This window comes from Equus przewalskii, chromosome 17 (genome assembly GCF_037783145.1).
Source record: "Equus przewalskii isolate Varuska chromosome 17, EquPr2, whole genome shotgun sequence".
Taxonomy (NCBI): domain Eukaryota; kingdom Metazoa; phylum Chordata; class Mammalia; order Perissodactyla; family Equidae; genus Equus; species Equus przewalskii.
The window spans coordinates 66057435-66118465 of NC_091847.1; the positions used below are offsets into that span (position 1 = coordinate 66057435).

The window sequence follows — 61031 nt, forward strand, 5'->3', positions numbered from 1 at the left end:
TTATGAGACTAACATAGAATTGCTTGCTGTTATTTTGCAAAGCAAAGTATTAAAGCAATAATAAAAACCACTATTTTACTTAAAATCTCAGAGATCTCTTAAGATAGATTTTATTTTTCATTTGACAATGGTGACAAAATAAATCCTAGAGTCAACATAGAAATTATTATAACTATCCTGGGACTTTATTTCTTAACTAATGAACAATTGCTGGAAATGAATAAACACTAAACTTCTATTTGAAAAGAGGAACTCAGAAGCTGGTTGCTTAACTTCAACACCTTAGAAAAACAGCCACAAATCACCAGTCAAGTGGAGAGCTTGAGCAATGAAGAATAGTAGTAACAGCATTGCTGAGCCTTACCATATGATAACATGCTTAAAAGGGCTTGGCAAATGACTGGACTTCCACCGTCCTAGAGGGAAAAAATGATTTATGCTTAGTAAACAGGACAAATGCTGGATCTGCTTTTTTTTTTTTTATTTTCTGAAAATGTGCTAGGAAGGGACGGAATTCGTATGGTACTTTTAGAATTACAAAATTTAGAATTTTTAATGTCCATTTCAAATGACTGATCTTCCATGTGTATCATTGTTCAGAATTTTTTAAATATGTTATTTACACACATTTTAAAATATCCATCACTCCTACCCTCATAGGCAGTTATATATAAGGTTGAATATAATGGTCTAAATTATCCAAATATTCTCTTCCTCCTTTGCAGCATTAACTGCTGTTTTTCCTTTGTGTTCCATTGTTTATAGTTTTCTGTTAAGGAGATTTTGGAAACTGAAAACTAGATATTTTCTCACATTTCAGGAATAGTACTAGAATTGACATGACTCTAAATTACATTATAAAGTAAGCTAAAGAACCTATAAATCATGCCAAAAATACTTAGGATTGGGAGGACTGGATGCCTCAGGGAATTGGTAATTTGATCCAAAGCCTGTCACCTGTTAAAATTTATCCTGGGTCAGTAGTGACTGAAAATCATCACGACCTGACAGGTGTTCAGGATCGTGTGTAAAATGAAGTGGCAGACTCAGTATAGTTCCTATTTGACACGTGTATGCATTACTGAAACCACTGCAACATTAATTGATAACTATGCTGACAATCTTGATTGAGGTGCCAAGAACTAACTGGCCTGAACTCTCTTCACCCCTACTAATGTGCCTTTTTAAATAGGCTCAAGTGTGCTTGTGGAGAAGAAAAGTGTGTTTGGGTCTGCACTTTGGCTATATTACTTTACTCCTGAAATTGACCACCTATGTTTTTTTCACAGATGATTCCTTTATTAGAACATCTGAGTTTGGTTCTTTTGTTCTCGTGAAATGTTTTGTCTATCTTTTGAATCATCAAATAACATAAAGCATTAAATTGCTGCTACTTATCACCCACAGGGATAGGTAGACCCATTTCTTCAATTTATTCTCTCCTTGGACTTTAATTTAGAAGTATCAATATGCTCTTAAATGTATAAGAATTTACATCACTCATAATTAAATATTACTTAATTGTATTTCAGGGCTGGCGGGTGGTGCAGCGGTTAAGTTCACACGTTCCCCTTCGGCTGCCCAGGGTTTGCCGGTTCGAATCCTGGGTGCAGACATAGCGCCGCTTGGCATGCCATGCTGGGGTAGGCGTCCCGCCTATAAAGCAGAGGAAGATGGGCACAGACTTCTTCAGCAAAAAGAGGAAGATTGGCAGCAGATGTTAGCTCAGGGCTAATCTTCCTCAAAAAAAAAAAGGAATTGTATTTCAATGTAGTTAATATTTGTCATTCCAAAACTGTTGCTTTATATACTAGAGTCAGAAACAAAAGAAGCCCATTCAACCCTCCCCTAGTTGGTTGTGGGTGGAGGAGAAGAGAAAGAAAAGTGTTGGTCCTCACTGGCATCATATCGTGAGGAGAACAACTTCTTTTTCCTCACTAAAGGATTACAATGGTATGCATGTCTATATACATGATTTTTAGCTTCAACCATGCCAGCAACAAGAATTTAGCCAGGTAGAACAAATGAAGCTGCCACTGAAGAAATGAGCCTTATAAGTAGAGTGAAAATAGGTTTTTGTAAATTAAGAGAGTACCATTGCCATTAAGTACTTTGGAAAGAAAGTGTAAACACTGGCGTCATAGTACATTATCCTGTGACCTGGTGAAATAATTTAAGTCAAGAGTTCCAGATTCTTGACAGCATTTTTTCATTTTAGTCATCAGAGTTTTGAAAAGTCCTGGATGTAAGATTATGACATATTTTCAATTTTGTTAGAAAATTGAAGATGCTTTATTTAGTTCTTGCTTCGGTACGGTATAGAATAGATTCAGATATTATTATTATCAACATTTTGTTTTCAACCAGCATCAGTTGAGTGCCACAGATAATGAGGCCTTATACTAGATCTCTATTTAATGCACTCGGTAAGCATAGCAGATTGAATTTAAACTGCTGGAACATCTTCCTAGAAGACCAGGTACATAGACTGCTTTAGCAAGGTGCAAGCATTATCTAATCTGTGATGTAAATACACAGGAATTTCTCTATGCTATTAAAAAAATTTTGGCAATTTATAAAAGAAAAAATTTATACATTATAACTTATCTTTGAAGTTTATAGCACAACACAACAGATAAAACTGTCAACCAAAGAAGGTATGATTTTCCATTTTATTTTCAGAGAAGGCCAAATAGCTGCTTGATAATGATGTTGGTAATTCCTTGAACTGGGAGAAGGTTCCAGTGAGACCTGAAGTGACTCAACCCTCAGGGATTAAACATCCGTGAAGTCTACCCACAGAGTAATCAGATTTGATTTCTTTTGGCTTTCTAAGACTTGATCTGGTTCTTTGCCGTAGCTGCCCAGACTGGAAGATGGACACAGTCCCACAGTAATATTTATTTGCACCAAATGCTATAGTCATTCAGAACCTGTCTGGGATACCCAAGATTTTAGATACAGCCTATATCCGCATCATAGAGTGGTTATAAATCTTAGATTAGAGCTCCAAGTCAGCCCGAGGTCAGGGCCAGAAACTTGTGAAAGAAATGCTGTACAGAGCTTTGAAAGGGGTTGTCCTTTTGCTTGGACTCTGAATTTTCAAAGTATTGACTTTTCAGAGGAGGAAGGCAGAGGCAACTCAGATCCTAAATACAGTGGTTTGGTACATATTTAGAGAATGGACTCTAAAGCCAGGGTAGAAGGAGTACCTGCAGCTAGTAATATGGGAGTTAGGACAGTTTAAAAGGACTGAGAAAACCATAGTGGAGCTGTGTTGGCTTTGCAAGAGACAAGGCTCAGCTGATGTCCATGTTGCTCTTGAGCCTAAGAGTCAAGCTCTAGAGACTGATGATTCTTTCTTCTTCAGGATCCGTGGTGTGATCCCACATCTAATGGGACTGAGTTGTAATGGTCACAAACGGGTTGGAGAGGTGTAACTTTCTTTATTGACGATAATCATTTTTTCTACTGTTTAAGTCACGTATGGGTTTCTGTTATTTATAGCTGAAAGGATTCTAAATAAACAAAGAAATGTGTATGGCATGTGTTTACTTATACATCTCATGTATACATCTGTACACATATATCTTTAAATTTGAATACGCTGTTACTAAAGCTATCATAATCAATGTAACCATTGCCTATTGTTAGAATACATGTTATTTCTCATTTTTAAAAATAATATATAATGTTGTGATTTTACATAAAAGTTTGCATCTTTGTTTTCTTTGGATAAAATTTTAAAAGTGAAAATCAGTGTATAGAACCTTTAAGGATCTTGTTAAATATTGGAAGGCAATTGGTCAGGGACCTTTCTACAGGCAATGTATAGAATGGTCATTTCTGATCATCCTTACTAATAACACCAGGTAATAACATAAAAATTTAGTGCATTTGTAGGTGAAAGGATAATATGTAATTTTCATTTACATTTTTATTATTGGTGAGAATTAACATTGTGATTATTAAAAGGTTACGTTTTTCCAGGGGGTACTTCACAAATCAGAATCAGAAAAAAAGATAGCAAGTATTTAGCTTTTAAGTTCAAGAGTCTAGAGTTCAGGTATGAAACAGTTACTAAATAGATTCAGTCAGCCAGAACCTGTTCCTGTATCTTCTCACATAAAGATCTCATGACCTCATGATGATGGGAGTGAATTTTATGGGAAGAGAGAAGCTTCAGACATTGGTCTTTTTTGGTGCTCTGTCTCATAATCTAAGCTTGACATAGGAGGAGAGACACATTACAGTCCTCCTTTAAGTTTGGAGATTTGAGAGTGGGGAGATATTGCACATGATTTTCTGGGTGAGGTCCAGGGAGATGATAAGCATCATTAGAGCACTTCCCAATGACATCATGTTGCATTTAGAAATGATGATATAGCCAGTGGGGCTGGGGAGGGCCTTAAGTAAAAGCTGATGTCAATTTTACAACAATTAAGAAGTTATAGTTTTTCGCCTTTAAGCTGATGACTAAAAGATTGTACCACTGCAGTTGTATTTATATTTTTCCCATCATGTATGCACCTGTCCTAGTCACTTATTAGTCATGAGTGTCTCTGGACCTCAATTTCCTCATTTGAAAAATGGAGATAATAATATCTATATAATGTGCTTTTCTCTTGTGAGTAAATGCTCATGCTTCTTGTCCAAGTTCCTTTGGGTGGTTTCCTTGGTTAATCCTATGGTTATTCTTTGTTAAACTGATCAGGATATATGAGGGCCAAGTACACTAACCAGGTATTACACCTGGTCAATAAATATATTGTGTCAACACAATATATGTTGTGTCAACAGATATAGAGCCAAATTCCAGCTTCTAGCACAAATTCTTCCCTGAAATGACACTGCTCTCTTTGGCCAGTACCAGGAATCATTAGTCAAACATCTGGTCGAGCAACTTGGGGCTCACTAGTCATAGTCTGCCTACCTCTGTCAGCAAAGGAGAGAGCTCTGCTGGCACTTCAGTTGCAGAGCTATTTCTCCCAGGAGAGTTCCACTTGGTGCAGTTTGTTTCAGTCATAGGGATGCATCCTGGCCTATGAGTAGATGGGAACCTAGGTAGGTTTCTATGAGTCCTATGCAGCTTCCTTGGAATTCTGTCTGACTCTAGAACTGTAATGAAATTAAGTTCACTAGAAGACACAGGTCCTGGTAGATTCTAGACTTAGGGACAATTTTACTGTCTGCCAAGGTATATCTACAAGTGGGAAGGATTATCCTCCTCTGCTCTTTTTCACTATAATTTCTAACCCATAGCACCTGGCCTGGTTCAGAGTCCAAGATGACCTGAGGTTCCTCAGTAGAATCCTTTACTTAGGGTGCAGGCCCCCACATAACTCACACCATTACTTGAGTTGTTGAGAAGTATGCAGCTTTTCAGGAAGATATTCTTGGAGCTGAAGGAAAGCAGTTGCCTCAATGACTGCCTGATTGTTTCCATTTAACACTTTGGATTTTCTCCCACAGTCACTTCCGTGTGCTCAGTAAATTGTGTTTTATGCTTGATTTTCAGTTTCAGAATTCTATCTCAGCATTATGAGGATCTGATGTCATGATGTAGGCAAACGTTCTTATACTGACATGTTTTGTTTTTGGCTAGTGGAGAGGTAATGCCAAAATTGTGAGTTCCGTGGGAAAAGAGCCAAGAGACGTTTGGCTTCTTAGTCAGAATTAGTGTCCATGGGAGCGGATCTGGGAAAGTCTTGTGGAGGATCCATGGCCAAAACCGCGTAATCAAATTTTGTTCTGAATAGGATCCTTCATAAGGCATTGGGAAAAAATAAAAGAACATAACACTTACAGGAAGAAAGTTTTCTTAATAGAATAATCTTGAATGGTTAGGAAAAAAATTAAAGATGTGAATTAGTGGGTTAATCTTTTTATATTTTTGGCTTTAAAGTTACCTTTATGATTACTTGAATCAAATTTATCTATTGGCCCCTCTCAGGAGAACTTTCCAACTTTCCTTAAGATCAGGATCTGGGAATATGTTTTAGATCTGTATAAGTTAGTTCCAGTGACTAGTGTTTTGCCTATTGTGCATTTGTAGGACTAATAAAAGAAAATTTTATTAAAATCAATTTTTTAAGAAAGTAAATATGTGTGTTTAATAAAAAAAAATCACCTTTATTATGGAGCAGAAATAATAGCATTATACTGTTAAAAACTTCTCTCTCTTACAGTAATCCAAAACTGGAACCAATGAAAACTAAGCATGTATGTCTTTACTTCATTGCCAGGCTGTGTATTTCTGTATCAGGAATATTTAGTGTAATGTTAAACCACAGCTGAAGTGAACTATTCAACTCTTATAACAGATTATTAGAGACTTGACTGTCATCATTACAGAGACAGTCTATACCTGCTGGTTAAAATGGGCAGCTTCATATGTAAAATCTCACATTCGAGAACATCGTGGGGGCCGCCCGGTGGTGCAGTCGTTAAGTGCGCACCTTCTGCTTCGGTGGCCGGGGGTTCACCAGTTCGGATCCCTGGTGTGGACATTGCGCTGCGTGGCAAGCCATTATGTGGTAGGCATCCCACATATAAAGGAGAGGAAGATGGGCACAGATGTTAGCTCAGAAAAAAGAGGAGGATTGGCAGTTGTTAGCTCAGGGCTAATCTTCCTCAAAAAAAAAAAAAAGAACATCCTGTGTTTTTGATAGGATGTGATATTCCTTGAAGCATTTTGATATGTAATCTAGTAAAATATATATAAATATTCCATCTATCTAGTGTTTTAAATGTCATCAAAGATAATCTTGCTATAAATCATGCATGCTGTCTAATGAAAATGTATTCATTTTCCAAGGACTTCCTCTGCAAAATTCCATCTAGACATGAATGAACTAAATTTAGTACCATTTTGCACTGCTTGGTATCTTACTCAAGGATGACCAAAATGAGTAGTTTACTTTGATATGTTTTGCAGTGTGTAAACTGGAACCGAATGACCATGCAAATGAAATTTCAACACTGTACGTCACATGCCAGGCAAGTCATGACTTGCATATCACATTTTAGCCTGTGGTTTAATTTCTTAGTTACATTATAGGATAGTATTCACGTGTTTTATTTTTAAAAGTAATCATTTGATATTTTAAATGGATTTTTTTATCATGCTACCTTTTTAATAAGTACTATTGGCATGCATGATCAAAAAAGTGTAACTTATTTGATTTAGATTTCTATTTCTTATCTAATTGATATGCAAATATGAATGCTATGTTCCCTTGGGCAATTTGATTAATTTCTTTTAGCCTCAGCTCCTTCTTTGAAATGGGCATAGTAGTAATACTTAACTTTCAGCATTATGAAGATAAAAGTTACTTCATTAAGGTGAAAACACTTTGAAAACTATTAATTATTTATTATTATTTTAATTTTTATTATTATACACAATAAAGTAGTGGTTTTAGTCACACACTACCATAGATTTCCCATTACAGTCTATTTGTCCAAAAAAATTTCCAGGTTGACAAAAGATTTGTTTGAATAGGTGTAAATTGGTATAATCCTGTGGACACTTCTTTAGTGTCCAGCATTGACTATTCCCAGCGAACAAACCATGGCTCACAGCTTTTGTTGTTTTTAGCTCTCCTGCATTTTGTCTTTTGGAATCATTCACTGTGACCCACCATCAATTCTACTCTAGCATTTCAGAGCTCCTGTTTCGGTTCTTGAACCAATTCACTATATAACTTTGGGCAACCCTCTCTTTAGGCATCAATTCTGTCATATGTAAATTGAACAATTTCTAAGGTCTTTTCTAGCTCTCATATTCTATGACACTGACCTATTTCAATCTCTGCATGTACATCTTTGCTAATCACCTGCTCTTCATTCACCTTCTCATTCACACCAATTGTACCCTCCCTCACTAAAATACAGCCAGACAACCTTTTGCAAAAACCAATGCTGAATCCAGATAAGGATGTATTAAAAAATATAAATATTAAAACACATTCCACTCTTCCATTAGGGCTTGGTGAAGAATTGTTGTAACCAGAGTGGTGAATTCCTTGTGTCAAACTGCTCTTAGTTTCAATCCAAGCTTGGCCACTGAGATACCTCTGTTGTCTCATTTCCTCAGAGTTCTCTTCTGTAAATTGGGCACAATAATGTCTCTCATACTGACCATGTCAGAATAGTGCCTGGCACAAATCTGGTGCTCAGTAAATACTATCATCTCATATCCTCCTCATTCTGACACCCAGACATCAAAAGCTCTGATAATTTCTTATTTTGGATTTTGACACATAAAAAGAACCTAAGTTTGTAACTTGAGGTCCTTTTTATTCACTTGTCTAGTTTAATCTCTCACAGAGTTGACAGGTGGTGATTGGATGATCTTTAAGAAACATAGAATGTTTGCGTAAATAGTAAGGATTTTAGCCACATTAAGACATCCAGGCTGATTTGATATTTATTTTCCTTTTTGAATACTCAAATTGTTTAATGACTAAAATAGATTACTTGGAAAGCAGGCCTTTATAAATATATTTTTTTACTTCATAAATAATAGTTTTTATCTTAAGAAAGAAAATGCAGTATCCCTCCCAAGGGTTTGTAAACTAGGGTCTATGAATGAGCTCCAGGGAGGCCCTAAATTCCCTGAAATTATATGCAAAATTGTAAGTATTGATTTTTTTCTAGTGAGAGTATCTCTAGTTTTCAACAGATTTCAAAAAGGTCATTGACTTCCTAACAATTATGTATCATGGTTTAAAGTGAAACAATTTTTTTTGTTTTGGGGATAGACTGAGTTCTAATTTAGTTGCTATCAATGTGAAATTATTACCTTATTTTAAGAAAGTAAAGTTCTATACAGAAGTGCAGCAATCAACTTGAATACAAAAAGAACTGTAGAGTTTGGAAAGGTTTTTTTATTGATTTTTTTTTTCGACTAACATAGATTTGTGGGAAGTATGAGAAGTATTACAAAATATTAAGAATATTAAAACTGATACACTGCAATTAAATGATATTTTTTGAAAATCTCAGGGATTAGTGTTATGTATTACAAGTGAATATTCTTGGGGTACTGAAAATGAAAATGATGTACCCATAGACAGACTGGCAGAGTACCTTTGCCATTTCCAAGGACCTAAGCAAAACAGAACAAAAACTGCCTAGGTCCCATCAAAAAGAGATTGGTCCTGATGCTTTCTTTCGTGGTCATATGAGTTTCAAGAGAGGGCTATCACAGGATGAGGTTGGTGAAGTGATCCTGGGGCTCCATGGTAAGGGTGAGTATAAAGATTAGGGAGTCCTGTGACTGGGTCCTTAGAAACTGAGGATGTTCCTTTCTCATAGTCCCCACAGGACCTATAGAGGTCAAGGTCCCAGTTATTTGTACTCTAGAGCCTAAGGTACGTTAATGGGCTGCTGACCACTTTTGGTATAGGTATATTCATGGCCCTGGAAGAAGTAGGTTCCACTGTGTACAACTGTAAGTGTATCACCATAGTTGGCTTCTTCCCCCACAGGGGCCACCCCTTATAGCTCCAGCATTGTGAATGTTAAATATGTCAGTATTAAAATTAGAAAAAGTACTGCACTTTGTTTGTATGAGTGGAAATTGCTGTAATTTCATTGATCGTCAAAAATTACACTCATATTTACTATATATTATTTATTTAGGAACCATGACACTAGATAGAATTTGAATCACCTCCTGCATTAGACTTAGTCACTGCTTTATAGCTAACTTACTAAACTGATAAGCAGTAGAGAAGAGAGTTCACTTCAAAAACATTAATGTACAGTGTTGCACTTAAGAATTTCTAGGCACTTTATGATTATTTTTCAATTCAATTTGAAAATTGGTACCCCCAAAGCTCAGATAAATGTGCTGGTATCATTAAGTGCTAGAAAAAAAGATGCAGCTTCCCTGTGTTCCTGTGGCTTCAGTAGAACTTGTAACTCTAGGACCATATACCCTTGCCAACTGCAATGCATTTGGAAATTGATGCTATGAAAACATATAAATAGTTTTCAGGTCAAGATAAAGAGAAATGAAACAGGTGTAACTAGTCGTTGCTTTTGTATGCTTAAAGCAACTTGACCAGAACCAATTTAACAGGAATTTCACTCGTGAGAACTAGAGTAGCAGATCTAAAATTCCTAAACCAAACTTTTGTGCTAAACCATTAGACTTTCATAATAAAGTGAAAATCAGAAATCCACAATTAGTCATTATAATATAAAACTGTTGTATCTTTCAAAAAAGGTGAAAACACTTTAATATAATTTATATTGTTTCTACACATTAGATGTAAGAAATAATTTCACTTAGTCATAAGTACAATGAATTTGATTAAGAAAATGGTAATTTACAAAATAGAAGTAAATATATGCAGACATATAATCATTATCAAATTATAAAATAAAATTAACAATTCTTGTTAAGATATCAGTTTGTTATTCTGCATTTCAGATAATAGAGTTAAATCATTTTGGTATGCTTAATAATATTTATAAGTATTAAAACAATGGAACGTTGAGATTTGAATACAATGACAGTAAACCATTGAAATTTCACATTCACATTATACAGTCATCATGAATCTATAAGTGAATGTTAATAATGTAAAAAAATATAAAATGATTGTAATATAACCATCTAACCATTAGCATATGGAGTTTTAAGACCACTATTTAATCTGCTAATTTGCCCCGAAATATAAGCAGTTGCTTTTCTGTCATACATGACATGTCTTTGTGCCTTAATACTTAATTTGAAATGTTCTGACTGTAAAAATATACCAAAGTAAATAAAAAAGGAGACGCTTATTTACAAAAACAATATTGTATACATATTATATAAATGCAATTGTCTCAAAGTCTTTTTATACAATATTGATAGAATCAGTCATTTCCATTATTTTATCATAAAAACTGCAATGTTGCAAAAGCAGGCTGCAATTTTGAAATTTTGATAAAAATGAATACTTTTTGGCTGCCTTTTAAGGTAATGCAGTTTCTCCAAGTATGCTACAGAATTAAATCCTGACCTCTAGAAAAATGATTCTTCTTTCATTAAAGAAAATCCATTCCCCATTTGGAAAATGCACCTGAAGAAAGGAGAAACATTATTTTATTGGATGTTTTTATTTGATAAACCTGATGACATCAGCCATTCAGCCTATTTGTATTAGCACCATTGGTGTGGATTGTTAATGTACTGTATCAATCACAATAGGAATGGAAACTTGCATATGGTGTACCATTCCTATTTTTGTGGAATTTCATCTTACCAAGTATGCTATTATACAATATAAATTCAAGTGTATAAGGATAATCAAAATGATGGTATATAACAATCCTGCATTTTACCAATACTATATATAGATTTCTGTAAATATTAAATGAGACTATAGACTTTAAAGCATACTCCTTTAATTCACCAGAATACAAGGAGACTTGCTTTCATTTACCTGCATATGTTGTAATATATATGAACATAAATGTAATTTGATCTCCTAGTTCAAAAACTCTGGAAATCATAAACCTTTTTATTGTATGATTTATTTTGATGGTTAAATGCCAACCGTTGCATATATTCTCTCTTTTAGTTCATATACTGTAGCTTGTGCTTAAGTGACTGTAGCATACTCTAGGCTTATAGCCTGTGGTACATAATTTCACAGTTTCAAAATTGTGAGGGGAAGGCCTTCCATGTTTTAGGAAGTTATGAACCAAATGTAAATCTCATGAGCACCCACAGCGATCTACTACCATGGCTGGAATTTTCCCATATATTATTTGTTCTTTGCCATTAAAATATAGCATATTAATTGGAGACATCTTTGTGGGAGTACAGCAGGGGCCTGCTGAACCTCTGGGGTTTGCTTGGTGTACAAGATGAGTGTGAGGATATTTTTGTAAAAATACAAATTCACACTCTCCAGAGCAGTAATTGGCCTTATATCTTTTGGGTGCAATAATCCAATCCCATCCAAAAGCTTCAAAATCCACAGTTAGAGGGTAACGACAGCATCGAGATTCTGTGGAGTGCTCATCACAGTCAAGTCCAAAATCTCTTCTGGATCGTTTTGGTGTGTCTGTTACCTTAACTTCTAAAAATGGATTCTGTATGAAAAGGAAAGAACAATGAGTAATATTAATACATCCCGAAACACTTTCCTACCTCAAGATGTCATTGTTGAAGAAAGAAACTAATCATTTTGCTTATACTACATTTATTTTTAAATTTTAGAGCATTAAGGAGTTTTAATTTACAGTAGGCTTGACTTTTCCCTATGGCTCAAAAGAATATAGCAGCAATACAAATTCTCCTGTGGTCAGATCTATGTCTTTCTAATTTTTGTTTCCCCCACTTTGAGTATCTAAATGCCTGGCACATAGTAGATGCTTTGAAAATCTTTATGGGAAGAAAGGAAAAGAGGGAGAAGAGGAGGGAGGGAAGAGGTTATCTCCCTCTCTTCACGCTTGTTAATTAAATGTATTGGCTAAATATGTCTGATGACTTCTAGAAAGATAGGTATACTCATCCATCCTCCATTCCCTAGGTCTTTACTTGGGGAAACTTGGATATTAAAGCCAAAGCAAAATAGTTGCCTTCCAGCACTATATGGATTGTAACAGGAAAAAGGAAGGTAGGGTGATGAAGGTGTTGGTCTGTATAATGGGTTGGAAAGAAAAACTCTAAGAGAGGGAGGGATAGATTCAGAAGAAGATAACTAATATTTCCTTTATCCTTTCACTGAAAAGTGTTTCCATTCAGATATTTAAAAAATGATTTGCTAGTCCTTCCCCTGCCGCAATCTTTTAATGCATTAAGACTTTGCTTCTTTTATATGGAAAAATTGGAAGAATATGCCATGTTAACCATCTGTTTAGTAATTAAAACCTCTGTTACGTTACTAAGTTTACGTTAAAATGCTACCTATAAAAAAGAATACTTTCTTAAATGATTAATAGTAGTTCTTATCCTATATCAAAATCAAAATAGACCTGGTACTTGTTGTTATTTAAGATTGTATAAAAGAATAACATCATTTTGGGAGACAATAACATTTTATGTTGCATATTTAAAGAAAAATAGATCATTTGTAAAATTGCATAATATTAAAAGATTCTATTTTCATTTAAAGTAGATCTGATTTACTAATTGTATATTCTTTTTAACCAAGACCGCATGAAGACTGAAAAGATATATTTATTGTTTGCAAGTATAATCTTTTGTTGTAAATTATGTCAATAGGTGGAAATAAAAAATATGATCACATTAAATAAGTTTTTGAAAACAAAAGTATAGGTAAGTTGGAAGAGTAACTCAATTTATAGTAAGTTTTAAAATATCTTTTAGTAATTTTTATAATATATAAGGTATTGTCATCTGCTTGGCCTGATATTAAATTAGTTGGCATTACCTAAGTAAACTCTTGCACAAGAATGGTAAGGCAGCTCAGAAATAAAGCTAGGTGGCAAAGGTTAACTAGCCTGGAAGTTTAAGTTTTATTAGGTGTAATTCACGAAGTAATCTACAGAAACATCAATGCATCAACAGCCTGCAAAATAATGAACATAATGAACATATTTATCATGAGGGACCTTGAATATGGTATATTTAATAAAATATAAGCCTAAACATTTTGTACTTAATTGCTATAAATAAAAGCATTGTATTTTAATTATAATTTTTAAAGTTTTACTCTGCTTTATTAAGCAGAAAACTTTCAACACATTTGACACTCTTCTGGGGGGAAGAAAAGGTTTAATTTGTTGGGTATGTACAAGAATCCATTGTGAAGATTTTGTGTTTTTATTCATATAATTATGTGGCATATCAATGAAAAGCACTTTATATTTCATTCCCAATTCCAAAGAACTCCCTGAGGAGTTAAGGACTATGGTATAACGTTTTTTTAATCCTCATGCAAAGTTGACATATCAAGAGGGTGTTTTATTGGATATGAAATTGGACACCTACTTTTATTGGGTACAGGGCTGCCATTGGGGTAAGATGCCTTTGTCTAGCTTGTTAGCATAGGAAACTGGTAGTGATTTTCCACTATTATTCATTCACATGATGAATAAAAACATAACAAGGTTGTTAGAATATTATTTTCATTTATCACTTACCAGCCCATCTTCTCCTGGTCTTGGGAAGGTTACAGCAAGATCATGACCATTCTCATCTAAAGCTTTGATTTCAATGCCTAAGTTGGATTCAGGCTGTTTGAGCCAATTTTGCAACACTGTCTTCACATCAATGCTCTGCCAAATACCAGCGCCTGGGTTCATGTCAAGTTTCAGAGATCGGATTCCAGTATACCTTGTACCGTCTTTCATGGGTTTGATGAGTCTCAGGATTTGCACAAACACTGTTGTAGGAGTCTTGACGGGTCTCAGATATATCCACAGTTGGGCCTTTACTACTTTATTGTATTGTATTTTAGAGCTAAATTTAAAGAAGCAACATTTGGGTTTTCCTTCCACTTGCATTAGAAGATCAGCTATAAATGAATAAGAAAAGAAAAAGAGTTATTGAAATTATTTATCATAAAAAATTAGTAAACCCTTCCATATTAGTTGGTGAACATTTTTTTTCCATTGGAATACTGAATATATATTTAGTCTTTTAAAGTGAAAAACTATGTAGAATTTCATTCATAACTCAGAAAAATATCAAAGAATATAATTACTCTAGCCTTTCAGAATTTTTGATATATGTTTTTTCAGCTGTTTATGAGGAATCTACTTCTTTTCCAGAAAACTGTGAACTAAGGAAAATTCTATGAAGGAATGAACTGTGGATGAAATTTTAAAATGATGATGATTAGAGAGAACAAGAGACACCGTGGAGGAACATCCACTTAGAATTCTTTGGGAATCTGAGTAGTTACACTTACTGAGCAGCTGTACCAATCAGTCTGGAAGAAGGAACCCTTCCCCCAGGCCTGAATTACCTGGGGACAAGACACACTGAGGAACTAACTGAGCCTCGGGAATTAAGAGAAAATATAGTACATCTGTTATGTTTTGGCTTTGGAATAGCCTTTTAAAGGAACAAAGCTAAGCAAGTAATTAGCACAAAAATTTGAATGTTATATTCAGGCTATCTCAAAAGTTAGAAAATACTGTCTTTAGAGCCAGGCTGTCATTGTGAGCAAAATCACTAGCAATTTCTTTTATTTTGGTTCCCCAAGATTGTTTATAAATAAGGTAAATCTACTCCAGGACTATTTGATAGCAGAGTCATAAAGGAAAATTATTTGGTGCATTATAACCTGATTACTTAATAAGGAGAACAATATTTTGAAACTGTTGTGTCCTGTTTAAAGTAGATAAAGCACTGGGTAAAGCAGGATCGCAGACACATGGCACAGAATCTTCCGTGTCATGCCTTCTCTGTGAAGGTGTCTGTCTCCCTTTCCTTGAGTGTAGTTATGAACTGACTGCAAAAAGAATATATGAAATATATTATCTTTCAGAAGCAATATAGATACTACAGGTAGTAGTCCTCCCTCCCAAGAAGAATAAAATTGTATTTTAGGAGATTATTAAGCAATGTGCCTGCCTGGAAATGTGCACCCCGGGTGCTCTCAACAATAGTACTATGGTCAAGGTGTAAGCAGGACTCTGAGCTATAACCTCTTTGATTAAAATGTTTATTTATTAGGCATTTTATGATAATTAGCTCATGATTATCATTATGCTATGTTTACTTCATCATTTTTCTTACTAATACATTAAATTTTAAAAAATATTTTTCCTAATCTCCAGGGGAATAACTTTCAAAATCTAATATGTTAATTTGTGAAGAACATAAAAACACTATGAGAAATAGTTTTGAGTAACAGAAGTCATTTTGGTGTTCAGCAAATGCTCAAATGACCTAAACGTCTACAAATTTCTTCCTTCTCTATTATTAGTGAAAAAAACTTGTTATTATAAATGCTTATTTTAGGCAACCAAACGCAATTATGAAATCTCATGTAAGTTTTTAACATTGCTTGTACTATCTCCCAATTTTTGCCTTGGTGGTATTAAGCTGTGAAAGCATAAGCATGTTATATTTGTCATATTAAACTAAATAATATTAATGCTGTGCAAGAATTTTATTTTGTTTAGCTTTTTAGCTCTCTAAGAAAACAAATAATGCAGCAGATTTCAGTCTCATTAGTAAATTTCTCATGAAATCTTGAAAAAAAGAAACTCTTTTCCTTCCTGCTTACATACAAGCCAACAGCTTGTTAAAAGAGCCTGAAAATAGATCTGTTTCTCATAAACACTAGAACAACAGTCAGCAGAATTGTTGATATACACTAACAGGACTACTTACACTCTGTAGGCATGGTAATGATTGTTTCCGTCGTCGCGTGGTAATCATCATCTTCCAAAGAGCCATCACTGCTGTCATCTCTCTGGACATCGTACTGATCAATCAGTTCCCGGAGTGGAGGAGCTTTGGGCAAAAGTTGTCTAATAGCATCTTTGCTGATGTTAGGAGCTGTTTCCAGGCGCAGTTTACTGAGGATTTGAATTTTTATGGCTTCTATTCTTGAAGATTTAGTGTTTTGTCTCCAAGTACATGCATTGCACAGCCCCTCTTTTTCCACATTTTCTTTTTGCTCGCTGTTCTCATTTAGATCCACTGGACCAGCAAGAATCAGCACAAACAGGTAAATATAAACATAGATTTGCAGTTTTTGCATGATTTTAAAATCAGTTCAATCTTTTTCCTTGCTCTTATTTCTTCCTTTTACTTTTCTTTTGCTTTTGAGCAATGCCAAGCAAAATTTTAATGCCTGTACAGTCTGAGAGACAACTTGCCACACCAGTGAATCTTTTATACTGTATTCCAAGTGGCTTTTTATATTCCAACTTTGATGAGACAAGTGTCGTCAGGATCTATGATTGGCTCCTGCTCCACAATGAATCTCGCTGTCAGAGGTTAAAACCCTGTCTGTCACAAGTCACCAAACAGTATTTTGTTACAGTCAAGGGTGAGCTGATTCATTTGACTACTTCATAAAAGAAATAAATCTATAAATAAGAAAGATAATGTGATATTTGAAAAATTAAAGTCTGTGTTAACAATAAAATAAACTACACTTAAATCTTATCTTTATATGTGAAACTCAAGTTATAATTTAAATAAGTAAATCTTAATTTACACTTCATACTTAAAAAAGTTGAAATGTTACTTCCTCAGAAATTAAGATTTTATATTATTTAGGCAAACATTTGAAATAGAAAGAATTGTATTTGTTGTATTAAATTATTTTTAGTGCTGTATAATTAGGGAAATATAAATTTAAATTAGGAAGACCTGTATTAAAAGAGAAGTTAAGATTGTGATACTAGTAAAAGGTTTTCAACTATAATTTGAGAAACTTGTTTTCCTGACTAAATTCTTAACACATGTTGAAAATTATACTTATTATAATGTTATATTGCATGTGGAACTATTTTTAAATAATTTGATGTCTTTTATTAATATGAAAATTGTGCTCAATTTTTGACTGATTACTATTATTTCCTCTTCTAAAGTTGCAGATTAATATCACTCAGAAGATGTGTTTCTTCATTGTTATTACCAGGGCATAATGTCAGCTAGTAGAAAAAATCTCTGAACTTAGAAGATAATGGATTTGTGAGTGACAAAGCAGGACTTATCACAGTTTGCCTCCGATTTCCAGCAGTTGAAGTAACAAGTGTACTGTCTCTTCTCCATAACTTATATCAGAATATCGTGAACACATAAAAGGGAAAGAGCACCGTAATAAAGGGGTGCCTGTTTGTTTTGTTTCTCAATACTGTGATGTTTGCACCCCTTTGCCAGTTTTTCCTTTTGACCAGAGGGCAGACACCTGGCAGGGATTTGGGGTGGGGTCTGGGAGCAGAGAATAGAGCTTTTTGTTCTCTAAATTTAAGTGGCCTCTGTAGGGATCAAACTCTCAACCTTCACTTTGGGAGCCACAAGATCTAATCAAATGAACTATTAAAGAGCTAAGCAAACATAGCCAGCAAGAAACAGAAGCTGTTTCCAGGCCACAGGAGATTTCTTATTCCTACTGCTTTTTGGGAAGCTAAGGACTCCTAAGAGAGTTAATCCATTACTTTTTTTTCCCCAGGAGAATGCAGTGGCTCATATCAAATATTTATTTTTTAGGTCACTACCACTTTTGCACATTGTACACTAATTTACTGCCTCAGTGCACTAAAATGCAACTCAGTAGCCTGAAAAGTTAATGCATTTTCATCAAATTCTTAAGAGGTATCTACATCTCTTGAGAAAAAATGGCCTTACATAATGCATTAGATTTGCCCATCATTAAAGATTAAGGAAAACCAGACACAAACCAGATGCCCTGAAAGATTTCAGATACTCTTTGTTGTGGAACAATATTGGATCAGGCTTATAAAGTTTTATATGTTTAGTAAATTTGTTTTTCAATGTATAAATCTTTGTCATGTTATAATAATTGTAACGTGTTCCTATACACTTCTTAGTAAGTCACATCTTTTTTTTTTTAACTTGATTAGAATTGCATAACACTTCAGAACTCAGATCCTGGAGTCAGATAGACCTGAGTTCAAAACTCAACCTTGCCACTTCTAACTAGGTAATAATAGATGAAGTACTTCACTTCTCTAACCTTCAGTTTCCTCATAGAGTTTTAGGGATGTGTAATTTAATAATGCATGTAAATTGCTGAATATAGTGCTTGTCATATAGTACGTGATTGATAACTGGTACTTGAGTGTGTTTCATGCAGAGGGATTTGAGATTATGCTTAAATTTATCCTCCACATGAACTAGAACTGCCTTAGGTAGCTGCCAATTATCAACTCACATAGACTACCTCTCTAGGCCTCTGAGGCAAGTAAAATTTTCTAAGGCAGTCCTATTACAAGGCATGTTTCAGCTCTTTATTCTTACTATCTGGAATAAAGCAAACAAAGGTTATCATTTCCACATGTAGTTGATGCTCATTATTCATGGATTCCATATTTGCAAATTCGCCCACTTGCTAAAATTTATTTTTTAACCCCAAAATCAATACTTCTGGGACTTTTGTGGTCATTCACGCACATGCACAAAATGGCGAAAATTTTGAATCTTCCAACACACGTTCCCAGCTTAGGTCAAACGAGACAGTGCTCTGCTTTCTTTCAGCTCTGATTTTGTAAACAAGTGCCCTTTTTGCAATCTAGTTAGTACCATGTTTTTCACATTTTTTTGGAGTGCTTTTTCTGGGTGATTCTGCTGTTTAAAATGCCCCCCAAGCATAGTGCTGAAGTACTGTGCTCCTAAGCACAAGAAGGCTGTGATTAAAAGTACAATAGTGGTTGCCAGGGGCTGGGAGGAGGGGTAGGGGGTGGGGAAAGCTGCTATTTAATAGATATAGAGTTTCAGTTTGGGAAGATCAAACTGTTCTGGAGGTGGATGTTGATGATGGGTGCACAAAATGTAAATGTACTTAATGCCACTGAACTGTAACACTTAAAAGTGGTTAAATGGTCAATTTTATGTTATGCATATTTTACCACAGTTTTTTTAAAAAGAAGGTTGTGATGTGCCTTAGGAAAAAAAATTTCTTATGGAAAAAACATGTATTAGATAAGCTCTGTTCAGGCTTGAGTTATAGTGCTGTTGGCCAAGAGATCAATATTAATGAATCCACAATATGTATTAAATAAGATCTCTTTAAACAGAAACACACATAAAACAAGATTATCTATTGATTGATGAACATGTTGTGACCAGAGGCTCAAAGGAACATAACCTTGTGTTTCCCCTAGGAGCAGCAGTTCAGGAACCACTCATTCAGTGTTGGCAGTGACTTTATAGAACATAACCACTGTGAATAATGAGAATCAACTGTATCTAATCAACTTCTCTAGACGTCACTATTAAATAAGAAGTGCTCAAGAAATTTCAAGAACATACATTCCTTCTCTAGTGAAGTGATTGCAACCGGTGAAGGACCCAGAGCAGGAAGGTTCACCCTCTTTTTAACACCTTTGCTGCGGTCTGACTGCTGAGGGCCTAGCTTTGGCTGCTTTCATGAAGGAGGCAGGACAGACAGTGTGTCAAGACGAGTGAGTAAAGAAGAATTCCTTCTAGTTGACTGGAGAGCTTGACTGGCCAGCTTGTTGGCTTTGTTGTAGGTTGGCCATCTTTAAAAGCAGTTCTCAGAGGAGTCAGATTTAGGTGGCCAATGCATCACCTCACAATATGTGTTTTCTTTCCCCTGTTCTCCTTTGTACTAGCTAGGCTTTACATTTCGGTAACCGTTAAGTAAGGCGACAACAAATTTCTCTTATCTCTACTACAAATACCAGGGGGTGTTTCAAAACAACTTTGAGAGTATAGAGCATATTTTCCAAAAAATGTTTATGGTTTCACTCTTTGCAGTCTGGGAAATCCTGAGTGCACTAACATAAAGGCTTGCCGGAAGTTTAATGATGTGGCCAAAGGAAGGAGGAGGAGACTAGGAATTACAAGAAGAATGGATCATGAAAAATTCAACTCTGTCGTGGGAAAAACCCAGAGAGTGATATTTTATCTTATCACTCTTGCCATTTCCTTGTAATGACAGTCCTTTGGTATCACTCTATTTTGATTATGCTTAAAGCCAGAAAAAAAACCGTATAATGCTCAACTCACTTAACAGCATGAGAAGCTAGTCTTCCCACATTGATGATATCTGATTATCCATGCTTTCAGCAGATTATAGAACAAAAATTAACAAAAGCAGAAGTTTTCTTGAGCTAGAGAGCAAAAGTAGGAATAGAAGACAGGAGACCTGGAATATACTTCTGGTTTTGCCCCTGACGTTTTATGCGACCTTGAATAAGTTATTTAGCGAGGCCTTCATTTACGAAGGTGTATGTATATATGTATTAATTCATTTAATGAATATTTTATGAAATATTCTAATGCCTATTATGTGCCTGGTGCTGTGCTACATTCTGAGGAGAAAACAATGAACCAGACAGAAGTCATCACTGTCTTCAAGAAACCTACAGTCTAGTTTCTTAATGTAAAATCTGAGGAAATTTAATTAAGTTTGCCCTTTCAGTTGAAGTTTATCCCCTAAAGCAGCAATTCTCAAATTTTTTGGTCTCAGGATTCCTTTATACTCTTAAAAATTATTTAGGATCCTCAAAAGCTTTTGTTTGAGTCATATCTATCAATATTTAACGTGTTACAAGTTAAAAATGAGAAATGTTAGAATATTGGCATACATAAGCATATAGTCTATTTGCTGACACAGTGATGATGTCACCTATCATGGAGTCTCTGGAAAACTCCACTGTACACCTAAGAAAGAATGGGAGTAGCAAAAAACAGCCTTGTTATGAAAATAGTGTTTACTTCATAGACTCTCTGAAAAGGTCTTCACTCCAGGGATCCCCAGACAACACTTTGAGAACCAGACCTCAAATAATAATTTCTACACTACTTGGATTGAGTATTTTTTTGCTCTGACTTGAAGTCCCCTCCTCCTAATACCTACAGCTTTGGCTTTTAATGAGAAATCAAATATGGTAATTTTTAAACATTGTATGTTTATTTACTGACACATAATTATTCCCAAGAGCAGAAATATAGATATTATTGTATTATAATCACCAACTACCAAATTGTAGGTTATCTAGAGGACATTTGCACAACATTTGTGAGTTCTAGGGTATAGACTGAAATCTATAGTCTTGAGGGGTTTCTTGTAGATGGTCTTCAGGTCAGTCTTGAGATGATAACATTCATATTACGGCAATGCCTCGTAATATAATGTCCCAGTTAATAAAATTTCTGCATTCTACTGTCCTTTAGAGGTAGCATTAGCTCAGGAATACTTCAAAATGCAATTTCTCTGCTCCTTCCTTTCCAAACTGGGAACTCTAGTTTATTTATTATAAATTTGAAATACAGAGTATAAAAATAAAGTTATAATTTGGCTTCCTCATTTTTCTGCTGAAAAAAGAGACTAGACTCAAAGATCTAGTGTTCGAACTGTATAGATTGTGCTGTCCTCTATTATCATAATTCTCAAATGTTTGCTTTTGTTTCCTTACTTATCCTCCCATTTCTACCCCTCCATCCCCTAAATAGACTATGAGCTCTTTAAAAGGAGGAAATTATTTTGTTCATTTTTGTCCCTTCAGCTCTTGGTCCAATACCTGATACATAATTAGGTTGGTAAAAGAGTGTTTACTGTATAATTGAATCAATAAATGAATGAATGTCTCTTTAAATACAAGAAACTTCAACTTTCTAATTTTTCAGTAGGTATAATTAGTATATTTATAGACTTTCTAAGTGACTATGGTTGTGTTTTTAGTTTGTTCTGACTAGGGGTCTAGCATTTCTGTTGGATCCTCTCTTACTCAGACTGGTAGGGGAGACTGGTGTTACAGGTCCCTATGTCTTTGCTGCCTCTAGTAGTTCTCTGGTAGAGTGCTCAGCACTTGGAACATTCCAGTGGAGCTTTTGCATTTAATGATCTATGACTACCCAGAGACACTGTGTGGCTCTTAACAGGGACCTTGCTAGGAAGTGGCCTTGCTGGCTGTGACACCGCTGTTTAAGACCACCAGAGCCCTTACCCAGCCCAGGTCATACTTAAGTCAAACTGAGTATAACAAGCATCAAAGTTAGCCCAAGAGGAGAAAAGAAATCTCAAAAGAGCAGTGTGTGTGTGTGTGAGTGTGTGTGTGTCAGTGTGTGTTTAAACAAGGCAAAGGCAGAACAATCTTCTTTGCCTTGACCAGGTGGGAAGAACAGTGAACTGATTATATGTGTTACAGTCTTCTTTTCCTTCTTTCTCGGAAAGAACTAAGTTTCTCTGTGATCCTTCCCTCCCTGCTGTCTCCTTATCCAGCAGAAAGGAGCTTTCTCTCGAAACTGGGATGGAGTTTATCACCTCAGTTTAACCCAAGAAGGCATAGCTCTTTGAGTAGCCAACCAAGGTGGGCCAGAAGTCAACATGTTTCCTAGAATGCGCTCTCAAACTGAGTTCCTTAGCTCCCCAGAAGGGTCTGTGAGTTCCATAAGTCATTTCATAAAACTTAGTTCTTTATGTATATTCTGTTTCATCCATATACCCGCCTTACATCTGAGTACTAACTACTTCAATGTCCTCATTTTCTACAGTGTCTACAAATACAGTGTTTACAGTTGAGTTTTTTTACTGTAATCACGTTGGCTTCAAGTGCCCCAAAAGTGATAGGGGTTGACTTTTATTCATGGATTCTCAAAAAACTTGTTTTTCCTTTTAAAGGAATCTTTACATTAGTCAAGCCTGAGAATCTGGCTCAAATAATTTCCTCATTCTATCAATAGCAAATAAGCATAGCTACTTAAGTCTTTTTCCCCAAAGGCAATGGCTGGTGTTTGGAAAAAGTCTGTGATTCAATAAGTGAACCCTTTTTACTGGACTCAAATTTACCTTTTGTTTATGTTGAGTGTACATGCAGTGAGATAGCATATAGGAATGTTTCAGATTGCCTGATATCAGTTATACCGCTCTTTAGCTGGGCTCTCACATTTTCTACAGCCACACCCCTGCTTTTGGTCTAAACTTCCACACCATTGCCTACCTCCTTGGATTAAGAAGGCACAAACTTCTGCCTGCAGCTATACATTTTCTTTCCCAAATTTAATGAAGTCAAATTTTAAAAATTTATAAATGAGAAACTGAGTATAATAATAAGGTCATTTTCTTTATTTTTGATAACTGATTTCCTTCATGATGTTTTGGTTTACTTTAGAACAAGCACGTGGTTTCCAAGAGCAGATGACAATATAGATTGATTTGGAAAAACATATCTTTAGTTTCAAAATCTTTAACCTTCTTGTTAAGAGTTAAACTTTCCAGTAAACAACCGCTCACCAAGAGAAAATCTTGCCATTTTCAGGGTTTTGTTTTTGGAGGCCTTTGGAAACCGTAGACTCAATACAGAGTATGTTTCTTCAAATCAAAAAAATTTTTTCTAATTTTTTAGATTCAGATTTTTAAAATTTAGAGTCTTAAAATTCTTTTTAAAAAATTTAACTCTCTCTTTACTCAGTAGCTTGGAAGTAGTGAGAACCTTAAAAGAATTCAGTTCCTTGCAAAAGTATTCAGAAAATATTTTCTTATTTCCTTGGAATTGCCTAAAGCATTGTTTTTCATGATTCACAGAGGATTGGCTTTCAGAGGCATTCTGCTTCCAAATTCTTTTGTAAATTCCTAGAAAGGACCCTTTACAATGGATTCATTGGTTCATTTATTAGTTCATTAAACACTTACTGAGCAACTGGTTTATGATAGGTACTATGCCAGGAATTGGAGACAGGAAAAAAATGATGCTTTTTGCCTAAGGGGAAAAATTTGAATTATAGGAACATGAGAATTTTAAGATTGTTCTATCTAATCTGCTCAGGAACCGATGGGGAAACTGAGGCCCAGAGAGAAGTTACATGACTTAAATTAGAAAAACAGTTTATTTGATTTACAAAGGTGATTTGCATTGAAATACTTTTGAAGCACCAAGTACTTCTTTTATATTGAGTTAAGAATTTTTTTTAATGTTCTAAATTTAACAAATAAGGCCAGTGCTCAATTTCCTGGGTCAGTGCCACGGTGGTGCCCTTTGTTCTTGGATCCAATCCATGGTCTGGCTTGGCAACTGAAAGACCTAGTGACCTGCATTTGGCAATTAGTATAGGAGTTTTAGTGTCTGCTAACTAAACATGCTTTGGATGCCTGTTTGCTCAGATATTGGGTGTAAGCCTTTGTTGTAGAACATCACTATTTCTGTTAAACTCATATTTTTATATTTGGAGTCATACATTTACATTCTTGAAACTTAAAATTAATGTCAGGAGTTTCTAGTTATTTTAACCATAAAGAGTTTTATCTGACTTTTAGTTTAAAATTGATTCAACCTTGAATTATAATAAAAACATTTTCATTTAATTAGATTTAACATGAACATTCTGGCCCCTGCTGGGGACTCTAAGAACTACATCACTTGTACTATCAATTTTTCTAAGGTCATAAGGACTTCAGTTTAAACCTTGAATTCAGTTTTATATATCTTCTTTTTTGTAACATACAGAAGTTTATTGAATAAAATATATAAGCAAGGCATTACTATTATTAAGACTCAAAACCTGTGTTAAATATTGGACGTTTTTGTATGACACAATGAATTTAAATCCACTCCACTGTAATATAATCAAATTATCTACCTTAAATCTAAATATAAAGAAATCCAATATTTTTCATCTCCACTCAAATTCAGAGGAGAAATCTGATGGGAGATCAGATGGAATTTAAATACTTGAGAAAATGTGGTAAAGAATCTACTTAGAATTTCATTTCATCAAATATTTATTTAACACCCACTGTTTGGTTGTGGGTAGGCATTGGGTATATGCCTAAAACATTGCCCTACTCCTCTGGTGCTGTTTTATAACTATTAAACAGCACTTCAGCAAGTGCAAAATTGTGGAATGGAGTATGGACTGCAGGACAAACCAACAGTTTCTTGGGTGTAGCTGGAATGATTTCTATACATGGGAGACTGAGGGGTGGGGAGTGGAGGACCAATGGGAGACTGGAAACAACATTATAAAACCTTCCCTCTCCAAAACCCATGAATAAATATATGCTTGTGCCCCGGCAGTCTCTACGAGCTCTCTGACTTTGGGCAAATCAGGTAATCTTCATTTGCTCACCTACAGAAGGAAACATTAGTCAAGTTGTGAGGACTAAATGAGGTAATAATATAAAGTACCAAGAGCAGTGCCTGGTGCCTCATAAGTGCTTAATAAACATTAAATATTAAAACCATTGTCGACATCTACCTAATAATATTTATATCAATGATATGAATTCATATTAGAAATATTTGCAAAATTGAAAATGTATAAATTGAACTTTTGCAAAGTGAAGGATGGGTATATATAATATATATACACAAGAGGAAGATCTAAAGCAAAATGACTACAAAACTAAAAGGAAAAATGGGGGAAAAATATGCCAGGCAAATGCTAACAAAATGAAAGCTGTAGTCATGATACTAGTTGCAGACAGGATTGAATTTAAGGCAGAAAGGGTAAAACAAGACAAAGAGGGAAATTTTATGATGGTAAAGGATCTACAGAAAGGATATACCTTTCATAAAACTTAAAGCACTGAATAATACAGTAATAAAAATACATTAAGAAAAACTGCAGAACTACAAGGAACAGTGATCAGAAACAAAGCAGCAGCAGCCTACTTTAATGCACTTCATGGACCAGGCAGTCCACAGTTAGCAAGGCTGTATTTGAACAACAAAGTCATTGAGGTTGATGAAACAGATTTGGTTGGTGGACTAGATAGAATAGTTGAGATAGATATTTTGTTAACTGAAAATCAATCTTATTTTTAAAAGCCCATGGAACATTTACCAAATCGACTGTATATTGGCCCACACACAAAAAAGTCCTTCAATAAATTCCAAAAATTAGAAATAATCCAGACCACATTCTCTGATAACAGTGTAATTAAACAGAAATGAACAACGAAAATAAAATCAACATCTCCACTACTTGGAAATATAATACAATATACAATATAGTATACAATACAATATATTTTAATATACAATACAATACAATATAAAACAACCTTTGGTACAAATTGAAAATAAAAATCATATTGCAGAATATGAGCGAAATAATAATTAAAACATTATGCACAAAATAATAATCCACTACTTGGAAATATAGAAATTATTTAAAACAACCTATGGTACAAATTGGAAGTAAAAAATGATGTTTCAGAATATGTAGGATACAACGACCTCTGTGTTCAGCAGATATCCATAGCTTCAAACATGTATTACTAAATAAGAAAGAATGAAAATTGCATTCTATTTAACTCCAAAAATTAGAAAATGAAATACAAAATAGACTACAAATTAAACATTAAAAAGCAGAAGAAAAATAAAAAGATAAAATCGGAAATTGAGTCAGAAACAGGAAAGCAGTAGAATTGATAATATAAATCTATGTATGACCTGTTTCCTTAAGGAAAAAAAACATAATATGCTAGCTAAGCTAATCAATATAAAGAAGGCACAAATATTCTAAATTAGAAAGAGAGGTGATTTACAGACACTGTGAGAGAATTAAAGAATTAAAAGAGCATGCTGCAAAAGTATTATGAAAATAAGTTTGAAGACCTGTGTGAAATTAAGATGATATAGATTTTCTAGAAAAAAATAACCAAGGAAGAAAATGAAATAATTACCAGAGAACTAATCTCTGAAAAGTGCCAGTTTATAGACGATTCTTCCAAATCTTTAAAGGACAGATAGTGTTTTTCAAAATAGTGTTTTTTACTGAAATAGAATGGAGTGCATACTCATAGTAAAAGACAAATATTATTATGTGAAACTTTTGTTTCAATGTGTATATTTATGCTAGGTCTCCTTTTAAAGCTGCATTTTTTACTGTGGGTCACAATCTAAATACCCTGAAAACCAGTTATAGAATTTTAATAAATTAAAGAATAAATGAATACAGAAAGCTTACAAGAATTTTTAAGCTACTGTAATACTGAGGCTAACACGTGGCGATGAAAGAAAGAAAAGAATATTGATCCAAAATTTTAGATTAAATATTAGCAAGTAGAATTCTGCAATACATTGAAAGAACAATATACTGTAACCAAGTCCAGTCATTCCAGCAATGCAAATATGGTTCAGTATCTGAAATCTGTTCACATCTTTTAACATATTAATAGTTAAAAGGAGCAGGAACATCATCATCATCTTAAGAGATTCTTGTAAAGCACTTGAGAAGAATTTAAGTAGAAGTCTTTTAGTTAGTGCCATTCTTTATTTAAAAACTTTCAGTAAAATATGAGTAGATGGGTATTTTCTTTAAGTGATAAACCATCATATGTTTAATGATGAAACACTATACATGTTCTCATTAAAACCATAAATATGTTAAGGATACACTCAATCTAAACTATTACTTGTTATTTTTATGGAATTATTAGCCAACGCAAGTAGACAAGATAGTGGAATGAGAGGCATAAATTTAGGACAAGAAAAGGCAAAATTGTCAATATTTTTGCAGGTGATATAATTTAACGCCTGTAAAAATCTAAAGAATCAACTGAAAAAAATATATGAAATAAATATGGTAAGGTGGTGTGTTACAAAATTAATACACTCTGAAATCCTAGATTTTCTTGATGCAAAAAGTCATCAATTAGAAAATATAATGGACAAAATGATGCCATTCAAAATAACAGCCAAAACTAGACCAAACCAAATAAAAACACCCTAAGGGAAGTGAGCTAGAAGTATGCAGGCTGTGCGTTATTAGTTCTTTACCCTGACTGGGGTTAAGCTCTTGATAAATATTCAATGCCTATGCTCCACACCAAACCAATTAGGCCTTTGGTGATGAGACCTAGACATCTGTATTTTTTGAAACCATCCAAGTGATTGTAATGTACAATCAGGGTGAAGAACCACTTGTTCCATATGAAGAAAATATCAAAACTCATAATAAATGGAAAGATACATCCTATTCCTGAAGAGGAAGACTCAATGTTGTATAAATGTCATTCTCTTTAGTCTATAAATGCAATGTAATTTCCAATTAAAATAGCAATCGATTTTTAAACATAACATTTCAGAATAGCTAGGTAAATTTTGATAAGGAAGAGAAGTGACAGAGGGCTAGCATTGATGGATATGAAAACATTTTAAAAACTGGTAATTTAAAAAAGCATGGTATTGACAGAAAATAGAAAGATAGAGAAGTGAAACAGAAAAAAGAAGTGAAAAATAGACCCATACATGTAAGAAAACTTCATAAGAGATAAAAGTGTCATTTTAAGTAGGCCATTGAATAGATGGATTATGTATTGGTACTGGGACAGAGAAAGCCACATGGACTGCTGGCCACTAAGCTCTTTGAGGGTGGGTACAATTCCTTATTCATCAAAACTTTAAATCTCAAAAATGCAACCAGAAAAGTATGAGAAGAAAGTGTAACTAGTTTCTATATACCATGATGTAAATTTTGGAGAGGACATCATAAATTCTAAGCATTATATGTGGATGACTTTGTTTGAGGTTTTCTTTGCCACGTTGAAATTTAAAATTAACTAGGCGTCTTTATCAATCTTTTCTACTGTAGCTTGATAAATGTGCCTGGACAGAAATTTAGATTTCAGCATGGCAAAGAAAACTTCAAACAAAAGTCATGCACAATACAAAATATTTTCTAATTTTTCTTGTGATTATTTCTTTGACCTATTGGTTATTTACAAATATATTGTTTATTTACCAAATATTTGGAGATTTTCTAGATACATTTTTGATACTGATTTCTAGTTTAATTCTTTTCTAATCAGAGAACATACTCTGTATGATTTCAATCCTTTTGCATTAATCAAAGCTGGTTTTATGGCCCAGCAGATGGTCTGTCTTGGTGAATACTTCATGAGAACTTGAAAAGAATGTGTATCCCGTTTTTGTTGTGTGTGTGAGTCGATAAAAGTCAATTAGGTCAGATAGGGTTAAGTTTAAATATCCTAACTTATTTCTATCTACTTGTTCTATTAGTCACTAAGAGAGAAGTGTTGAGGCCTCCAGCTATAATGATGGTTTTGACTATTTCTCTCTTCAGTTCTGTCAGTTTTTACTTCATGTATTTTGAAGCTCTGTAATTGGATGCATACATCTCTACAATTGTTACGTTTTCGTGATGAATTAAAGTGACTCTTTTATCATTATGAAATGTCCCTCTTTACCTCTGGTAATATTCCCTGTCCTGAAATCTGCTTTATCTGATATTAATATAGCCACCCCAGCTTTCTTAGGATTAGTGTTTGCTTGGTGTATCTCTTTCTATCCATTTAACTTTCAACCTGTCTGTTTTTATTTTTAAAGTGGTTTCTTGTAGACCACATATAATTGAGTATTGCTTTTTTTATCCAGCCTTGCAATTTCTGCCATCTAATTGGAATGTTTAGACTATTTACATTTAATGCAGTTATCAATATGACTTGGTATAAGTCTAGTATGTTGCTATTTGTTTTCTATTTGTCCCACTTGTTCTTTGTTCCATTTTTCTTCTTTTTCTAACTTCTTTCAGATTGAGTATTTTTTGATATTTCATTTCATCTCCACTATTGACTTATTCACTATACCTGACTGTTTTATTTATGCAGTGGTTGCTCTGGAGTTTATAATATGCATCTTTAACTTGTCACAGTCTACCTTCAAATAATATTTTACTGTTTCATGTATTATATAAGAACCTCATAACAATATACTTCCATCTCTCCTCTCCCATCCTTTGTGTGGTTGCTGTCATACATGTTACCTCTACTTATGTTATAAATTCCCTAATACATTGTTATTATTTTTGCCTTAAACAGTCAAATTTCTATAAAAAGTCTTTATATCTATGCATGTATTTTTCCTTTCCAGTGCTCTTCATTGCCTTGTGTAAAGCAGGATTTTTCAATCTCAGCACTATTGCCACTTTGGGCTGGATAATTGTTTGCTGTGGGGGGCTGTCCTATGCACTGTAGGATGTTTAGCCGCGTCCCTACCTCTGCTTATTAGATGCCAGTAACAACTCTCCCCCAAGGTGTGCCAACCAAAGATGTCTCCAGACATTGTCGAATGTTCCCTGAAGGACAAAACTGTCACTAGTTGAGAACCACTGGGGTAGATTTGGGTTTCTGTATGAAATCATTTTCCTTCAGCCTAAAAAAAATTCTTGAACGTTTGTTTTACTTCAGCACTGTTGGTGACAAGTTCTCACAGCTTTTGTTTGTCTGAAAAAGGCATTATTTTACTTTTATTTTTGAGGGATATTTTCACTGGCTGCAGAATTTTCTATTACCAATATTTTCCTTTTACTGTTTTAAAGATGTTATTTTGTGTCCTCTAGATTGCATTGTTTCCGACAAGAAATCAATGGTAATTTTTATCATTGGTCTTGTATGTAGTATGTCTTTTTCTTTGACTACTTTTAGGATTTTCTCTTTATCATTGGTTCTCAGCAATTTTATTATGATGTGCCGTGATCTGGGTTTTTTGTGTGTTATCCCTGCGTGGTATTCATTGCCTTTTCTGGATTTTGGGGTTTATAGATTTCATCAAATTTGGAGGGAAAAAATAGCTATTATTTATTCAAGTATTTTTTCTTCCTCATCTTTTTCTGGGACTGTAATTGCACATATGTTAATTAGACAACTTGATGTTGTCCCATAGGTCACAGAGGCTCTGTTCATATTATTTTCCCTCTCTTTTTCTCTCTGTGCTTCAGTTTTCATAGCTTCTGTGGTTATTTCTTCTGAGTCATTAATTTTTTTTCTGTACTCTCTGATCTATTAATCTCATCAAGTGAAATTTTCATTTCAGATATTGTATTTCATCCCTAGAAAATTTATTTGGTTCTTTTTTCTATGTTCCCTCTCTTTCCTTATTATCTTCATGTTTTCCTTTAAAACTTTGAGTGTATTTTAATGACTGTTTTAAAATCCTTGTCTGAAAATTCCATCACTATATCTATTTTTTCTTTTTTCTTTTGGTCTATTTCTATTGATTGTTCTTTTCTCCTGGTTATGAGTCACATTTTCTTGCTCATTTATATGCCTGGTAATTTTTTATTGGGTGAAGGGAATTGTAAATGTTATGTTCTGGAGTGTCTGAATTTCATTGCCTTCCTTTAAAAGTGTTAAACTTGGTTTAGACAAGCAGTGAAGTTACTTGTAGATCAACTTGATGTTTTGAGGCTGACTTTCAAGCTTTGCTAGGATGGATCTACAGTAGCCTTTACTCCAGGCCTAGTTTACTTCAATTACTAATATGTGACCTTTCTAAGGTCTTTTAATGCCCTGGATACTCAACAAGTCTTTCTACTCTGGCTGGTCAGAACTTGGAGCCCTTTGTGACCTTGAAGAAGTGTTCAACTTACAGTTCCCCAGCTGTTCTTTGCCTAGCCTTGCAGTTTCACTCTATTCCTCTGCAGCCTATTTCAGATTCAAGGAGACTGCAGACTTATGGAGTCTTTCTTTGCATAGCTTCCTCCTCTCTGGCACTCTGCCCCACAATATCCAGGGTCCTGAGCTTCCCCAACTTCTGATCTCTGTTTCCTCAACTTAGCGAGATTATTGTACTCTACTTGGCTTTCCTTTCTCTGCACTGTGATCCAAAATGTGCCTCCAGGGCAATTCTATGGATCACATCATCTGTTTCCCTTCTTTTAGGGATCCCAGTCTTATTCTGCCTGTGTCCAATTTCCGAAGCAGTTGCTTTGTATATTTTATCCTGTTTTCTAATTGTTTATAGCAGGGAGGCAAGTACAGTACCAGATAATCAAATGTGGCCTGAGGTAGAAGTCCCCTTAGAAGACAACGGAACAAGGAGGGGAAAATGAAACACTTATGGCAGGAAAAAGGCTAAATTTCTTCCTACCTTCAATCCAGAACCCCAAAGGAGAAAAAAAGTTAATAACTCAGTAGAAAAATGGCAAAAAGAAAAATTTCCAATAAACATATGAAAAGATGTTCAACCTCATAGATAAGTAACAATAAAATGAAAATATCAGTGAAATACCATTTCTCATTCAAGTGTTAGGGTTAGCACAGGAAAATAGTCCCCTCCTTCCCTCTTGGTGGGAGTGTAAATTTTCATTTTTATCCACTTTGTAGGGCAATTTCTCACTCTCTTTCAAAATTTTAAACATGCCATGCCCTTTGATCCAGCAATTCTATTTTCTAAGATTTTACCCTCAGATCAACTTGCACAAACTCTCAAAAATATTTGTAGAATTTATAATGTTGAAAAGTTGGAAGTAATCTACATGTCCAACAATTAGAAATAAATTAAATAAATTACAGTATCTTTAGACAAATCTGTATGTGTGTACTGACATAGAAAGATAAATATAGTAAGTGGAGAAAGCAAATTTTAGAACAGAAAAGATTTTATAACTATGAAAAACGGAAAAGTTACATTCATTATATTTATACTTTCCCCATAGATAGTTCATCTAATCCCATGACCTTTAATATTAAATATTTGCTGATATTTGCTCCAGACTCATACTCAACAGTCTGCTTTACATTCCTTTTGGATTGTTAATAGGAATTTCCAATTTAACATAACTGAACTCTTGATTTGCTAGTCCTCTCCTCCCCGCCTACTCTTCTCCATTTAAGTAAATGACACTATCATTCAACCACTTTCTCATGTCAAACACCTGGGAGTCAAGGAACTTTTCCTGCTAAGCTCTCCACACTGTTCATTGGGAATAAAGGAGTCAGAAAGCTGGAAGGTTCATAGAATATTGCCTGGTTGGGGGATAGTAAAATAGCTACCACCTTTTTAGGTAGCAATAAATTGGTCACTGTATCAGGCACTTCATAAACATTATCTCACTTAATCCTCACAAAACTATAAGGCAAGTGTTGTTTCACCATTTGGTGATCGTTTAAGATTTCAGGTGATAATGCTTTACTGAAAAATGAGCTCCGTGTGTGTGTGTGTTCATGCATAAATTCTCTCATGCTTCTTTTCTGTATTGCAGCCCATAGGTCCTGCTAGAAGATGGTTACCAGGGAATATAGATATCCTGAGAACACCAGTGTAGTCCCAGTGTGGGTGCTAGTGGAAACATGTTAGGCACTTCCTGTGAGGTGTTGATTCTCACAGCTGGTGTGTGTTGGTAAGCCCTTATATCCCACTTCTTCACTGTTCAAATTCTGTGATGTAGAATTGATTCTTCCTCAGTTATGTAAAAATTGTCCTTCTTCCTCGGTTATATAAAAATATTAGCTGGCTTTATGTGTAGAAGGGTGTAGTTTTTTGAATAAATGTATTCAATTTGGCTTATTATTTAGTCAGCAGAATTGCAGGAGTGTTTTGAAAATTAGTTTCATCAGATGCTGGGCTAAGTACCAGTAACAAAAATATTAATAAAGACATGATGCCCCTGGTGACCTCACATTCCAGTGGGGGAGACAGACTTGTAAACAGATATGTTAAAGTAGAAGGTGGTAAGTGCTCTTCTGAAGATTGAGCAAAGAGCTGTCAGTGCAGAAACACAGGACTCTGCCTGAGGGAGTCAAGAAGGTTTAACAGAATAGGTGACATTTGAGCTAGATCTTGAAGGATGGGCAAGAGTTTGCCAGGTGAATGAGAAGATCTCTATATAAAGTGCCTGATACAGGGCTTGGTAAGACCCAATAAATGTTAACCTCTAGTCCCAGTTGGGGAATTGTTCCAGGCAGAGGACACAGGCCAATTCAATTCAAGGAACACTTATTGAGTACCTTCTGTATGCCAGGCACTGTTCCAGGTTCTTTAGTCCTGTGTGCCAGGCACATCCTCTGAAGACAGATAATTACACAAGGGTCTGGTGTGAGCCATGACCAGATCTGCTATTTATAGATTTTGCTCTCAAGATGGAACAGAGATGTTTGTTTTAACACTGCTGACACATTCCATCTTGATTGCAACCCCCTACTACAAGAGCATTGACCACACTGAAATGTAAGCAGTTAATGACTGTTCCAGACTCAATTTCGTGAAAGCAGTGTTGACAGTCTAGCCTGGCTTCCGTCTGTGTTCTGGGCCACTTTGGTCTGCATTTGGATCAGGTCCAGGAAACAGCTCTTCCTCATAGTGTGGATGGAAGAATCCAGGTGCCTGAATTTCTGTTCCAGCTCACTGACTCAGTAGGTTCCACTTGCCCTCTTTTCAATAAGCCCCTTTAGCAAACCCGAACACCAATCTTGACGCTTTATTTTATAGTAGAGTAGGAAATAGTGTAGAATAAATAGAATCTATAGTGTTATCTGAACTTATTGTACAACACAGAACCTATACATTTCCACATCTAAAATACAACATTTCTAAATGTAAGGAACATTCTAAGACTGTTTTCAATGGCAGTTTTACTAGCATAGCTAGGTTACAGATAATAGAAGGAATGTACCAAGTGTTTCACAAACATTTAATTCCCACAGCAATTCTGTAAGATCGGAATTATTATAACTATTATACAAATTAAGAGAATAGCACAAGACATTTAATTTACCTAAGACTAAAAATGTTGGTGCTGGGATTTGAAAGCAGGTCTATACAATTGGACTCCAAGCCCACTTCCTTACCACTACTATAGCAGTGTCCAATTTTAATGCCACCATTTATTGTGTATCTACCGTATGCCAGACACAATGTGAGAAGCTCACATGCATTCTCTCCAATCCTCATGAATTTTCTTTAATACAACATTTAAAGCAATTAAGTAGCTTCCTGAAAGTCATAGCCAGCAAATTATAGATCTTAATTTCGAGCCTAGGTCTGAGACTCGGGAGCCTGCTTTCTTTCTGTTATACAGCACCAGTGGTTCTCGACCCTGGGCATACACTGGAAGCAAACAGGGGACTTAAAAAAAAAGCTCTGCCCCTAGAGAGTCTGATTTAATTGGTCTGGACAAGAGCCAAGGTGATTTAAAGCTTCCGGGTGATTTTAACGTGCTCCCTGGTTTGAGACCACAGCTCTCAAAAGTTAAAGTGAATAGGAAGCTTGAAATAAGGCTCGATTTCCTTTGTCATGATATACTGGTGGAAAATGCCACTTGTAGACTATTTTTAAAGTGATCGTACTGTCCTAGAAAGTACTGAAGAATGTAGAGGAGGGAACATGGGCTTTGGAGTAGGATAGACCTAACTCTGAACCTTAGCTTTGACACTTTCTTGCTGAGTGGCCTTCAGCAAGTTACTTAGCATTCCGTAAAATATTGATTGTGAAAGAACTAAAAGGTGTCCTTGAAAAGAAGATTCTATCTTGGAACAAATGGAGTGAATGCTGCCTCTGGTGGCATCCTACTGGGGATCAGGGTACACCCAACGTGTTGAAAGGCCCTGGGAAAACTCTGGCTTCCCTCATCAACCGGACTGTAAAGACCATTAGCTGCCAAAAATTCCCCAAACCGCCACGGTCCCTTCTCATTACAGCTACTCAGGGCTGATTTTCCTTTATTGCGAGACCACATGGCATGACTGGGAGGTGACCAGGAGAGGAGGATACCTTTTAGCCTGGGTGCCAGAGTGGGATATGTATACTCAGGTGAAAGGAAAGGGGAAGGATGTTTTTAATGTCTTATATTAGACTTGAAAGGCATTTTAAAATAGAAACAATATCTGGATGATAATTAGTTTTCTATGTTATTTAATTAAAACCTACTCATAATCTTGCCAGAAATGTGCTATATTTATATACACATAGGACTGTATTTCAGGAATCTTTTGGGTTCAATAGGCTTTGAGGAATTAGTGTGGAAGTGTAACCTATGTTTATAACATTGTTTCTATGAGAAATATGGGGTCACTATTTGGGACTCCAAGAAATATCTTCTTTCCTCTCTAACTCAGCTTTGCTACTATAGTACCCACTGGCCATCTGGTAAAGAGGGAATGAGGCAGCTCAGAGAATGCTATCTGCTCTCTGGAATTTAGCAGAACTCCTTTAGCTACTAATTATAGGATCACAACATTCTTGAAGTCAAGACCGTTTCTTGCCTTCATTTGTGTCCCTCTTCCTCCCAAGCAACCTATCTTACACTATGAGCATATAGTGGGCATTAACATACACATAGATTAGATTTGAAATCAGTAATGACCTCACTGTCAATGGAAAATAGGACACTGGGAGTCCATACCATGCAGTGACAAAACGTTCCTCAGATGTTCACTTGCTGTTTCCTGGAATCAGACGCCTTTCAATGCCAAGACTTTAGAAGACTGGCGCTTAGAGTAAGTAGCTGTAAAATATCACGGTGAAAATTATGAATATAAGGGCTGTGGGGATGGTTCTGATTGCTCTGGAAAGCTTGCAGAAATGACAAACTCAAGGATTTACATTTTTAATTCAAGGCACTGTCAGAGAATGAGTTTCTAAAAAATGTCTTATTTCTTGTACCAGTGGGGCTGGGGTACCCAAAAGACAAACCTAAGTTTGATTGTGCCAGTTTATGCATTATAATGCAGACTTTCTAGGCATCACTCAGAAGTGTGGGATCCTGAGGATGGGAATACTTGGGTAGGCTCTAAGGAATCCGGCTACCTTGAGTGCCCAAATCCCACTGAGTCTTGGATGTCAGTAGAAGCAATCCTTCCTCCTCTGTCTGATAATCTTAGTCTCCCTTTGCCTGATAACCTGTTATAATGTTACCTGAGGTAGTTGATTTGTCGGAGGATGATGAATCTCCTCAAGATCAATCCCCAGTATTTCTCGCTGCTTACAGACCCAGGCCTATTCCATAATTAGATTCAAATCCTGGAAAACCTCAGGGAGGAATGGGAAAAGAGAAAATGGGAAAATATGTATAATGATTACAGTCCTCATTTCTCTACACTTTATGGTCTGTAGTTGGTATTTGCAACTCCTTTCTTCCACTACCTTTCCCCTATTCCCTTTGTCAGCTAACTTTATCTAATTGTGCTTATTTATCAGTCATGATGACCTAAGCTTTCATTCCTGAAAGATCTGAACCATTAGTGGTTCTTGCTTTGCTTGGGTTCTTCCAATCTTCCAATAGCTTTTACCATGGACGTAGGAGTACTAAGAGTTGCCCTGAGAGTCCCTGGACTTCCAGACGTAGTTCCCCCTCCCTTTGCTGTGTAGTATCAACACTTTTTCTAGTTTGTAATCAGGACCAAGTGCCCCAGCCAATACAGTAATCCCCTTTTCTGCTTGTTGGTTCAGTGGCATGAACAACCCAAAGTGGCTGATGTGGCAGTCTGGGATTCCATTCAGTGGAATGCTTCTGTTGTTTCCAAGAGGAAACTAAGAGCACAATATTGTGAGGATGGAAACAAAACCTGTGTGAGTAGGTTGTTAGGAATTATAGTGAAGGATCCACCACTACTTCTACATTTTGGTTCTCACATCTAAGTATTCTTGCTATGGAAGACATAGCATTATATATCGGTCGCTGGCTCAGACAATATAGAATAACTTGTGCGACAGCTCTCCAGTCCAATAATTGGCAACATAAGTGAGTTGTCACTAGGTCATTCCACATTTTATCAAGGCAGCTTCTTCCTATGGACATGAAACTATTTCTTCAACTCTAATTCTTTAAGTGGAATTCCTTATTCAAAAGCAATATTTTATGGGGTTTCAAGAGAGTGAACAAGGCCGTACCTAAGTCCATAGATAGTGGTGCTAGCAGAAATATTATAGGCAAAGAAGACAAATTCATATCCAGGTTAAGTATCTTTTCCTCCATGATGACAGTGGTACAGTGTAATCTCTCTACCATCAGGTGGCTGGCAGATTTTGGGATTGGTGCCATTTTAGGAGCTCAGTGTCGTTCTCTGATGTTGGTGAGATAGGCACTCATCAGTGGCAGTAGCAAGATTAGCCTTGTGGAAAGAAGCATATGTTCTTAAGCCCACACTGTTGCCAGGACCATTATGTTCGTGAGCACCAGGATGGCTGGGGAAGACAGCTAACTGACATCCACAGGATTGGTCATATTGTTTACTTGATTATTGAGAATCTCTTCTTCAGTGGATGCCTTGTAGTAAGCATTTGCATGGGATACAAATATCCTCACTCTGCCCACTCTGAGAGGTTCGTTTAACTCTTCCTTAGACCTCCTTTTAACCAATCTGTTAATCCTGTTTATTCAAGCCCTTGACTCCTTGACCAAATAGCCACTTGCCCATGAATCAATGTAGATCTCTACTTCTATCTATCTCTGCCCTGCAAAGTGGACAGTCAGGTTTTAATCCATGCGTCATGAAGTGTTCCACCCTGAGGTCTTTCCACCTTCCTCAGGGGCAGCCTCAGAGTGGGCTCTGCAGTGTCCCCACTGGTCATGAAGCCAATTAACCTCTATAATCCTTCTAGTCTGAATGGGACAAACTTCTATCTTATTCTCTTTACTTAAAGTGCTCCTCTTCCTTCCTTCTCCAGGGCTCCTAACATAATCTTTTGTATAAGAAGTAAGAAGAATTTTTTTTAACCTCAGACAGCTTAAGGTTTCCACATGCAAAAAGTTCCAGAAGCAAAAAAACAGAAAATAACCTGGGTACCTGCTTGAATAGTTGAAGAGAGAAAAAATTGCAAAGAAAGTAGTAAAAATAATATCTCAAAAACTATCCTGTGCATAATTTTTTATATTTTTCATACCTCCTTCAAAAACTTTATCTTATTTGATCCTCACTGAAAGTCTGTGAAGTAAATATAGCCTATATTATTATAACCATTTGAAAGATGACAGAACTGAAATGTGGAAGAAGTAAAGTGGCTTTTCCAAAGCTTCCATAACTAGCTAAGGATGTAAGCAGGGACCAGGATTTTGCCTTCTAGTACAGTAACAGGAGAACAAATGCACAAACCCCATGGTCATGATATGTCTTGGGAACTCTGACTTATGGAGTGAAGAAAGAGGGATGTTGACTGAGGGAAGAAAGATGAAGAAGCAAAGGGCATTCAGGAATGGGTGACTCTAGTGTGCTGAGTAGAGGGTAAGAACCAGAGTCAGACTTTCCAGAAAATCCCAATATAAGAGCCATTGTGATTCTGTTATTTCCTTTTTCTTAGTACATTATCAAGAGTTTTTTAGAGGTGAAGAATGGGAAAGCACATAAAAAGCATATTGAAGCCCAAAAAAATATTTCAGAAAGATCAAAATAGCAGAGATGGGGAACACGGGTAACCTGGTGAAGGACAGGGCAACTTAGCATTCCAAATGGAAGTTTGAGTCTGATATGAAGTTGTGTAAGCTCATAAAGGCCAAAGGGGAAAGAAAAAAGTGTCATATTAGTATCAATTAGAAAGTCCTTTTCTCAGCAAAACTGAGTCCTAGTTAACCAAATCCAGTGAATAGTTTATTTTTAAATTAGTGTAAGTTCCTGAGGTTTTGCTCGGCCTCCTCATTTTGTTTGTTATAGAAACTTTTATTTGTTATGACAGGAAACTGCCTGTATAAACAGGCCCAAGAACTGGGCAGATGTCTTTATTTCCTGGTAATTCCAGTTCTGTGACCTAAAGCAAGTCATTTAACCTCTCCAAGGCAAAGGCCTGTTTCATCAATTATGAATTAAAGAGATAATGCTAAATGTTCTCTGAGCCTTCTTCCAACTTTCAAATGCAATTATTCTATGAAAATTGTTTGTATGCTTGCACAAGCCCTGATTTAGGTTCTTGAGTTAAAAAAATAGATAACCTCCAGTAGGGGTCACTATAGTTACATCAAGCCCTCAATCTGAGTCTAGTGTAGTTGACTGTGCACATCACATCCACTCTTTGTCTTGACTTTTCTCTTTGAGACTATATAGACCCTCTCAATGCCCAGATGACATCTGAACTGATCTTCAGATGTACTCAGAAAACTTGTTGCAAATGTTTTCTTGTCTTCTGTTTCTTTCTTTCTTTTTAAAGGTTGGCACCTGAGCTAACTGTTGCCAATCATTTTTTTCCCCTCTGCTTTTTCTCCCCCAATCCCCCCAGTACATAGTTTGTATATTTTTAGTTGTGGGTTCTCCTAGTTGTTGCACCTCAGTGTGGCCTGATGAGTGGTGCCATGTCTGCGCCCAGGATCTGAACCGGTGAAACCCTGGGCCCCTGAAGGCGGAGCGTGTGAACTTAACCACTTGGCCACAAGGCCGGCCCCTACTTTTTCTTCATTTTTTAACTTATTTTTCCTGTCATTGGCGATCATTTACCTCCATTAACTCTGGAGTCCTTCAGGAGAATTTATGTTACTTAAGAAGCTATATTAGATTTTTCACCTCTGAGAATTGTAATAAATATAAAATAGTGTATATTTCTTTTAAATATATGAAGTTGTATTTAAACAAAACACAAAAAATTCAATCCTATCCTGAGGATTTTTTGTTTTGCTTTTTTTGTCTATGAACACCTAAAAAATATTAAGCTCCTTTAGAACCCATCTGTCCCTGAAAATTCTGGAATTCTATTAATTGCTTATACTCCCCCATAGTTATTTTGTTATGTACATAAAACCATAGAAGAAGTAGTTCATATATCCAAGAGTAGGGTAAGGATTTCAAAGACAGTTCTAATTTCAAATATACTGTCCGTTGTCAAATTATAGCATATACTTTTGCTCTGAAAACATAGACTGTACACATAACGTGGGGAGCTGAGGATCACAGTGTCTATGAGGCTGAAAGGTAGGCATCCAGAAAGTCAGTGTTACTCCCAGAAAGTCATAAAACCCCCCAGAGAGTCCTAAGTTTTAGGATCAAGTCCTTAGTCTTAAATCCTAAATCTTAGGGCTCTTTAGAACTATGATTCAATTTAGGACTACTACAAAGGGGTTCAGTCTGCCCTAAAGCCTCTCCTTAAATTCCATATGCTTATACAAACCCCGACAATGGGCTCATTTTGCCAAGAACCCAAGAAAGTGAACTTCTTATACCATGAAGAGCAGTGGCTCTGGGCCTTTGGCCTGTTGGGCATTGCACCCCTGTCATAACACTGCTTAGCCCGAAGTAGTTCATAACAGGTGTATGGTCGGCACGTTTAATCTCATTCTCCCTTTTTCTTCTCTATTCACACCTGCCTGCCCCTCTGAGAGAGATTGATATTGCCCCTTTTAATGGCAGCACTAGCTGCTGTTTCCATTTCCAATAGTATTATTTTAAAGTCCTAGTCTAGGCAGATAATTGAGTTTCTTTCCAACTGTCAGTAAGTGAGGAAAGCCTTCCATAGTCTCTTTCCACCAGGGAATGAATCAGGGATGACCTGGTGGCAAATATAGCTGAAGAGATGGCATGTGACTTCGGAGACAAGGTCATGAAAGGCATTACAACTCCCACCTTGGTCTCTTGGATTGCTCTTTGTGGGGCGATCCAGCGGCCATGCCTCAAGCAGTGCTGTGGAGAGGAACTGAGGCCTCCTGACAATAGCCAGCACTGACTTGCCAGCCACATTAGTGAGCCACCTTGGAAGCAGAGTCTTCCCAAGTGTATTGAGTCCTCCTTTCCAGGCTTCTGCAGAGCAGCCTTCTTTTCCCTGTTTGTATACAGCCTCAGACAACCACCTTAGTTCTGACCTTACATAAGCACACTTATTCACCTGCCACAGCTAACTGATCCCCTAGCTCTTGGGATGAGTTCCAGCCTGGGTCACGTATGTGCCTCTTGTCCAGTCATCTGTGGCCGTAGTTGGAGGTATGTAGTATAGACAAGGCTGTGACACAAAGGTAGAAGGCAGTTCCCAGGGAAAGGTATATGAGCTGAACAGGTCCTGCAAATGGTTTCTACCAGTGTCCCATCCTGCTTCTCTAGCACTAGTACTTCTCTTAGCATAGTACTTAGCACACTATCATCTAATTGCCTGCTTATTTTTGTGTGTCCACTCTCTTCTGTAGGCTCCTCAATGGCAGGAATTCTGGCCTACTATAGATGTATCCCCAGCATCCAGTTCCTGGCACAGTACCTGGCACATACTAGGGAGTAAAAAAAATGTGTAATAAATGAATAGTCTTGTTTTGACAGTATATACTTTATGAAAAGACCTTGTTATTTTTACTGTACAGTTGCTACCACATTAACAGAAGAACCATCCACACAATTTGAGAACTGAATTGTTTTTTTCTTTTTTGGTGAGGAAGATTGGCCCCAAGCTAAAATCTGTTGTCAATCTTCCTATTTTTGCTTGAGGAAGATTGCCACTGAGCTAACATCTTACCAGTCCTCCTCTATTTTATGTAGGATGCTGCCACAGCGTGGTCTGACCAGCAGTGCTCGGTCCATGCCTGGGATCCAAACCTGTGAATCCCAGGCCTCCGAAGTGGAGCACATAACTTAACCACTACCCCACTGGGCCGACCCCAATATAAAATAAGAATTTGAATCATTTTTCCAACTTATCCTTCAGAAAGATGTATTGACTTAGATGTCTAGCAAGAGTATTCAAAAATGCCTATTTCCCCCAAATCCTTGCCAACCCAGATTAATAGCCTTTTAAGAAATCATAGTCTGTCTGATCTGTAAAAATGTTCTCTCCTTGTTCTGGGGATAGTTTTGTACCCGATCAGAGGAGAGAACTGCCTATTACAAGCAGAGTTACATTGTCTAATTCTAACTTTTGTGAAGAGAATTTCACTTATATTGGGCTTATGCTACAAGCAGAATAAATGGAAAGTCCTAGAAATGCTCTGTTTTCAGTTTTTCACTTTTTGGACTATAATAATGTCTCTGTTCATAAAGATGATGCTCTTCTGGACCGTGCCTCTACAGAAATTTCAAACCACAGGTAGAAAGTATACAGATAGTACAGATAATACATATGAGGGCAATAGATGAATGTTTACAGTAAAAAGAATCATTAAACACTAAACTACAATGATAAAACGTAGCAAGAATCAGAAAATAAATATTCTTGGATGCATTATAGCATAAGTAGGGAAAAACAGAGTTTTGTTTAAGATTATGGAAGTAAAGATTTGTACTTTGGCCCCAGAATTTTTTAAACTGTTGCCTGTAATAAGATAATGTTTTGTTCTCCTGTTTTCCTTTTTTCATCCATAATTTCACTTCGTATTGGGGGCATTTTTATTTATGTGATTTCTTCGTTTTCATTCAGTCTTTTGGAGATAAGTTTCCTGTACTTTCAAGGTCAAATTTGGCCCTGTGTGTAATTGTTAAAATGTTGTTAATAGATTCCAAACACAGCTGTCAATGTATTTTCACTTTGGGAATTCTCCAGCTTGGTAGCCTGACCGTGGGAACCTGCAGAGGAAGGTGGGAAAACCCTTGGAGGCAGTCAGAGAGGTAAGCAATCTCCTCCCCCACTCATCTCCAACTTGGGCCGGGAAGGAAGGGCCTGCCCCCTTTTTGTCCTCTGCTGTCTTTGTGACTAAGCGCTTGGTGCAGCTGCTGAAGCAGTAGCCTCTAATTAAGGACTAGGGCCTTGCTTTCTCTAAGGCCCAATGCTCCTGTCAAGAGCTTCCGTCTTCCCCCAGCCATGAAGAGGGTGAACTCCTACATTGCTTTTCGTTTGACCTCCAACTCTGTAGAAAAAGATTTGGTGAGTGTGGATCTTGTGACTATAAAATGAGATGAGTGGGGTTAAGCAATTGGAAAGCATATATGCATCTGTAGGGATTTTCCAGGACATCGTTTGCAGAGATATATTTTTAAAGGTATTAACAAAGGGGATACATGTGCTGTTTGAAGAGTATAATAATAACAGGTAGCATTCCCCTAGTGCCTTTTTATGTGCCAGAAGTTTTACGTATTATTTTTAATCTTTCCCACAATCCTATGGGGCGGGTACTGTTATTGCAATTTTGTAGAGAAGACTTCTGAAAAGTTAAATCAATGGCTCAGAGTCACAGAGCTATGGAATGCCAGAACCATGATTTAAATCAAGGCCTGTCTAACTCTCCAATCCCCGACTCTTTCCATGCAACCTAAGTTTTGTTTAAGAGGGGTTCAGGGAGTGGAGCTCTAAGTTTGCAAGTGTTTGTTCCTATGTTTATGGCTATATGTGTATATTGCTTCACTTTTTATTTTGAACCATGTTTTCCAGCAATCAAAGGATTGATTACAGGATGTTTTCTTGCCAGCAAAGTCTACTGAGCTGAATCACAAACATTGCCTTGCCTTCTGTCACTATTCATAATTTATTCATGGATCAATGATTCCTTATTAGCATTATATCCGAGTTATGTATTTTGAATGGTCCTTTCAAGGCTTTTGGGAAGATGTTAAAGGAGAGGTAGGGAGAGATATTTTGTAGATGGTTTTAAGTAGGAAATAAATGATTACTTACTGTATCTGAATCTGAGTCATTCAGATTCTGCTGGTCCAAGAAAAATAGTATTCAAAGAAAGTGAGGGATAAGTTAAAAGAGTAAATGACCAGGATAATAATCCATGAGAGACACTAAATATAATTCCTGCAAATCACAGAAATTGAAAAGAATTTTTGGTGATATCAGAAACAAATATGATAAAAACTCAAAATTTCAAAGGAACAGGATAAATATACATATATACATTTTCTTATATCGTATCATATCATATCATATTCAAAGGTGTTTATTACAGGGATTTGACCTTACGTAATTGGGGGAGCTGGTTAAGCAGTCTCTGTAAGGCTATTGTCTTCACATCTGATACTGGAGCTTGATGTCTACAAGACAGACAGTTGGAAAGGAGAGATGGATGTAATGTGGGACAGAGCAAGAACTAGCTAGAACCCACAGCTTGAGATGGAGCCCACGGGATGTACTGAAAGCATCAGTTTTGCTGCCTCTCCCCTGGGTGGTGTGGGTGGCCTGCAGAAGCCGGGTCTTACTTGATGGAGCTAAACACCGACACCTGGCTCAGGAGTCAGACAAGCCGAAGGAGGATCTAGGCCAAGGTGAAGGCGTTTTCTCACACCAATAGGGAGAGTCAGTAGATAAGTGACAAAGTGGTTGAGCTACAAAATGGCTGCTGCTTCCCTTCTGCCCTCCACATATCCCATAGGAATCTCTCTTGTGGTCCATCTTAACATACAGGAAAGGAGAACCCAAGAAATTTAGTTTCAGGCTAGCCAGGTTGACACATTACAAAGTTACTACACTAAACAAAAACAATATTATGGGTATAGCACTGGAAAAAAGAGGTCCAAGTACTATTACCAAAATATAATGAACTCTTCATGAGACTAATTAAGCAGCCTTCTGACTAACAGCACACAGCCTCTCTCCTTAGGGGTCTTGCTTTCTCTCTCTGCGCTTTTACCAGGTGAAAAGCACAGATCACATAACTCCATGTCAGGGAGTTTGCTGTCTGCCTGGATGTTGGCCCAGAGAGCAGAGTACTGGGCCTTTTCCTCTGCCGTTAATTAATATCCATGTTGTCATTGCTTCTGCTCTGATATTGCTTACCCATTCTTCTTCACAGATAATTCCCTTCTCAAATTTCCAATTCTCAAAACTTTTCCTTTGGCTTTTATAAGTTTTCTATTGCTCCTGTAACATATTATCACAAATATAGTGGCTTAAAGCAACAAAAATTTGTCATAGAGTTCTAGAGTTCACAAGTCTGAAATGGATCTCACTGGGCTAAAATCAGGGTGTTGATAGGGCCATGCTCCCTCTGAAACCTCTAGGGGAGAATGTGTTTCTTTGCCTCTTCGAGCTTCTAAATATGGCCCACGTTTCTTGATTCATGACCCCCTCCCATCTTCAAAGCCAGCAGGGACCAGTCAAGTCCTTTCATGTTGCATACATCTGACACTGACATTTCTTGCCTCCCTCCTCCACATTCAAAGACCCTTGTAATTACATTAAAATTTCATTATTTTAAGGCCCGCTGATTAGTAACCTTAACTCCATCTGCAGTCTCATTTCCCCCTTGCCTTGTAACCTAACACATTCACAGGTTCCAGGGGTTAAGAATTGAGCATCTTTGTTCTGTCTACCACATCCTTCCATTCTTTTCACGGCCTAGGCTATTTGTAGGCTAGAAGTTTGGAGTAGTGTTTCAGACCCTGAGGCAATGAACACAAACTAGGTATTCATAGGGGCAAACACAAAATAGGAAAATGAACTATCAGGAAAAATATCAATTACTGTTCAGAAATAATTTCCCACCACCCAAACAACGTTCTCTGTTTATGAGGACCAACTGTATGGCCATTCTTATCTCCCTACAAGACATTATTGGGCAATAGTCCTGGTCCCCATGGGGTCTAGTAGAGTGGCTGGATTCCTTTTGCCTAAGTGATAGATTTCTTTATTGTTCCCAAAGGCATTTTCCTGGGCACTTGATTTTCTACCCAGGACAAAATCCTGCTCTTCTTTAAGACTCACCATCTAGCACTCTTCCTTCTCATTGCTCTTATCTACCAACTTGCAGCTGCCCTCCCCCTTCACTGAAGGCTAAGCACCGCATTCAGTTTTCCTTTCTACCACACCCCTGGCAGTCATCAACAATGACATTCCGCAATCACTTTATTTTTAATTGTCTCCTCCTTCATCCATCTCGGCTGCGTGGAGAGGCACTTATTGCTCACTGAATATCCATGTGCTCTTTCGAATTTCCTAGCCCCTTTGCAAATAGATGGGGCCATATGACTACTTCTGGACAGAGGATTATGAGCTGAAGTGACATGTTTTGCTTCCAGACCAAAGCATTTAAGAACTCAGTGTGGTCTTCTCATCCCTTACCATTGAGACATGGTAGCTATGTGTTGAAATGGCAACATTTCAAAAAAAACCCAGCTTGAATGATAAATAAAACTTAGTTTTGTTTGAGATTTTTATCTGAAGTTGGAGTCAATCTTTTAATGAAAAATAACTTATACTATCCTGACTAACGCAGCTTCCATTCCCAGAGTCAGACTCTGGAACTCCTCATTGGAAAGTGTTCCGCCTTTGAAGCCGCTTATACAGGCTTCACATTCTTGGTTCATATAGACCCTGATCATTTCACATTCTTGGTTCATATAGACCCTGATCATTTCACATTCTTGGTTCATATAGACCCTGATCATTTCACATTCTTGGTTCATATAGACCCTGATCATTTCACATTCTTGGTTCATATAGACCCTGATCATTTTGGTTTGTTCACTTGGATCTATCACTACTTCACTTGTAACTTTCAGTCCATTGGCCATGTGTCTTAGTCTGTTTGGTCTGCTATAACAAAATATCATGGACTGGGCAGCTTAGAAACAATAAAAATTTGTGTCTTATAGTTCTGGAGGCTAGAAATCTGAGATCAGGGTGCCAGCATAGTTGGGTAAGAGCCCTCTTCTGGGCTCATAGCTGGCACCTTCTCTCTGTGTCCTCACATGGCAATAGGGGCTAGGAATCTCTCTGATGCCTCTTTTATAAGGTCATCAGTTCCCCTCATGAGGATTCCACTTTCCACTTAAGCACCTCCTAAAGGCCCTACCTCCTAATACTATCATCTTCAGGAGTTAGGATTTCAACGTATGAATTTGGGGGCAGGATGCAAACGCTCAGACTATCGCGCCATTCTACTATCTTCCTCTCATCATCTCCTTCCTGTATTTAGTTTCCTCCTTTAATCAGTCTATATTCCATAATCCATCATTTTAGCCACTTTCTTATTAATGTTCCAACTTACCTTGTCTCATTGTCCTTTTGTAGCACCTGTCTATCAAAGCCCCAAGCCTGACAAAGCCCAAGCTGGATGAATCCAGCTACTCACCTTCTCTGGGTTTGTACCCAGGCCAAAGGACACTAGTGAGAAAAATCATATGAACTAGCAGATTTCTGAGCTGTTAACATTGCCTGGAAAGCTCGTTTTGTCTTTATAGTCAGTTCAATCTTAAACGCTCCATCTCCTCAAGTCTCTGTCCTTCTACCTACCCTATTACATGGAGCACCTGAGCTCAGCTTCTGCTTTACAGAGAAAATAACACACTGTCAGAGAAGAATGACCACAACCTTTCAAAAATCAACTTTAAAAACCTGTCTACATCTGTACCCATCCTGTCTTCCTTCCCTCTTGTTACAATGTTGTCCGCTGTCAAAGGCCAATCCTTCTCCCTCTGCCCATAATCCCCATTCTCTTTCAACTTTTCAGGAACTTCTTGTTAGCCATTGTCCTTCCTCTCTATAATAACTTCAGTCTTTCTCTTCGGTGTCCTTCCCGTCAGCAAATAAATATTCTCAGTCCGTCCCTGCGTAGGGGGAAAAAGGCCATCCTTGATACAACTCTTCCTCCAGCTGTTCTTTTTTTCTCTCCTCTTCCCTTCTACCCAACCTTTAGGTGATGGTATCCCTGAAGGTGGATCACAGACTCTCTTCTTTTTCCTCTCTACCCTCTCTCGTTAGAAAATCTCATTCCAAATAATTCAGTATTCTTTTTCTTTCCAGCTCAGACTTAGGCTCTGAGCCCACAACCCAGACAGCTGCTGCTTACTGGATAAGTCCTCTGGGCTGACTGGTGCCTTAAACTTAACATCCCCAAAACTGAACTTGAGATATTTCCAATTAAATTTGCTCCTTCGCCTTGTGCTCTCTATCTCGTTAAATGCTGTTAACAACCACCCAGATGTGCAAGCCAAGCACCTAAGACGAATCTTTGACTCATTCCTATCCCTTCCCCAATTAAGTTCATAAGCAAAGATTACAAAATTTATTACCTGAATATCTCTTAAGTCCATTTGCTTTTATCTATCCTCACTGTCTGGATCAAGACACCATCATCACCCACTGGAATACTGCACACTTCCCCCCACATCTACTCTTTTTTGGGCTCCAATCCATTCTCCACTCTGCGTTTTTAAGATGAAAACTTAGGGGCCATCCCGGTGGCGCAGCGGTTAAGTGGGCATGTTCTGCTTCGGTGGCCCTGGGTTCGCCAGTTCAGATCCGGGGTGCAGACATGGTACCGCTTGGCAGGCCATGCTGTGGTAGGCGTCCCACATATAAAGTAGAGGAAGATGGGCCAGGTGTTAGCTCAGGGCCAGTCTTCCTCAGCAAAAAGAGGAGGATTGGCAGTGGATGTCAGCTCAGGGCTAATCTTCCTACAAAAAAATTAAAAAGATGGAAACTTATCTTTCAATAGCTGCAATTTGCTCTGAAGAAAAATCCAGATTCTTAACCCAATTTGCACGACTCTGTCTCACTCTTCAGTGTTGTCTCATGCCCCTCTGTCCTCACCTTCCACCTTTCAGTTCTGTAATACTTAGAACATCATAGGTGCTCCATAAATATTTTTGGATGAATGAATACTTTTTTAAAACAGCTTCCAGAATTGATCATCTTATAAGATGAGCTGACACAAAGCAGTTCTTCACTCTTCTGCTCTAAACACAGAATAAAATGTGGCTGAAACTTCTTTAAGTATGTAGCTGAGGCTGAAACCAAGAAAGAGAGTCCCCAAAGTATCAGAATTAAAGAGGGAATACCAAGTCAGAGTGCTAGGCAGAATCTTATGCCCAAACAGCTCAGAGAATTGTTGCCACCAGGTTTGGCCTTAAAAGCTGGAATTGTTTTGTATTTTTTATTGTGGTAACATTGGTTTAAAATATTATATAAATTTAGGGTGTACATCATTATATTTCGATTTCCATGTAGATTACATCATGTTCACCACCCAACTAATCCATCACAATACACAGGTGCCTAATTACCCCTTTAACCCTCCTTCCTTCCCCCTTCCTCTCTGGTAACCACCAGTCCAATCTCTGTGTCTGTGTGTGTGTGTTTGATGTTATTTTTATCTTCTATTTGTGAGTGAGATCATATGATATTTGACTTTCTCCCTCTGACTTCTTTCGCTTAGCATAATACCCTCGAAGACTACCCGTGTTGTCACAGATGGCCAGATTTCATCCTTTTTTATGGCTGAGTAGTATTCCATTGTGTACATGTACTACATCTTCTTTATCCATTCGTCCCTTGATGGGCACCTAGGTTGCTTCCAAGTCTTGGCTATTGTGAATAATGCTGCAGTGAACATAGGGGTGCATACATTTTACACATTCGGTTTTCATGTTCTTTGGTTAAATACCTAGCAGTAGAATAGCTGGATCATATGCTAATTCTACTCTTAATTTTTTGAAGAATCTCCATACTGTTTCCATAGTGGCTGAACCAGTTTGCACTCCCACCAGTAGTGTATGAGGGTTCCCTTTTCTCTACATCCTCTCCAAAACTTATTCTTTCCTGTGTTGGTAATTTTAACCTTTCTGACAGGCATGAAGTGATATCTCATTGTAGTTTTGATTTGCATTTCCCTGTTAAGTAGTGACATTGAACATCTTTTCATGTGCCTATTGGCATTCTGTGTATCTTCTTTGGAGAAATATCTGTTCAGATCTTTTGCCCATTTTTTAATTGGGTTGTTAGTTTCTTTGTTTTTGAGATGTATGAGTTCTTTGTATATTTTGGATATTAACCCCTTATCAGATATATGATTTGCAAATATCTTCTCCCAATTGTTAGGTTGTCTTTTCATTTTGTTGCTGGTTTTCTTTGCTGTGCAAAATATTTTTTCTGTTGTTTCCCTTGCCTGGTCAGACATGGTACTTAAAAATATGCTGCTAAGACTGATGTCGAAGAGCATACTGCCTAGGTTTTCTTCTAGAAGTTTCATGGTTTCAGGTCTTTCATTCAAGCCTTTAATCCATTTTAAGTTAATTTTTGTGTATGGTGTAAGATAATGGTCTACTTTCATTCTTTTGGATGTGGCTGCCCAGTTTTCCCAACACCATTTATTAAGAGAGTTTCCTTTCTCCATTGTATGTTCTTGGTTCCCTTGTCGAAAATTAGGTGTCTGTAGATGTGTGGGTTTATTTCTGGGCTTTCTGTTCTGTTCCATTGATCTGTGTGTCTGTCTTTGTGCCAGTACATGCTGTTTTGATTACTATAGTTTTGTAGTATATTTTGAAGTCAGAGAGTGTGATAACTCTAGTTTTTTTCTTTTTTTCTCAGGATTCCTTGAGGCTATTTGGGGTCTTTTGTTGTTCCATATAAATTTTAGGATTCTTTGTTCTATTTCTGTGAAAAATGTTGTTGGAACTTTGATAGAAATTCTGTTGAATCGTAGATTGCTTTAGGAAGTATGGACATTTTAACTGTGTTAATTCTTCCAATCCAAGAGGATGGAATATCTTTCCATTTCTCTGTGTCTTGTATTTCTTTTGACAATGTTTTATAGTTTTCAGTTTACAGGTCTTTCACCTTGTTGGTTAAGTTTATTCCTAGGTATTTTATTCTTTTCATTGCAATTGTAAATGAGATTGTATTCTTAATTTCTCTTTCTGCTACTTTGTTGTTAGTGTATAGAAACTCAACTGATTTTTGTATGTCGATTTTGTATCCTGCAACTTTACTATGTTCATTTATTATTTCTAAAAGTTTTTGGTGGATTCGTTAGGGTTTACTATATGTAAAATCATGTCATCTGCAAATAGTGGCAGTTTCACTTCTTCCTTTCCAATTTAGATCCCTTTTATTTCTTTTTCTTGCCTAATTGCTCTGGCTAGGACTTCCAATACTATGTTAAATAAGAGTGGTAAAAAGTGGGCATCCTTGTCTGGTTCTTGTTCTTAGAGGGATAGCTTTCAGTTTTCTCCATTGAGAATGATATCAGCTGTGGATTTGTCATATGTGGCCTTTATTATATTGAGGTACTTTCCTTCTATACCCATTTTCTTCAGAGTTTTTATCATAAATGGATGCTGTATCTTGTCAAATGCTTTCTCTGCATATATTGAGATGATCATGTGATTTTGTTCTTCATTTTGTTAATGTGATGTGTCACATTGATTGATTTGTGGATGTTGAACCATCCCTGCATCCCTGGAATAAGTCCCACTTGATCATGGTTTGTGATCTTAATGTATTGTTGCATTTGATTTGCTAGTATTTTGTTGAGGATTTTTGATCAATGTTCATCAGTGTTATTGGCCTGTAATTTTCTTTTTTTGTGTTGCCCTTGTCTGGTTTTGGTATCAGGGTGATGTTGGCTTCATAGAAGGAATTAGAAAGCTTCCCCTTCTCTTGAAATTTTTTGGAAGAGTTTGAGAAGGATAAATATTAAGTCTTCTTTGAATGTTTGGTAGAATTCACCAAGGAAGCTGTCTGGTCCTGGACTTTGTTGGGGGAGAGGCTTTTGATTACTGTTTCAATCTCCTTATTGATGATTGGTCTATTCAGATTGTTTATTTCTTCTTGATTCAGTTTTTGAAGTTGTATAATTCTAAGAATATATCCATTTCTTTTAGATTATCTAATTAGTTGGGGGTAGCTTTTCATAGTATTTTTTTATAATCTTTTGTATTTCAGAGGTGTCCATTGTAATAACCCCTCTTTCATTTCTGATTTTATTTATTTGGACCTTCTATCTTTTTTTCATAGTGAGTCTAGCTAAAGTCTTGTCAATTTTGTTTATCTTTTCAATGGACCAGCTCTTAGTTTCATGAATTTTTTTCTTTTTTTTAGTCTCTATTTTATTTATGTCTGCTCTGATTTTTATTATTTCCATCCTTCTACTGATTTGGGGCTTTGTTTGTTCTTCTTTTTCCAGTTCCTTTCAGTGCACTGTTAGATTGTTTATTTGAGATTTTTCTTATTTGTTGAGGTAGGCCTGTATTCCTATAAACTTCCCTCTTGGAACCACTTTTGCTGTATCTCATATATTTTGACATATCATATTTTCATTTTCATTTGTCTCCAGGTAATTTTCTATTTCTCCTTTGATTTCTTCATTGACCCAGTCATTGTTCAGTAGCATTTTGTTTAATCTCCACGTATTTGTGGCTTTTCCCATTTTCTTCCTGTAGTTGATTTCTAGTTTCATACCTTTGTAGTCAGAAAAGATGCTTGGTATTATTTCAATCTTCTTAAGTTTAGTGAGACTTGTTTTATGGCCTAATATGTGATCTGTCCTGGAGAATGTGCCATGTGCATTTTAAAAGAATGTGTATCCTGCAGTTTTTAAAAGGAATGTTCCGTATATGTCTACTATGTCCAGCTGGTCTAATATGTCACTTAAGGCCAATGTTTCCTTATTGATCTTCTGTTTGGATCATCTATCCACTGGTATAATTGGAGTGTTAAAGTCCCCTACTATTATTGTGTTGCTCTCTCTTTCTCCTTTTATGTCTGTTAATAATTGTTTTAAATATATCATTACTCTTATGTTGGGTGCATAGATATTTACAAGTGTTATATCCTCTTGTTGTGTTGTTCCCTTTATCATCATGTAGTACCCTTCTTTGTCTCTTGTTATAGTTTTTGTTTTACAGTCTATTTTGCCTGATATAGGTATTGCTACCCCAGCCTTCTTTCCATTGCCAATTTGCATGGAGTATCTTTTTCCATCCTTTCACTTTCAGTTTGTGAGTGTCTTTAGGTCTGAAGTATGTCTCTTGTATGCAGCATATATATGGGTCTTGTTGTTTTTTATCAAATCAGCCACCCTGTGCCTTTAGATTGGAGCATTTAGTCCGTTTACCTTTAAAGTAGGTATTGAAAAGAATGTACTTATTGCCATTTTTTTGCTTTTTTCTGAGTGTTTTGGTAGTTCTTCTCTGTTCCTTTCTTCTTCTCTTGCTCTCTTCCCTTGTGGTTTGATGGCTTTCTTTCATATTATGTTTGGGTCCTTTCCCTTAATTTTGGGTACTTATTATAGGTTTCTGGTTTCTGATTACCATGAGGTTCATACTTAATAACCTATATATATAGCAATCTATATTAAGTTGATATACTCTTTAGTGTGACCTCTGATTAAAAGCTCTACTCTTTTACTCCCCTCCTCCCACACTTTATGTTTTTGATATCAAATCTAACCTCCTTTTTTGTGCATGTGTATCTGTTACCCTCTTATCATGGAAATAGATAATTTTAGTCTGTTGACCTTCATATTAGCTTCATAGTTTGTTGATCTACTACCTTTATTGTATATTTGCCTTTACCAGTGATTTTTTTTCATTCTTTTTTTTTTGTGGATGATTTTCTTACTCTTATTTGTGGTCTTCTCTAAGTCCCTTCTATCATTTCTTGTAAAGCTGGTTTCCTAGTGATAAACTCCTTTAATTTTTGCTTTTCTGGAAACTGTTTATCTCCTCTTCTATTCTGAATGATAATCTTGCTGGGTAGAGTATTCTTAGCTGTAGGTTTTTTCCTTTCAACACTTTAAATATGTCATGCCACTCCCTTCTAGCTTATAAGGTTTCTGCTGAGAAGTCAGCTGATAGTATTATGGGGCTTCCTTTTTATGTAACTTGTGGCCTTTCTCTTGTGGCTTTTAGGATTCTCTCTTTATCTTTAATTCTTGGCATTTTAATTATAATGTGTCTTTTTGTGGGCCTCTTTGGGCTTATCTATCTTGTTTGGTGCTCTCTGTGCTTCCTGTACCTGGATGTCTGTTTCCTTCCTTAGGTTAGGAAAGTTTTCAGCTATTATTTCTTCAAATGGGTTCTCTGCTCCTTTGTCTCTCTCTGCTCCTTCTGGGTCATGGATGTTAATGCATTTGATGTTGTCCCACAGGTCCCTTAGACTGTCCTCATTCTTTTTAATTCTTTTTCTTTTGTCTGTTCAGCTTGGGTGATTTCCTCTAGTCTTTCGTCAATCTCACAGATCCGTTCTTCTGTATCATCTACTCTGCTATTGAGTCCCTCTAGTGAATTTTTCATTTCCAGTATTGTATTCTTCATTTCTGATTGGTTCCTTTTTATATTTTCCAGCTCTTTGTTGAAGTTCTCACTGAGTTCATCCATTCTTCCCCCAAGATCAGTGAGCATCAGTATGACTTTTTGTTTGAACTCTTTGTCAGGTAGATTGTTTATTTCTGTTTCGTTTAGTTCTTTTTCTGTGGTTTTTGTCCTGTTCCCTTACTTGGAACATATTCTTTTGTTGCCTCATTTGCCTCTTTCTCTGTGCTTATATGTGTGTTTTAGGTAGATCAGTTACATCTCCTGATCTTGGAGAGATGACCTTATGTAAGAGATGCCTTATGAGGCCCAACAGTGTTCTTCCTTCTCATCACCAGTTCCAAATGTTCCAGGAGTGTCCCCTGTGTGGGCCACATGTGTCCTTCTGCTATAACAGGGTTGCTTTTGCTGCAGGTGCCTGGGAAGGCTAGGCTGTCCCCCTGGCCTGCTGTTTGTCATGCTCAGCTGCATGTGGCTGCTGTGGTCCTTTCAGACACTTTATTGGGCAGGGGGAGCCCCAGCACAGTTGGCTGCAAGGCCTAATAGCACATTCCTGTTGCAGTTTTTCTGTTAAGTGAGTAGACCATCAGCATGACTGGTTGCTAGGCTCAGGGACTTACAGTTGCTGTAGGCCTCCAGCCTGCAAAGCTGTTATCAGCTCTCTCAGGGTTGAAACTCAGTGGGGCCAGCCCCCAGCATGGGAGCACCCAGTTTTTTCAGGCTTTGGTGGGGCCAATCCCCTATGTGGCTCTTTGAGAAGTATAAGTCTGCTGCAGCTGTCAGGCCCCACCACCTCCAGGGCCCCACACTCCGTCAACACAGTTCTGCCCCATCACACACCTCAACCTACTAAAGTGGACCCAGTCACCCCACTGCAGAAGCTCCACATACTCCACAAACATAGGCCCACTCTTGTTTCACACACTGTCCCGCTGAGGCAGACCCACTCACCGGGTTGCAGAGGTTCCAGGCACTCTGCCTATGAGGGCCCACAAGTTGTCCAAGGGCTTGCTGTTGGGTGGGGCCTGCCCTGGCTAAGCTAGATTAAATCAATGCTCTGATGAGTGGGGCAGACCCCTGGGCTAATAGGCCAGGGGAAGAACTCCAAAGACATCTGCCAGTGTCTGTGTCAGCATGCCTGTACTAGGTCACAATAATGGCTGCTACCAATGTCTCAGTCCACAGGGAGGTCTCCCCTCTTGCCAAGATGCACCCAGAACCTGACAGGTCAGTCTCTTTTCACCAAAGGACTGTGTACATTTCTTTCTGGTGATTTTAGGTTGCTTTCCAAATTGGGTGAATCTGTGCATGGGTCCTTTAAGAGCAGGCTTTTTTCTCCCCTATGTCTGAAGCTTTCCTGGGGATATTCCCCATTGTAGGTAATAGCCAGGAAAGCCAGATATTATGACACTTGTCTCAGTTGTGCTGAGTCTAAAAGCTGCTTATAGTGGTAATGCTCCCCTGCTCAGATCCCCGACTCCTGCAGGGAAAGCTTCATACCTTATGGTTGCTCCCATCTGGCCATGAAGCATTGCAGCTGGAAGGTGGCTTTTTTCTCTCCAGAAAGGAATTTCTGCTTCTTCTACCCCAGTCAGTACTGTCCCTTGTTGTCAGGGTTCTTTTTACTTTTCTCTTAGGGGTAATTGTTCCAAGAGTAGTTGTAAATTCGTTGTGTCCATGGGAGAAGGTGAATTCAGAGTCTGCCTATGCTACCATCTGCCATCTTGACACCATCTCCTGAAATTGTTTCTAACTGGCCTGGAAGGAGGGTCCAGACTCCAGGCCATAGGAGGAAAGTTTGTACTGAGCTATTTAGATAAATTTTGGAGTCACAAAGGGTTGTACTGGCTGCTAAATGAAGACTAAGGGAACTCTTCCCATCAGCCCAGATAAACAACAAAAAGGTTTATAGTATCCCAAGATCACAAATGAGAAAATATCACCTGCAAAAGATTAAAACCTCAGGTCCATGCCATGCACAGATGGAAAATCTGAAATCACATTGCCTGTGTGCAGGGACCTGAAGCTGAGAAATCAACCTAAAAAAGCATCCAATTCTTTTGATCAAGTTGAAACGAAAGAAAAGCACCCTGTATCCTACTTCCCCACAGAGAACTCTCTTCTAATGACTAGCTCATCATCAAAAATTATAAATCAGAAGAAAGAAATAGGAACCAAAGTTTGAAAGAGTAGAACTACCCAAACAAAATGTTTACAAAGTATGTTTAAAATGTTCAGGGGCCGGGCCAGTGGCACAGTGGTTAAGTGTGCACGTTCCACTTCAGCGGACCGGGGTTTGCCGGTTTGGATCCTGGGTGCGGACGTGGCACTGCTTGGCAAACCATGCTGTGGTAGGCGTCCCACATATAAAGTAGAGGAAGACGGGCATGGATGTTAGCTCAGGGCCAGTCTTCCTCGGAAAAAAGAGGAGGATTGGCAGCAGTTAGCTCAGGGTTAATCATCCTCAAAAAAAAAAATGTTCAAAGGCATGAAGGAAGGAATATAAACCATAAGAGAAGAAAACAACAACAAGAAAAAAGACCATAGGTATTTGAAAAAAATCTGTTAGAATTTAGAAATCAAACAATGTTCTTTCCCATCCCAAAGCCTTAGTAAATGTTCTTCTCTCTGCCTGGACACTCACACCTCACTTCATCCTCAAACTCCTACTCATCTTTGCAGTCTCAGCTTAAATGTCATTTCCCAAAGGGACCCTTTGCTGACCTCTGAGAATACATTGGTTTCCTCTATAGTAAACTCTCATGGCTCCTTCACCTCTCTTTTCAGCAAGACATCACAGTTATAATTTCTTGTTCAATGTTTGTCATTTCCATATGACTGTAAACTCCATGATGACAGGCACCATTTCTGCCTCATTTTCCCCATTATCCCCAGTGCCTAGCACAGTGTCTAGCATATGGATTATTGAGAGAACAACTACGCATCCTAAGGTCATCTCAGTCACACCTGCTGCCTGGAGTAATTATTAATAATCTCTTTCACTCTCCTTCACCCAGTTTGAGTAATAGGTTATATGGATACCCTAATAATTGTCTCATTCATTTATTGAACCAAAATGCCAAATTCCCTGTCTCCTTCTCTTCCTGCCCTTAACATCTCATTGAGACCTCTGGTTTCTTCGATCTTTCTTCTTTTCTTCTAACCTACAAACTACCCCCTGACCTCTTTTAGTTTTCTTTCTTGCTTAGCTTTTTTTTTTTTTTTTTTTTTGAGGAAGATTAGCCCCGAGCTAACTGCTGCCAATCTTCCTCTTTTTGCTGAGGAAGACTGGCCCTGAGCTAACCTCTGTGCCCATCTTCCTCTACTTTTTATGTGGGATGCCTGCCACAGCACGACTTGTCAAGCAGTGCCACGTCTGCACCCAGGATCCGAACTGGTGGACCTCAGGCCGCCGAAGCAGAATGTGTGAACTTAACCGCTGCGCCACGAGGCCAGCCCCTTGCCTGAGGGCTGGCAAGCCTTTAGACTGAGCTCTTCCTTGAAAAGTATCCTAAATCTCTCCATTCCTTTTTTCCCTGCCCTACAACCTTGCAAATCTCTAGGTCTTTAGCCAATCCACTTGTTTTCTTTGCTTCTTTACCTGGATAGATATATTTTGTGATTTTTCTCTAGCAGCAGAGTGAGTTGATGCCACAGCAAATTCATTGTCTCCCTTCTCAGCTGGGCCCTCAGGGCTTCCTAGCTAGTAATGTTCCCAAGCTGCTCCTATCTCTAAAATTCTGGCAAATCTCAAACAGGGTTCTCCGCTAACTTCATCACACTATATTGGGGTTTTGCATTTGTGAATCTGTTTATCCCACTGAACAGAATTCCTTCGCCATTGCTCCCTTCTCTTACTCACCTCTCTTCGTCTAGCATCCAGCAGATTTCCTGGCACAGAGTAAGCACACAAATAAGCGTTTGATCAATAAATGAATGAGGACTAGAATGAATGACAAAGAGCTAATGCAAGAAGCATAAATAGGAACAATGGAACTTAACTGCAATATTCATGTTATATGACAAGATTAGCACTCAACTTATAAATTTCTTAAACTATGGCAAAAGAGACAAGTGTACATTATGTTTCTTGTTTATGAGGTATATAATATGAGACGTCATGATAATTAAAACTATAGATATACCATGCTGGGATTTAATTGTGTTTTTATGGTTACATCTAACTGGTCTTGTAGGTCTCTATGGTATCTATTCTGAGGAGCCAAATTGGCACTGAGAGCCAAGAGTATCTGAAAGTTTTATCACTGGAAGTTGTCAGTTTATATATTCCAAATATATTCTCAGCCTTATAAAATATATTCAGTTTTACTAAGTTGCTGTAGTTTCTCTCCTAGGAAAAGCTCCTTCCTACATTTCCAACCATCTATGCCATTATCTGGAAGTACTCATCCTAATCCTAATTCTGCTCACCCAATATCTTGGATCCAGATTGATTCTTGTCTGAGCAAATCCTAGTCATAATCCAACTGACATACCTTATAGCAGTCATCATCATCATCCTAAATATCTAAGGAATGCAACCAGTTCAACAAAATGCTTTTAAGTGACTATATTCTTTGTCTCTCTCTCTCAAAAAAAAATATTGGACTAGTAGCTCACTAAAACATCTTTTCTTGTTAGGATTTAGGGTAAACACTTGTCTAGCAACTCAAGAGGTATGTTTTTTGTTGTGGTAATGTTAAGTGGTGACCATCACTGAGGAACAGCTTAAATTCACCCAACTGAGGAGATTCTATTCCTAGATCCTACTATTCTGCCAGCAAGAAACATAAGCTGGAGAGAGAAGAGTTGAAATTAGAGACTGCTAAGTAATCTTTGGCAACTGTGTGGGCCACATCGAGGTGTACTGAAGAGAAGGGCCACATTTATATGGAATAGTGTTGTTTTTACTCCAATGTCTATGCTGTTATGCTTCTGTGTTCTAGTATTATGTGTTTATTAGTCAGTATCTAAAATGTGAGAGGCAGGAAATACAGTGGAAAGAGGATTCAAGCTGACCTGGGTTCTAATTGATTCTGTCATTTACTAGTTGTGTGACCTTTGACAAGTCACCAGATTTTTCTGAAACCATGTCTTCATCTGTAAAATGGGAAGAATAATACTTACTTCACTGAGTTGTTAAGACAATAAATAAAAAAGATATTTAAAGTATCCGACAGAACATCTGGGATAAAATAGGCAATTATTTGAACAAGTTTTTATTAAAGTTGTCATTTTATTACTTGTTTTTTGTCCTCTTATTCATCCACATGTACTTAGTCTCAGGACTTCAGTTTGGAGAAGGAAATGAAATGGATTTTTATTTTAGATTGAGAAATATGGGATTGGGCTGGTTTGCCAATAGGAGTAAGCTATTTAGATGAGTCTATTTGATTTCAGGATGATGTCCAGCCTCATCCTTCACCAGCCTGAGTACTGCTTGTTCCAGCAGTGCATTGCTGAAAGAGTGGAGTATACAAAGTCAGGCGTGGGTGGCTCAAGAAAGCACTGCCAGGACACAGTTTTGGAAACATAGTCTAGTAGTCATCAGTAACATTTATTAGTATTCTGTGCAAAGAAACTCAACTAGACAATGTGAGATGATGGCAAAAGAACAGATCAAACTGAATGTTACAGCATCAAAAATATTTATGTCTGGACTAGACCTTAAAGACTATTAAATATTATTAAAGATCAAAGTCCAATTCCTTCATTTTATGAATGAAGAAACGGGGGCCTGGAGAAGTTAAGTAACTCACTCAAGTTAACAAAGCCAGCTCTCTTTACTGATAATCCAGTACATTTGCCACTAAGCTCTTCTGTTGACACAGTTTCTGC

The 61031-nt window shown here is 37.0% G+C and overlaps 1 protein-coding gene and 1 long non-coding RNA gene across 3 annotated transcripts; one reads left to right on the plus strand and one right to left on the minus strand.

Annotated features, from left to right (window-relative positions):
* Nucleotides 1–11386: 11386 nt before the first annotated feature.
* On the minus strand, nt 11387–37359 carry MSTN (myostatin). 2 transcript variants are annotated; one of them, XM_070580441.1, is made up of 5 exons: nt 37246–37359; nt 36734–36835; nt 16319–17022; nt 14116–14489; nt 11387–12099 (listed from the first exon to the last, which is right to left on the minus strand). In XM_070580441.1, the coding sequence occupies exons 3-5, from the start codon at nt 16689–16691 to the stop codon at nt 11719–11721; spliced, it is 1128 nt and encodes a 375-aa protein (XP_070436542.1). In that variant the 5' UTR covers nt 16692–17022; nt 36734–36835; nt 37246–37359; the 3' UTR covers nt 11387–11718. The 2 variants fall into 2 exon arrangements, with proteins under 2 accessions (XP_070436542.1, XP_008514737.1); XM_008516515.2 differs by lacking the exon at nt 36734–36835 and having other exon boundaries at nt 37246–37350.
* Nucleotides 18470–21956, plus strand: LOC139076660 (uncharacterized). The gene is made up of 2 exons (XR_011528487.1): nt 18470–18605; nt 19786–21956. It is a non-coding gene; the product is annotated as an uncharacterized lncRNA (long non-coding RNA).
* Nucleotides 37360–61031: the final 23672 nt, after the last annotated feature.

Bases quoted from the DNA above. Each gene is read 5' to 3' on its own strand.
- MSTN (XM_070580441.1), bottom strand. From the start codon at position 16,691: ATGCAAAAACTGCAAATCTATGTTTATATTTACCTGTTTGTGCTGATT. The intron at 14,490-16,318 runs GTAAGTAGTCCT...ATTCATTTATAG, and splicing joins CATTACCATGCCTACAGAGT to CTGATCTTCTAATGCAAGTG. The intron at 12,100-14,115 runs GTAAGTGATAAA...CTTTTCATACAG, and splicing joins GACCAGGAGAAGATGGGCTG to AATCCATTTTTAGAAGTTAA.